This window comes from Nelumbo nucifera, chromosome 1 (assembly GCF_055504915.1).
Source record: "Nelumbo nucifera cultivar China Antique chromosome 1, China Antique-T2T, whole genome shotgun sequence".
Classification (NCBI taxonomy): domain Eukaryota; kingdom Viridiplantae; phylum Streptophyta; class Magnoliopsida; order Proteales; family Nelumbonaceae; genus Nelumbo; species Nelumbo nucifera.
The window spans coordinates 58,451,095-58,523,183 of NC_142649.1; the positions used below are offsets into that span (position 1 = coordinate 58,451,095).

Below are 72,089 nucleotides of genomic sequence, written 5' to 3' on the forward strand. Positions count from 1 at the left end.
GTGCCCTTGGCTTTGGAGAAAATGCTCCCTACAGAGTACATAAAAAGAAGGCAATATAGAAGGGGCAACTGATTTAGTCCTGACAAAATCTAAGGAATAATTTCTTCCACCAGCTGATTCACAAGAATATCTTAATGTAGTCTCCACAGTTGTTGGATCAAAAAGCATGAAGCATGAAGAAAATGGCTTGATAGCAGCAACTAAGAAGTTACAGGGAAGAAGTTTCATCTTGCATGTATCTGATGAATTTAAAGAGGTTCAAGTACAAGAAGCTTCAACAAAAACCTTTATCACTTCTACTAATATCTGCATTCACAACAAACTAAAAAACATCAAAATCTCTTGTAGTACAAATAATGGACATCAATAAAAAATTTTGTTCCTTAGCACTTGAGAAATCCTTTACAACCCTTTGAAGTTGGTTGAACAGTCTTGATGTACTGAAAATGAAAGAGTAGTTTTTCTTTCAACAAGCAGTCTTCTCACATCAATGCTCAAACAATTATTGACGATTAGCCTTGTATGGTGGTGGAGCCCATTTCTTCCTTCTCTCAGCCAATTCTTCATTTGTTAGTTGGACATCCATTCTTCTCTTCATAACATCTATGGTGATGATACCACCATTTTCAATCAAACCAATTGGACCACCTTCCTTAAAAAGTATTATAACCTATTATGTTAGCCAAAGAATGGTATAAGATCCATCTTTTACTTCATTTATTTATTAGTATGTTTGCAATTTTTGGTGGGTGTGGCATGCGAGAGAAACCACTTCAAAAATTAATAAAGTGATTTCTAACTTATCAAAATAGCTGTTTAGTCCCTTTGCTGTGATTTAAAATACTTGGAATATATGAAAATCTTAGCAGCAAAATATCATAATGGATGATTCCTCCAAAATTAGCTTATGAGTTTAAGGAAGAAAGAAAGAAGTTTTGTAGATCACCTCTTCTTTTGATACCTAAATGCATGAGGACTGGCTAAGGTCTTCCATAGCATGGAGTGGGGGCCTTAACCCAAAGGAAACTAGGTCTTGTTCTACAAATTAGAATGTTGATCCTTCGATAGGAAATGGAGTAACAGATACAAATGGGCCAAAATAGAAGGAAGAGGTTGAATGCCACATAGGCATCATGATGCCAGTTGGGATGAGCATAGCATGGTCCCATATCAACAATTCAATGTTTCAAACTTTAGTAAGATACAAACAAAAGGCATCTTTTGACTCCTTTCAAATTAACTTCATCAAGTACTTTGTGAAAATGTAAGTCACTTGATGAAAACTTGCTAGCAACTAGAGGTGTAAAGTGGGTCGTGCCGTGTTGCCCCTAGGCCATGCTGCCCTCTCCAGTGAATAGTTTGGAGGTAGGCTTGGCATGATCCATGGCCCAAGCCCATGTGGGCCCATGTCGTGCTGCATGCCGGGCTGGTCCATGGGACAAGCTTTGGCCCAAGCCGGGTCATGGACCGGGCCAAAGTTATTTTTGCCTATTTATTTAAAAAAAATTGAAAAAAACTTAAAATTTTATTTTATATGAATTTTGATGTATATAATTTCTTATATATACAATAATTAAATAAATTAGTATAATAAAATTGAAAACAATTGTTAATTTTTTTAATATATTATATACTATATATTATTATATAATTATAATTTATATAATATATTATATATAAATATATGGGCCGTGCTGGCACATGGGCCGCGAGTGACACAACCCACTTGGTCGTGTCGTGTCGGCCCGGCCCATGGACCTAAAACCATAGGCCCAACACGGCACGGACCATCATGCCGAACCTAGCACAACCCGCGTGCCAATGTGCCGGGCCGCGGGTGGCATGACCCGATTTACACCTCTACTAGCAACAAGACAACCATGGACAATAGGAAGTAAACATTGAGAAACTGAAACCCATATTGTTGATGCATAACATCAGAGAACAGGGAATCTTACCTGTAGACAGATTACTTGTATATATGGAATATCAACTCTCATTCTTGTGAGCATATATATATATGTATAGTATATAATATATTAAAAAAAGTACTCTCCTTTTAATATATCCTTAGGTTGGCATTTAATATCACTCTCCTTTTAGTAATGCTGATTTTGGTGCTAATCCCTTGGTTGTTTCCTCTCAATTGTGGCCTACCTTCTTTCATGTAAATTATGTCCATGGCATATTATTATTTCATGCTTTAGGTTGAAATAGGGGCTACTTGCTATTATTTATTATTATTATACATATACAGAATTAAAAATATTATATATAAGCTTGATTAGACTCATAATCCTCACGAGATGAGCTTCATAAATCATACTATTTGAGCTTAGTTGGATTAACGATTGGGCTCAAGTTTGCCTCGAGGCTCAATTTGGATTGAGACAAAATGAACTTTTTGCAAGCTGAGCTCGAATGGCTCGTAGTAGCTTCATTTGTATGCACCCTTTGTTGAGACAGTCACTTCGCATTAACTCTAGAAAAAGAGGCACAAGCAAGATCAAGTCCATATAACTGTAGGCTCTCTATGGTATGGCTAGGGGCCTTCATGTGCTGACATTGCACCTTGCAAAGAAGTTGCTGTATGAAAGTCGTTTCAGACAATCACTTAGAGCTCATTTGACAAGGAGCTTTGATTAAGCTGCTTTCAGTAAGCCATTTTGAAGGAAGCTACTAAAGGGCTTGTTTATGAGGACTGAATTGAAGATTCACTAAGCTGATTAACAGCTGATACAGACTCTCTGGATTTTTCACCAAACATGGCTTATAGGCTGTCATTATTGGGATCCTCAGAAAGCTAGAAGCTGCTGCACTTCAGCCTTCCAAAATGGCACCTAGTAGCTTCTTTACACTTCAAATTGGCTCAAATCAGCTCAATCAAAGCTTCAGCCATCCCAAATAGGTCATTGGAGAGCATCATGTAGCAAAAGGAATACAAAAGCTGTAGCTTCCCCTCTTTGACCAGTTGTCGCCTTTCCTAGGTAGTGGGTATTAAACCTGTTCATGGGCCAGACTTGCTTTTGCCAAAATTTGAATGGGCTCGGCCTGAAGCCCTAGCTTAATACAGTGTAAAGTCAGGGCCCCTGAACAGGTCTAGTGGATGCTGACTGCTAAGCTTTTAACTCTTTTTCTCCTTCTCTCTCCCCTGCAAGCACATAACATAATCTCCAAAAGTTGACAAATTAGGAATAGGAACAAATCTTCACTCTTTCCCTTAGGCTCAGTTTGGAAGGAATACAAATGCAAATATGTACAGTACAAATACATACAAAATACATAATTTTGCACTCTATATATTCGTATTTATACTCCTTCTAAACTGAGCCTTCCCTAAGGTTATGTTTGGTTTGAAAGAAAAGGTAAGAAAACCTTTACAAATCTTGTATACATTTTCTTATCTTTTCCTTCCTTTTCTTATTTTCTCCTTTAAACCAAACACAGCCTTAGGGAATTCAAACGGAGACAGAGAATTAGGGTTGATGTAGACTGTAGAATCAATGGTTGGTCTATATATATTCTACGCCTTTGCAATCTCCATTCCTTTCATGTGGTTGGAAATCGCCGGATCACTGAAGAGACTCCACGTTCAAATGTTTCCCTTATTTTCTTTTTCTCGACGGTCGTCCAGGAACATTACATACTACCACCTTCATCATTTTGACACGTATGTTATAGATCCCAATCTAACGTCTGCTGTTTTTCATCACAAATAACCAATTTTGTTTAAATAATTAAATGGAGTTTAGCTTTTACAGCACCATATCGCGCCACGTGCAGGTCCACCGTCCAAACCTTTTCAACGAAAACTCTTCACAGGGCGACTGAAAGCCTCTCAGATTCTGATTCTGACCAACTGACCTTCACCATACTCTCTCTTTCTCTTTCTCTCTCTCTCTCTCTCTCTCTCTCTCTCTCCTGCAATTGTACTCTAGCTTAGTCCTCAACAGATAGAAAGGGAGAGGGCGTTTTGATTGTTGGATTTTCGGTTTTGCTATGGACGCAGCAGCTCAGCTCGTCTACTGTGGAATCGAGCCGCTCCGGCGCACACTAACGTCTCGCACTGGCCCTTCCCATTCAAAGAAGAGAACCAGTAATAACCGATGCTTGTTTCCCGCCAAAACTGCGTCTCGGAGACGGAGCTTCGTTGTTGCTGTCGCCACTGAGCCCAAGCCGGTCGACACCAGACCTTCCAGTTCCAGAACTCCACCGCCGAAGCCGGTTAATGGAGTTTCTACGGTAAATTGAATTGAAAAGTGAATTTTATGTCGGAGTATAGTTCTGAGATTAAACGATTCTGGGATTAATGTTTATTGCTTTGTTACTGATTTTACTGTTGTTTTGATTCTGGGAATCGGCAGAAAATGGGGAATGTTTCACAGGAGATTAAGAGAGTAAGAGCACAAATGGAAGAGAATGAACAGTTGGCGATACTTATGAGAGGTCTCAGGGGTCAGAATTTGACAGACTCGCAATTTGCGGATGACAATATTAAGCTTCGGCTAGTCGAGGTTTGTGTTGTGTCGTCTGTGTTTTGGATATATGATTTTTTTTTATTTTTTTATTTTATTTTCCCGTTTAGATCTCATTTTATTTCTTCAGTGGGAATTGGTATATGCATTTATTTCTGAATTTCTAGGTTTGGTTGAAACTTTGAAGAAAGAATTTGAGAAAAAGTTCTGGGGTCTTGTTCTTTTATGTGTTTTGGGTACTACTGATATTGGAAAGGAGATGTGATTTCTTTACCTAGATCTTCACCTTCTTACTTAAGGAAATTGCTGTGAAACTAAATTAGCTTAAAGGATGATTGTGGAGAAGCAACATGTACTCCTTGTTGTTAGGGAGGTAGAACCATGGCACCGACCGTGAACACCTGTACATATGGATTTCAAGGTCAACCATTAGCATGCCTAGACTATGGGTTGGGAGGAATGAGTTGTTCTGAATTCATTCTTACTGAAGTAATATTGTTATGAAGACAGGTTTTCTTTGTTTTGGGCTTAGCCTCCTTGAGGTCTTTGCTCAGTGTCGTCTCACCTTGAGGCTGTAAAGCTTTGTACTCTCTTCTTTGATCCAAAGGGCAAGTTGATTTCCTATGACATCCTGTAGGTTGCTCTCTTTGCGAGATTTTCTTGCACATCATTTTAATGCTTTCCTGTGAGAACAGGGAATCTTAAAGATTTTTTCTGATCACCAGGTTGTTTTTCTTTTAGACAAGGAGTCAATTTTCTGGTAAAGCTAAGGGAGTTTTGCTTTTCAGGTTGACGAAAGCTGTGATTCTTTGCCTTTGGTTTATGATCCTGTTAGCATTTCTTCATACTGGGGAAAGCGGCCTCGTGCTGTTGCAACACGCATTGTCCAGCTACTCTCTGTTGCTGGTGGTTTTCTTTCCCGTCTTCTCTTGGATGTGATAAACAACAAGGTCAAAGAGGTGAGTGTTTGATGCCATGCTTGCATGCTTTCATCTATTGATGCTTCCATTGGAACGGTTGACATGTTCTAGGCTTCTAGCAAATTGTGGTTTCTCAGCTTACATTTAATATATCATATCAAATTTTTAATCTGGTGCTGTGTTGTATTATAAGTTACTACTGATTACGACTTTAAATACTCTAGTAAAAAAATTATTTTTTACCCTCCCCTGTAACCAAGGTTCAAAGTATTGATACAATACACGTGTATCGTTGGGTATCTGATACACCTGTTTATAAGTGTTCAGGAACCCAACTTTTTATTGATTAAATAATATAAAAACATGTATAAAAATGAAATTTGGAAAAAAAACTAAAAAAATGCGTGGCTGAAAAAGTATTGATACACCCCTGCTGATACATTTGGGTGTATCAATACTTTAAAGTTTAAACCATGCCTGTAACCAATTTTCATGAATCTTCTAGTCATCTGTAAGCTTCTTCAGTGATGCTAGCTGTGTTGCATGGACTTGTTTAACTGGATAAAGACCTTTTTGCATTGCAACATGTTTCCGATTATGGTGTGACACTAATGAACACATAGAGACACTGTGTAATAGTCCATTACCTGTATCAATGCAACATAAGTTGGAAGAAACTGATATGGTAGTAGCTCAAATATATGGTGCTGTCAATATATTCTTTAATCAATAAAATCTGTATTCAATGAAAAAATCATACAAACATAAGATGATTGAACATCCTTACAAAAACAGAATGTGATTTATCCCTTTCACAATAAAGGGAACCAACCCCTTCCAAAAATTCTATTTCAACACACTTAAATTCTTTCTGCATGAAGGCATCAAGCACCATTTCCTTAGGATAGAGAGATAAGAAACTCCTAACTTGAAGGACTTCCTATTATCCCCAAGCCTTCTTTTGTTTCTCACTCTTGATACTTTCAAAAAAAAAAAAAAAGAAAGAAAAAAGAAAAAAAAGAAAAAAGAAAAAAAAAAGAGAAGGTTCCACCATAAAATTCAGTAAACCAAATAGCAAAATTTAGTTGGCCATGAAAATCCAACTGTATAATCACAAAGTAGATCGGAGAACCAGAGTAGGTTGACAAGAAGTCCAATGAATTATCATACAGGGAACCAATCATGCCAGAAGGCCAGGGCAGAGCAGAACTGAGTCACCCAGTTGGAGCTACCCACCCAAGAGCCAACTGTGAACTTTAAATCCATTTATGCATGGGGAATTGGGGATTCTTCTTCAGCACATACCATCAAACTTCCTCTGTAAAGCTGGGTTCCAATCAGAAGGGATATTAGGCATTTTGTTGAACACATTACAGCCAATTGAGGACTCATATCCTGGGTTGATAGCTTGATTAAGATATTCCTGTACACATAAGAAGTTTTTCAAAAGTACTTTCAAGGAAAACACCAAAAAATATACCTGTTCATTAGCAGCTGACTTTCTAGGCATTTTGCTGAACGAGTAACTCATAAACTAACCTATCAACAATGAAAATAAAAACTGACCATCAGATTAGTGCCCACTGTCCATTTCAGTCATTTTCTTGTCTTTTGATTCCATATAGCCCAAGCAGAACTTTAGATTAATACCTTGTCTTCTTCTGCAGTCAAATAAGAACTCTGGAGAAAAATAGAGGATCCAAATGGTGTCCCTAAACAACACCCAGAAAACACTTTACTGTCGTGATTTAAGATGCATCCGAGGTAAAAAATTCCCTGGTATTTAGTGCTTTTGAGGTGGCACAAAATCTACAGACCCTTCTGTTGAAACTGGAGCACCAAATGATCAATTTTTTACATTAAAGTCGGTCGGATTTTCTGAAGCTCCTGAACATTAAAAATGACCGAACCATCTCTTGGCTCACTTCAGAAAATTACAATAAACATGTTTTTTTAATACTTAGAATAATGTTCCTGACCAAACAATAATAGCAAAGTTGGATTATTTCTACTCAATCTAGCTGCACCTTTAGTCTTTAACAATGTCAACTTTAGGCCCAGAAAGATCCTGTAAGCATCAGAATACTACATCAAACCAACTGAGCTTCACTATAATAGCAACCAAAGTATTTGACACATTGGAATCCGAATCCCCAACTTAAAACCATCTTAACCTGGAATGAATGAGTCATCTAGGTAACACAGAGTTAACAAGCAGAAGCTAGAGACCAACTAACTGGTACAAAAAAGCATAACTGGAACTATGGCTATGGAAGAACAAACCAGAGAAGAACAAAAACACAAATTTTATGGTTTAGCTTGGTAGCCTACATCTACAGTAGAAGGTGCTTGACTTCACAGCATCAGAAAAATAGAAAGATATCTGTCCTTAAAGGTCAGTCTACTCTCTCTCTCCCCCTCTCCCCTCTTTCTTTCTCTACTTAACAATAGCCAAAAACATATGATGGCTTAAATAAATCTCAACAAATAAAAATTTTGAAATTATATAATAGCTCTCATTTAAACCTATATATCCTAAGGGGCAAATTGCATAATACCCTTGCACAGAAACATGAACCCATTATGAAAGGAAAGCATGGAATAGATCTGGATTGGAATCTATAACCCCTGTAGTTTCCAGTAACCCCGTGCTCTACATTTCTCCCCTCTTTTTTTTGAAGATAAATAAAGAAGAAAGTTTTATTGCTAAAAAGGAAAATGCATCTAAAATAGGTGACACGTGGTCACCCCATCCCTCAAATACAAAAGGAGAGGAAACATAAGATATCAAACTCCAAAGTACAAAAAGCATAAACAAAAAACTTCTATTAATCATTCAGAGTACACCAAAAGTTGGCACCGAAGTTTTCCTTCTTTAGTCCTTGAAAATCTGGAAGAAGCAGCACCCAGCCAATAACTGGAGAACTGATTGCCGCCCCAACTTCTCCCTTCTCACCATAACCTGAGACGAATGGTGGATAAATCCATGCCATCTGGCTTGCTAGACAAGCCACATATAAACAATTGCAATTATAGATAACCTCCCAATATAAGATTCTGGATATAAACCCAGAAATTACAAATATATCAAAACTTCCTCTAATATCCTTTCTGAAAGAAAACCCAGATGCAACCATATCTCAACATGCATATATACAAGATGACACTAACTTTGTACCTCACAGTTTCTGCTACTTAAAAAACAAAAAGAAAACAATGGTAGAAAGGTTTTACTTATTTTTGTGTGTTTGTTTGTGTGTGTGAGGGGGGGGGGGGTGGAATATGAGCATTTCACCTCCTTCAAGATTTCCTTCCTATTTCAATTTGTGCTTTTTAATCCATGCACCCAACTAATTAGGCCATTAACTATTTCAACTGCATTCCTGTTTGTGCCCATTCAATTTGTATTTTTTTTTCATATATTCTCTGCTTCTTTTGTGCTAGAATGAAGTTGCACGAGCCATTGAATTACGGGAGATTGTAACTTCTTTGGGTCCAGCATATATAAAACTTGGACAAGCATTGAGCATTCGACCAGATATACTATCACCTGTAGCAATGACTGAGTTGCAAAAACTGTGTGATAAGGTAAATGTATTACATTGTCTTGACTATATGCATGAAACTTGAATCAATTTTGTTAGTAAAGTTATTATGTTAAATAGGGTTTAGTTTACTTATACCATAAAACACTGTTTTAAAACCGGATCGGATGGTTGGACCGTTCGACCTAGGAACCAGTCATAGTTCCGGGTCCGATTTTGGGTTGGACCGCTTTTTATAAAAAAACGTTGACTCTGTCAAAATACCGCTGACCCGGGCAGTTGAACCGCTAAACCGTTCGACTCGGGCAGTGGTTTGTGGGTTTTTGGTTGATATGAATTATTTGTAAAATTGACAATTTGAAAATTTTCCTTTCACATATAAAAGCTGGGCATTATCAATCAATGTCACACTCTCTCTCTTTCTCCCTCCCTTGTTCCCTCCCTACCCCCTATTGTATCAAATATTAATGTCTCTTCTCTCTCTCTCTCTCTCTCTCTCTCTTCCTCCCTACCCCCCTATATTATTCTGACACTTTGATGCTATTTCTCTGTCACCTGACTCACCTCTCACATCTCACCTCTGACCTCTCCCCCCTAGTTCCCTATCTCCTAATACAATTAACACATAGGCTTTTAAGGCTTTTTTAAGCATCAATTTAATGGAACCCACTTTTAAGCATCAATTTTAATCAAATCCGCTGGAACAAAAGTTATAAATTAAAATGTGAATATAATATGGGGTTTGTTTCTCAAAAATTTAATGTTACGGGTCAAACCATTCGACCTGGACGGTTGAACCGCTAACCTTGGCATAAAGTTCGATGTGATTCAGACCAATAAAATTAGCAGAAATATTTAGATTAGAGCAGAAATAAGGAAGGAAGAAGAGGAAGACAGCAAGAAGAAGAAGGAAAAATGGAGAAGAAAGGAGAAAGAAAAGAGGAGTTTGATAATCTCCTCTTTCCCCTACTCTAATCTTTTTATTAAACTTACTCAAGTTACATAATTTACAAGGAGGCCCTTAAGTAGGCGTCCACACCAGCAATACACTTAAAAAACAAAAACAGAAGCTAAAGGCCCATAAAGAAAGAAGCTCCAATAAGAAAATATAACAAGAAGGAACTAATAAGAATGACACTAAAGGACTAGGGCCCATTTGGCCCAGTCTCTCTACAGTTCCGTTTCGGGGTTGGTTTTTAAAACTTTGGCATAAAGTTCTAAGCAGAGAAGTGAAGAAGATTTCAATTTCTATTATGATATTTTTCTGACATAAAAATAGAAAAATTTTCTATTTCTATTTTCATCATGATGTGAAATATTGAAGCAATCCTGACCTAGAGCTTCTTTCATAGGAATAGTAGTTTCATGTGATGATATTTTTGATCAGATCAAGACATCCACTTCTGGAAGAGTTTTTATGAAGATATTAGAAGAATAGAGAGAAGGGGTCAAAACCAAAAGAAAATGAAGGAGCTAAACCCTCAGAGTGTTTTACTTTCATACTCTGCTTGTTCTGCTTCCATGCATGTTGCTTTTGCTTGTCATTAGGCATTTGTTATCATGTGCTAATTATGAATTTAATCACCACCATTCCCACTGTTAGCTAGTAAATTAACATGCTTTCAAATTCTTATTTCAATGCCTCAATCCATATCCTTTTTGACTACCTCCTAGAGAAAAAGGAAAAACAAAAAGAGTTCCTTGTCCTGTATGGATGCATTCCTTGTTATAGGGTTCCAGCAATGACATTTCTCTTTAGACAGATTATCTTAAAGTACTCTGCCTCTTCCTTCTTTTCCTGATCCTATTAAAGCCATTCATTGGTTACTGTCAATGCTCAAATGACATTTCTCTTTAGACAGATTATCTTAAAGTACTCTGCCTCTTCCTTCTTTTCCTGATCCTATTAAAGCCATTCATTGGTTACTGTCAATGCTCACCTGATTCTTCCTTCTCTAATATTGCCACTTCTGAATATCTAGCATATTAGCTACTTTCATCAATGAACATGCTTTTTTTGGTTGAACAAAAAATCATAAGTAGAATTAATGCTTTATTGACAAAATTTTTTGAAAGATAACTACATTATGAATAATAGATCATGCCATGATTATTTTGAAAGTACAATGGGTTTAAATTTATAGTAATCCCTTGACCTTTCATGGTACTATTGTTGAAAGGTCTTCCTTTGAAGTGGTTGGGTGAACTTATGGGGCATAGCCCTATTAGAGGTGTCCATGTAAAGATTCTGCATGTAAATAAATCTCTTATAAAGGATAATGTACTCATTATGGTACAGTGCATCTATTTCCGACCTATCATTAGTTTGTTAGGAATGTATACCACCAGAATCGTTTACCCAAAATCTGCAATAATCATCATATTGGTTATATTATAGCTTACTTGTGGACAACTGGACATACTGCTTTCTTTACCTTTTTTTCCTTTTTTTGTTGATTAAACACTGCTTGGTGATATTTGAAGGTCCCGTCATTTCCAGATGATGTAGCTATGTCCCTTATCAAAGAGGAGCTTGGTCAGCCATGGCATGAAATCTATTCTGAACTTTCTTCCTCCCCTATCGCTGCTGGTAGCTTCATTTCTAAGAAATTTTTATTTGTTTTTTCCCTTTTTTGTTTGTGTTTGGTCAACTTGATTTTAGCAATTATTTGATTTGTTGCAAAAATGGGTAATTGTTGATATTTTTTTCCTATTGTTGTGGGGTGTCTTTATACAGCATCTCTGGGTCAGGTATACAAGGGCCGCCTAAAAGAGAATGGTGATTTAGTGGCCGTTAAGGTACAACGGCCTTTTGTTCTTGAGACTGTGACAGTTGATCTATTCGTCATCCGGAACTTGGGTTTGTTTCTTCGAAGGTTTCCTCAGGTAACTTGTGTTCAGATTTTTTTTAGATTCAACAATTTTCACTAGTTGTTTTTGTTTTTCTTTAAATAAAATAAATAGTTAAAAGGCCTATGAAACAAAGAATGTAGTGCCAATTACGTCTTCTTATCTTAGGTAGGAAGATGGCAAATAAGCAGATGCTTTAGCTAAACAGGGGGCAAATAGGCAGCAATTATTTTGCGCTAAATTGTAAGGCTGGGTTTGGGGATTGCAGTGTAGTTGTAGCTGGATAATCCTATGACGTGGGTAACTTACCCACAGAATTGTAACCTCAAGTTTAACAAAATGTTCTAATAAAGTTTACCTTTACTGATCAAAAAACAAAAAAAAAAAAAGTCTTCCTACTTTTGTCCTTTTTTCTTATTTTTCTTAGTCTTCTCCTCTTTGTTTCTCAACCTTTTCAGATCTCTGTTGATGTTGTTGGGCTAGTAGATGAATGGGCTGCTCGTTTTTTTGAGGAACTTGATTATGTTAATGAGGGTGAAAATGGATCACGTTTTGCTGAAATGATGAGAAAGGACCTTCCACAGGTGAATTCCTATCCTACTAATTGTCTTACATTATTCTGCCATGAATAGATTGAGATGCATTTGATCCGTGTCAATTTGTCACATATATTTGGAGCTAACTACTGTTTCTGAATAATTCAATAATCTTCTGCAATTTCCTTTTTAAAAAGAACCATTAAAAATTTATAATATCTCCTTGTATCTTGCGCTCCTTATTTCTTTCTTCTTCTCCTTTCTCTTTTTTTTTTTTCCAGATTACTGACCAAGTTCTCTTCCTAGCAGAAAAGGGGGAAAAAAAGAAAAAAGATATAATCTGTTAAAGGACATTGCCAGGAATAAATAATTTGTAAATTTGTTTCTGATCTTCTATGGCACACAATTTATAGATATTTAATTCTCTTGAAATATGTAATACAGGTAGTCGTACCTAAAACGTACCAAAAATATACTTCAAGAAGGGTTCTGACAACAGAATGGGTAGAAGGAGAAAAGCTATCACAGAGTACTGAAAGTGATGTTGGAGAACTGGTCAATGTTGGTGTAATATGCTATCTTAAGCAGGTAAACTACAATATTCATTCACTCATGCAAGAATTTGCATAAAGATACTCACCTAAAAAAGCCTTATCCCAAATTGTTGGGCTAGGCTGCTGTTCTACCTTATTGAGTCATATTCTTCCATCAAGTTCATTCTGAAGCAAGGTAAGGTAATTGAGCTCGAAGAACTACCAAGGAGTATGCAAAAAAATTTCACTGATCCATATTCTGGAACGAAATCATGAGTCTTCCAAGTGTTTTTCCCACTACTTCAACCATTTACTCTTAAACCTTCAGTATTTTTCAGAACCCTCAGGCCTCAACTGCTATCAAATCAGTCTTTGCTGGTATTAAATGATCATTTTTTTATTGGTAATGTTGAGAACCTCCTTGCCTTGATTATCATCTTACACCTCATTCTCACTGGATACTTATTCCTCCCAATTTCAACTTTCCATCTTTGGGATACTTTTCAGTGAAAATAATGTCATTTAATTTTGATTGCTCAGAAGTTCCTTAATATGTTGCTTATTTTATTGAGGTGCTGCTATTTGGATTTGCAGTTACTTGATACTGGCTTTTTCCATGCTGATCCACATCCTGGGAATTTAATCCGTACTCCAGAGGGGAAGCTGGCTATACTTGACTTTGGTAACAATCTAATCTATATGATTATACGGTGAAAGTTCATATTTTCACATGGCTATCAGCAAAATTGGTGTAAACGTGTTTGAGTTGATCTCTTTTCCCCTAAGGCTCTGTTTGGGAAGAGTGCAAATACAAATGCTTTCATTTTCATGACCTGTGCATTATTTGTATTTGCACTCTTCCCAAATGGAGCCTAAGGCTCTTTTTGTTTGCAGTGCAAATTTTGTTTCTATTGGTGTGCATGGGAATGCAAATGGATAGTATAGATTTTGGTTTACTTTTAATTTAGGTTTGACTTTGTTTTGTTTGTTTCTTAACAGTAAAATGGAAAGTAAAATGATGTGCTCCCCACTTTATATGAAAGAGAAAGAAGGTAGGAGGAAGATTGTATTTTTGGGGGGAGTTAAGTAGGAAATAAAATTTTGTGGTTCCCACTTTACATGAGAGAGAAGGAAAGTGGCTCAAATTTTGCATCAGTTTTTTGGATGCAAAATTTGCATTGCCAATGAATGCAAATGAGACAAAAAGTTTAAATTTTGCATAAGGTAGGAGTAGCAAATATTAGTTACAAAAAAAAATATATATGCAAAGCTGAACTGAGTGCAGAATTTGCATCCAGTTCAGATTTGTGCTGCAAATAGAGCCTAAAAGTTTTTCTCCTCGTCTTCTAATTCTATTTTGTTAAGTAACATATTTATCGTTTCTGTCATGGTACTGTTAAAGGTGTTTAATCAGGGGTATGATTGTAATTTTCTTTAATTTAAGAGTGGTCCAGCATGTAATATAATTACCACTATCGATACAAAGGAGTCTAGGTTGACAGGACTGTTAGATTTGAAGTCCCACAATTTCTAGATCTCTCCATTCTTCTTCCTCTTCTCCTAACTTCTTTCTTTTGTCTTATTTTTTCTTCTTTCTACTTTCTCCACTGTTTAGTGGTTTATTCAAGATTAGCTGAAGAGTTAATACGATAATATCTTTTTGTTTAGATGGATCACAAACTCTATTTAGGAATGCAGTGGAGGTATGACAACTTTTAAGAAGCCCCCACAACCAGTCATTCCCCTCAAGAGTGATTTGGAGCGCTCTCTGGTTCCATCTAACGTGGGCTTCCTCTGTGGTCAGCTGCTGCTGCTGCTGCCTTGGAGAAGTGTCTTACCAAGGCTTCTTTGCAGAACAGAGGTTTGGAGATTTCATATCAGTCTTGTGAGTTATGCAACCTGGACAAGGAGAGTTTTAATCGTCTTTTCTTTCACTACCAGTCAGCTTGTAGGATTTGGTGGAGTTACAAGGTACTATGTGAAAGAGATGAGAACAAAAAGAAAAGAAAAAGAAGAGAAGTGTTTTGTTGAGAGAATGAGGTGTGCTACTGTTCACACCTAGAAATTTGATATTTAAACATAATAAGTAAATTACAAAAAAAAATCCATGACTAGGTGCCCAAATACAAAGACATATAAAAGGACAAAAATGCCCTTACACTCTCAACACTCCCTCTCAAGCTGAGCATAGATATTTATCATGCCTAGCTTGTCCAAATTGTTGTCAAGTTTTTGCTTGGGAACACCGTTAGTGAGACAATTGGCAAACTGATCTATAGACCTCACAAAAGGTAAACAAATTTCTCCACTGACAACTCTTTCTCTGATGAAGTGCCAATCAACCTCTACATGCTTTGTACGACCTTGTTGGATAGGACTGCGGGCTATGTTTATGGCAGCTTGGTTATCACAATATAACATCATTGGAGTATCAATTTGTACTCCCATTTCTATCAACAAGTTCTTCAACCATAACAATTCAAAAACCCTATGAACCATAGCTCTACATTCTGTCTCTACACTAGATCAGGCCACAATAGATTGCTTCTTCTCCAATATACAACATTACCACCCATCAAGGTACAATAAGTAGAAGTAGAGCACCTATCATCAATAAAATCTGCCTAGTCAGCATTAGAATAGGCCTTAACGTTGAGATGCCCATGATCAGAATACGACATTCCTTTTGTTGGACACTTCTTCAAATAGGCAAGTATGATGCTATGCACTACTTACATATGAGAAGATCTGGGCTTATGCATATATTAACTAACCACACTCACAACAAATCTTTGATACACACCTTTGTTGGGAAGAACATCTCCATCATTAGCTTCCAACTTATGATTGGGATCAATTGGAGTTTCAACTGGTTTATAATCCAATCTTCCTACTTTCTGAAGAAAATCAAGAATATATTTCCTTTTAGAAATATAAATTCCCCTTTTTGGCCTTGCGACCTCAATCCCTAGGAACTATCGGAGATTTCCAAGATCCTTAATTTCAAACTTAGTAGCCACATTGCCATTGACTCTCCTAATAAACAAGGTATGGTCAGCTTGAGATTGCGTGAAGCCAATTTTCAAGATTGCATTTCTAAATCTGTCAAACCAAGCTTTAGGTGATTATTTAAGGCCATAAAGGGATTTTTGCAAGTGGCAAACCATGTTCACTCTTGGAAGAAGATCCATGTAAACCTTTTCCTAAAGGTGGCCATTAAGGAAGGCGTTCTTAACATCCATTTGATACAAGGGCCAAGAATAGTGGGCAGCAAGAGACATAATAACTCGAATCGAGTTTATCTTGGCTACAGAAGCAAATGTATCCTAGTAATTAATACCATAAGACTAAGTGTACCCTTTCTCCAGAAGGCGAGCTTTATACCTTTCAATTGAGCCATCAACTTTATGCCTCGCAGTGTAAACCTACTTACATCTAATAGGAACTTTATCTTTTGAGAGAGAAACAATTTCTCATGTTTGTTTTTTCTCAAGGGCCTCCATTTCCTAATTCATGGTATCTTTCCAATGAGGAAACTACATCGCCTCGATAACATTGTGAGGGATAAAAACAGAAGAAATGGAAGATATATAGGCACAATAGGAGGGTGATAAGGTATCATAAGAGTAATTTGATAGGATATTTAGCACATGTCCCTTTTGCTTTACAAACTGCAATAGGGAGATCAAGGTCAGAACTCACATTAGGAAGCTCAGTAACAGATTCAACACAAGCATCAGAAATAAGAAGAGATTCAAGTTCTAAATTACCCAAGTCTAGGAAGCTAGATTGTAATGGACATTCAAACTCTGAAGTCATCATCTTTTTCTGTTTGACAAACCATTGGTGTCAAGACCAAGGAATATGAGGAAACAAAGGAGGATGCACAGGAGGAGCACTACCACTACCACAAGCAAGAGGAGAGGAAGAGGGGGACCAACAATATCAGGAATAAGTAGGCATACAGAAAGGAGTTCGCTCTTCACTGGAGATGAAGGGTCTACTCATTCATTGCAATTTTTCTCGAAAGATTTGGTGGCATTTCTTAAGCCTGACTGGATATAGTTGGATCTCTCCAAAGCATATTCAAGAGTTCCTCAATCAGTGGCATGGGTCAGGCTTGAGCAGAAGATGTAAAGTGTATTGGCAAACTGTGGTACATGCAGTATTGTGGGGAATTTGGGAGGAAAGAAACAGGCACATATTTGAAAACAAAATCAGATCTCTAGAAGAATTAATTTTAGATATATTTTTTTTGTTTTAATTTTTGGGCTGTTAATTCTGAGATGTTTCAGGGCCTCTCTCTCAATGATCTTAACAGATTAATTTTTGCTGTTTAAGTTCTCTTTCCTTTGTTCAGTACATCTGCTCATGTACTCCTTGTTCTATTTAATGAAATCTGGTTAACTTTTTCTCAAAAAAAAAAAAATGAAGGGTCTACGAGGGAAGTCTATTAATAAGATCTATGGATGTTTAAGCAGCGTCTCCCCAAAATCGAGTTGGAATATGCATATGGAATAACAATCCTATTGCCACTTCAACAATATGTCTGTTTTTTCTTTCCTGTTGAAGATTAATTAGTTTTATGATGTTTTTCTGAGTAGATGTTTTATGTTAGTTGTTAGATAGGAGGTGGGGACCACAATAGTTATGTGAGTCCAAATTTTGTTATGTTTTTTGAGTGTTATATATGCTGTTTTATGTTTTGCCACCCTATAAGGGCATAGTTGTCTTTGTACTGTTCTATTATTTTAGTATAAATAATAATGAAGGGGGCGGCCAGATCATAGCTCTTTTTTCTTTCAACTTCTCTTCTCTTCTTCAACTTCTCTCTTCCTTCTCTCTTCAAGAAACTACTTTCTTTCATTTTTTTAATTCAGCATATTTCTACTTGGTATCAGAGCATCGGCTAGGGTTTCTTGAAGCATTCTCATGCAGCTCTAGATCAGACGACTGCATGAAGTAGAAAAGGGCTGATCGATTGCCCAGTTCTTGGAGTTTTTGGTGGGATCTAGACATCAGGAAGGTGATCTACTGTTCGACACCAAAATCAGGAAGAACTGGAGTACGAGGAAGAGTCCCAGAAAAGTTGGACTCTTTGTTTTAGATTTGATCTTGGGCGCCCAGTTATTGTTAGTTTTCTTTTGATTTTCTGAAGAGGGCAGTTTGGTTTTTGAAATTTTCTAGGCCTCCCAGAGTGATCGATTCACTTTTCTCTCTGTTGGGAGGCGTGGGGAGGAGAGAGATTTCCCTCCATCTAGGGTTTTCTTCTTTCGGAAGGGTTGGTTTCTGTGTGTGTGGTATTAAATTATTTTTTGAAGGTCTCCAATCTATTTTTTCTTACTATTGAACTGTTTGAAGTAAAATGGAGAGTTGGAATACCGAGATGAAATCTACCGGTACTATGGGACTGGGTGTTGGAGGTAGTAGTGATATTTTTGGGTCTGGGATCATTACTACAGTAAAACTTGATGGCACAAATTATTTGGAGTGGGCACAATCAGCTAAGATGGCTATTGGTGCTTGTGGAAAATTAGGGTATCTCACTGGGGAGGAGAAGAAACCTGATACAGACTCTTCCCGATGGGCGCAAGAGAATTACATGGTAATGTCCTGGTTGTGTAATTCTATGTTACCTCATATTGCAAAAAATTTCCTATGGGCTAATACTGCTAAGGAGATTTGGGATGGAGTGACTGAAACCTACTCTCAGAAGCAAAATGAAGCCAGAGCCTATCAGTTAAGAAATCAAGTGATAAGTATGAAACATGGAGAAAAACCTCCTGCTGTGTATTTCTCCATGCTGAAAACCCTATGGCAGGAAATGGATCACTTAAAAACTGTGGTATGGGAAAGTGTAAATGATGCAACAACTTATCACAAACTTGTAGAGAGGAATAGGGATCTTGAGTTCTTGGCAGGGCTGAACCCTGAATTTGACATTGCTAGGCAACATATTCTTTCTAGGGAGGGTGTGACACTCTCTCAGGCCTATGCTTTTGTCTTTGGAGAGGAGAGTGGGAGGAATGTAATGTTGAGACAGCCTGGGATTGACCAGTCGGCTATGGTTGGTACAACAAAACCTAAGCCGAATGGAGACAGGGGGAGTAGTGAAACTAGAAGGGAAGATAAGAAGGACTTGGTGTGTGATTATTGCAAGAAGCGTAAGCATACCAGGGACACTTGTTGGAAGCTTCATCCAAATCTTATGCCTGCTCGGATAAGAAACAAGAAGGGAAATGCAAATGTAGCCACTACATGAGACTCTTCAGCCTCTCTCTCCCAAATTGATTGGGAATCCATTGTAGTAGCAGCAGTGAGAACAGAATTGGAGAGGTTTGGATAACTTATGAGTAAGAAAGATCCACCCAGCTCTAGCCTTCCAAATGGGCAGCAGAATGCAGGAGCCAACTACACCACTTTCTTTGCACATACAGGTAGTTCATATGCAACTGCGAATCTTGCATCCACTTCAAGTAAGGAGGGACCTCCCTGGATTATAGACTCAGGAGCATCTGAGCATATGACTAATGCCCCTACCATTTTCAGTTCCTATCAGTTATGCTCTGGTAGAGACAGAGTCTCTATAGCAGATGGTTCACATATGCCCATTGTTGGGAAGGGGACAGTTAGAGTGACCAATGATATAACTCTGTCCTCTGTTTTACATGTCCCTAGACTTCATATCAACCTACTGTCTATTAGTTCTTTGACAAAAAATTTGAATTGTTCTATGACCTTTCTTCCTGGTAATTGTGTTTTGTAGGATCTGGAGTGAAAGAAGATGATTGGGAGTGGTCGTGAGGTGAATGGAGTCTACCTTCTGGATGAGATTCTGAAACATCAGGGCCATCATGTTAGTAGTAGCAGTAGTAGTGGGTCAGAGTCAGTAAACTAGATTATGCTTTGGCATAATCGCTTGGGACATCTTTCTTTTAGTTCTTTGAAATGTTTTTTCCTAAAGTTGTTTGAGTCTGTTCAATTATCTACTTTGGAGTGAGAGTTGTCAGTTAGGAAAGCATTGTAGATAGTCTTTTAAACCAAGTAATAAAAGTACTTCTGCTTTTAATATTGTTCACACTGATGTATGGGGGCCATATCAAATCCCTTTCATGGGAGGATTCCGTTACTTTCTCTTGTTTGTGGATGATTATATACGATATTCTTGGATATATTTGATGAGATCACGTGATGAGGTTCCTAACTTAGTACGACAATTCCACCAGATGGTTCTCACACAATTTGGAGTGAGAACTAAGGCTTTTAGATCAGATAATGCCAGAGAGTACTTTGAGAAGGACCTAACAACGTATCTCTTAGAACATGGTGTAGTTCATCAGAGCAGTTGTGCAAATACACCGCAACATAATGGAGTTGCTGAGAGGAAAAGCAAACACATTGTGGAGGTGGCAAGGAGTCTTACGGTGTGTGCTTCAGTTCTTGTGCAGTTCTGGGGAGATGCAATTCTTACAGCCGTACATGTGATTAACCATGTTCCTTCACGGACTTTGGGGTTTAAGGTGCCATTTAGCCTTCTTTTTCCAGATGGAGAGATATTTTATATACCTCTAAGGGGTTTTGGCTGTGTTTCTTTTGTTCACATTCTTGGCCCTCATCGCAAGAAATTGGATCCTAAGGCCAAGAAATGTGTGTTTTCTTGGGTATGCTCAGAACCAAAAGGGGTATTGCTGTTATGACCCAGTGTCGAGGAGCAGATTTATCACTATGGATGTTACCTTTTTTGAATCCACATTCTTCTTCTCGAGTGGTTCTCCTCAGGGGGAGAGTTTTGGGGAGGAGAACTCACAATCTGTTCTTCTTTTTGTTTCTGTGGTGCCTCCATATCAGTTCAGCCACCACCTGCACCATCAGTTCAGCCAGCACCTGCACCTTCAGTTTCATTACCTGAGCCACTACGGGCAGCCTCACAGCAATATCAGCGCCGACAGATGATGGTTGATTCCACACATCCTCGACCCACACCACTCTTTGTCAGTCCTTTTGAAACTCCAGATTTGGCAGATACAGTTCCAGGTATTCCTCTTGAGCCTGAGCCTGTTATGTTTTCTGATGATAATGTTTCTGTCCCTAACACTATTGTTGCAGCTGATCCCACTGACATTGATCTTCCCATTGCACTTCGTAAGGGGAAGAGAAAGTGTACAACCCACTGCATTTCCCACCATCTTTCCTACAGTGCCTTATCACCCTCTTACCATGCTTTTCTTTCTTCCCTGGATTCTGTGTCTATACCTAGGAATGTTACTGAGGATCTCTCCAAACCTGAGTGGAAAACAGCCATGCAAGATGAGATGGATGCTTTGGTCAAAAACCAAACTTGGGAAATAGTTTATTTCTCCCCAGACAAGGAGACAGTCGGATGTCGATGGGTATTCACAGTGAAGTATAAGGCCGATGGCAAGATAGAGAGGTACAAGGCAAGGTTGGTAGCAAAAGGGTATACTCAGACCTATGGTGTTGATTATCTGGAAACCTTTGCACCACTAGCTAAGATGAGTTCAATTCATATCCTTTTATCTCTAGCAACCACCTATTCATGGCCCTTGTTCCAGCTTGATGTCAAAAATGCTTTCCTCAATGGTGACTTACAAGAGGAGGTATATATGGACATTCCAGCAGGCTTTTATGAAAATGTTAGTAAAGGAAAGGTGTGAAGACTCAGAAAATCTCTGTATGGGCTGAAACAATCACCTAGGGCTTGGTTTGACAGGTTCAGAGGGGCATTCATCCGTTTTGGATACACATAGAAACAGTCTGATCACACCCTCTTTGTGAAGAGGAGAGATGCTTTGGTGTCAATTCTGATTGTGTATGTGGATGATATAGTGGTGACAGGAAATGATCTGGAGGAGATTGATGATCTCAAAAAATCATTGCAGCAAGAATTTGAGATCAAAGATCTTGGTGAGCTCAAATACTTCTTAGGGATTGAAGTTGCAAGTTCCAAGCATAGGATCTTCATTTCACAGAGAAAGTATGTACTTGACTTACTGCGAGAGACTGGGAAGTTGGGGACCAAACCAACAGACACTCTTATTGATCCAAATCATAGAATTAATGGTGTGGATGGTGAATTGGTAAAGGATGTGGGGAGATATCAAAGAATGGTGTGCCGACTGCTGTATTTGTGTATGACACGACCAGGTATTTCTTATGCTGTTAGTGTTGTGAGTCATTTCATTCATGCACCTTGGGGTTTAGCACTAGGAAGCTATTGAGAGAATACTTGCATATCTGAAAAAGCACCCTGACAGAGGCATTCTTTTCTCAAATCATGAGAATCTGAAGCTAGAATCCTATACAGATGCAGACTGGGCAGGATGCTTAGATGACAGGAGGTCTACATCAGGAGTGTGTACCTTTGTAGGTGGAAACTTGATCTCCTGGAAGAGTAAGAAGCAATCGGTTGTGGCAAGGTCAAGTGCAGAGGCTGAGTATAGATCTATGGTTCATGGTGTCTTAGAACTTCTTTGGGTTAGATCTCTTTTGAGTGAGATTGGGGTGAAAGCAGAGGAACCTATGATGTTATACTGTGACAATCAGGCTGCAATCAATATTGCCCATAATCCAATTCAGCATGATAGGACAAAATACATTGAATTTGATAGACACTTTATAAGAGAAAGGGTAGCAACCGGAGAAGTTTGTTTGCCTTATGTCTCTTTAGAGTTGCAGCTGGCTGATGTTCTCACTAAAGGGGTGGCAAGGAACATGCTTGAACATGATCTACGCAAGTTGGGAATGTGTGACATTTACTCCCAACTTGAGGGGGAGTGTTGAAGATTAGTTAGTTTTATGATGTTTTTCTGAGTAGATGTTTTATATTAGTTGTTAGATAGGAGGTGGGGACCACAGTAGTTCTGTGAGTCCAAATTTTATTATGTTTTTGAGTGTTATATATGCTGTTTTATGTTTTGCCACCCTATAAGGGCATAATTGTCTTTGTACTGTTCTTTTATTTTAGTATAAATAATAAGTGAAGGGGGCGGCCAGATCATAGCTCTCTTTTCTTTCAACTTCTCTTCTTCTCTTCTTCTCTTCTTCTCCTTCTCTCTTCCTTCTCTCTTCAAGAAACTACTTTCTTTCATATTTTTTAATTCAGCAGGTTTCTACTTTTCCGATACTCCATTTTGTTGGGGAGTATAAGGACAAAAACTTTGGTGAATTATTCCTTGCTCTTCAAGGAAAGCTTGCAAGTGCTTATTGAAATATTCCTTGGCATTGTCAGATCTGATAATCTTAATCTTTTTCTCAAATTGGGTCTCCACCACACTGAAGAAGTTTTTTTACAATTGAGGGTATTTCATTCCGACTTTTCATCAAATACAGTCAAGCATACTGCGAGTAGTCATCAATAAAAAGAATAAAGTATTTGTAGCCACCCATACAAGCAATAGAATAAGGTCCCTAAACATCGGTATGTATTAAATGAAAAGTGTTAGAACTAGCTGAATAAGGGTAGATTAATCATTTTATTTCTGTTAAGTTATGTGCTTATGTGGCAGTTTTAATAGAGACTTCCTGTCCCATACTTAAGTGGGGGGGGGGCAGTTTAGTCTTTGTACAACTAATTAGAGGCTAATTCATATTAGGGTCGACTGATAGGGTTTAAGCTATTAGATTCGACTGTTCTTCTTCTTCTTCTTCTTCTTCTTCTTCTTCTTCTTCCTTCTTCTTCTTCTTCTTCCTCCCTTACTCTCTACTGGTTCGAACTACTTAAACACAACTGTCAAAACAAAAAGCAATAATACTTCTTTTGTTATTTGCAAAATATGTGGTTCTACATTGCTTTGATAGTTGACAAGCTTCACATTGTAGACCAGAACTAGACAAAGACTCAAACTGACTAGGAAACAAAAACTTTAGGGAACCAAAAAACACATGCCCAAGATGGTGATGCCATAAGTTGTCTTAGTTTCTCATTAGGATAGGACTCAGATTAACACATAAACCCTAATTTTGGAGACTAATCAAGAAGATAAACTCCATTGGCTTCATGTTCATTGCCAATCGTCTTTCTTGTACTCAGATCCTAAAAGACACAATGAGATGGAAAGTAGGTAACAAAACAAGTATGAGATTGGTAAGGGAACTAACAGATAGAAGATTTCACCCAAAACTGAGATTGGAGTTGAGATCCATTAGCAATGGTAATCTTACCTTCCCTTGAAAATAATCTATAAGTGGTAAAGTAGGAAGACATACTAGTTATATGATCATTGGCTCCTGTCAATTATCCCAGAGTTAGGGAATGAGGCATGGCACGCAAAGGCATTGGAAGGTGTATGTGAACTAGTAGATGTAGGCAACTTGCTTTTTTCAAGTTGAAGTAAGATTCCTCTCAGTTTGTCCATCACATTAGAAGTGTCATGAATAGGTGTCAGGATTCAGTCCAGCAAGGAAATCAAAAACTTGGTTTTTCTCAATGTACTTCTTGTACTGTTCAGCATCAACAGGATCCTTCCACACCAAAGCCTCCAAGTGATCAATTTCTTCACAAATTGATTGCAGGGAAGAGAAATACATAGCCACCGTCCTCTGCCCCTAACACATTACATGCTTCTCTCCACAACTAATAGATTCTAGTAGTCTTTTTAGCTTGAGAATAGGTGGTAGTTAACCTGTCCCAAATATCCTTGGCTGTTGAAAGAAACATATAGTTGTGGACGATGTGTAGCTGCATAGAGCATACAAACCATGACATGACCCACAGATTGTCTTGCTCCCATTTGGAATGATTTGGATCTTCAGGCTTTGGTTTAGCTTCCTTGCCGACAATAAACCCAAGCTTACCTCTCCCACCAATTGTAAGTTTAGCTGATTGGGACCATTCAAGGAAATTTGGTCCATCAAGTTTTACAGTAGTAATCTGCCCAGCTTATCATTACCTTCTGGAAAGACATAGGTAGGCACATGAGCATCCTTGTCTGAGTCCATCGATCACAATACTTCTATAATATGTTTCTCAAATGCTACAGTATTCCAACACCAGCTGGATACCCAAAACCCTTTCCTACAGGGTTGAACAAGGGTTGCGGTGGAAGAAAAAACAAAGGAAAAATAGGTGTTGGCGGCAAAATAGAGAAGGAAAAAAATTTCTCAAAAATATTTTAGGCCTCCAAAAAATCAGGGATCACTTCCTGTAGACTCAGAAATTTTGCACGATTCAAACACAAGAGGTTTTAAAGGCAATCAACTCACCTTACAAGCATACAAGCCCTAAACTCCAGATCTGGATTTTTCACCAATTTTCTTCCGGAAAATCCAAAAAAGTTCTCAAACATCTTCAACCTACCATGAAACATATACCAAAATTCCTCTAAAATTGAGGCGCATCAATGTGCATCAACACACATAGGGCTGCCGCTGACTGTACAGACTACTGACATCAACTGGCAGTGTGCTGACATCAGCAGGTCTGTCTGTGAGTTACGACTAGAAGCAGGTGATTCCCTTGATCTCACGGTGCTCTGATACCAAGTGACAAGGTACTGTGTGATAGAGAAATGAGAAGAACAGGTGGCACTTTAATGGTGCTGCCAAACTGATTTTGGGTAATGCTTGGATTTATTCTGGATCTTCTAAAGGCCTGGTATAATCCTGACTTGAGTGCCAAAAAGGAAAGCTAATCTGGAATTAGTTCCTGCAGTCATCATCTGGACCATTTGGATAGAAAGAAATATAAGAATGTTTACCAGCAGATCTAGGTCTGTGGAGGAGATGATTTACTCAGTGATTGGTAGAATTGGCTCTTGGTGTTTTGTGTCTAAGGAGTTTTCTGAGCAGTCTCCAGTCCAGCTCTGTAATAAATTGTGGATGAATGATGTATTCACTGTTGGGATTGCTTTATTGGCAACCCTGTCTAATTGTTGTATCATTTAATCTCAATTAATAAAATTTTACTTTATGTTTTTCTAAAAAAATATCACAATAAATCTCCATTTAATCGTGGTAGGTGAATCCAAATTACTAGTAGGATAGATGCAATTGAGCAACTTGGGAATTTGGAGCCATAGACAAGCTATGAGGGAGGTGAAAATTTTAGCAAGGGGCTTAGAAGTAAGGTTCAGATGGGTTAGAAGATCAGCAAATGGATTGGCAGATTCTTTGGCCGAACAAGGGGTAAACAGGGAGCATCTGTTTTGTGAAACTTTGTAAAATTTTGTTTTTTGTTCTCTGGGCATTACCCCTAGCTCTAGGATGCTTGCCATATTATATTTTCCATATATTTCCTTAATACAAGTTGCTGTTTCCGAAAATAAAAATCTGCATGGAATTATAGCCAGCTCTATAAATACATTAAATTACAGAAAATTTCTCCCTCAGACAAAAGTTGTAGTGAATAAGAAAATCATCTTATGATTGTTGGGTCAGAGAGCCTAATACTGTGGATACATAGATGAGTTAAGCTAGAGGGGAACTTGACAAATTGGGGTGGTCACTTGGATGATCTTATTCATCTCTCTCCCAGAATAGTCTCAATATAGAGGGTCATGTCGTATTCACTTCACTGGATACTTCTCTTCTATTCATTAGCATTGTTTGGCATTTATGGCTTCATAGCAGGATTTTATGAGTGATATAAATAAGAAAGTTAGGGTGACTTGCTATACTTGGTGAACAAGTCCGAATTCTGTATGCACAAATAAATGCTATATTTTCTGATTTTTCATGATATGGTTTCAATGTCTAGTTATGCACATTATTTCTCCACTAGGCCAGCTGATTTCCCATCTAACATTATTGACAGCACTGACATACACTTATTGATTGTCAGTTTCTTTATTTAGGTCAAGCAATGGGTTCTCAATCACTATGAGCTTTTAAGGATGTTAGTTGTTTCTGGGTTGTTCAGTGGGGTTCTCCAAAGAGGTCTTTGAACTAGGATAAGTGGAAGATAGAAAAGACAAAGATGGGCCACTCCAAAGTACTCTATTTTTGTTAATGGGGATCCTATGAATTTTCTCAAAAGCTCTAGCAGTTTGAAGGCAGGGTGACCCCCTGTCACCTCTTTTCATATTTGTCATGGAAATTAGTTGCAATGACAACAGATGGCAGATACTGGGAAGGCTTTGAAATTGAATTCGGATCAGATCCCAACAGCCGATCAGAACAGCTTTTGTAGCCGTGCATTGGGAACACCTCCCTTGTCCTCCATGGTGAGGTGTTCCAATTGTACAGCTGCAATGGCTGTTGGGACCCTTGTTAGGACTATATCCGGTCTCTTCGAAATCGAACCTGGATCTCCAATAATCAATTTCTGCAGTTTTCTGATGATACCCACTTCTCTTGTGAGGTCACTCGTGAATGCATGGTGCATGTACTGGGGATACTTAGATGGTTTCTAGTTATGTCAGGTCTGAAGGTTAATCTAAAGTAGAGATTGATTGTTCCAGTTGGGGTGGTAGACAATATAAAGGTCTTGGCTGAAATGCAAGGATGTGGTATGTCTTCCCTCCCAACCAATATTAAGGGCTTCCTCTTGGAGCACACTACTTGTCAGAAACAGTTTGGGAACCTGTCATTAACATATGGAGAGGAATCTTGCATTGTGAAAAGCTAAGTATCTTTCATAAGGGAGTAAGGTTACTTTAATTCAGAGTGCTTTGTCCAATCTCTCCTCTTGCTATCTCTCCCAATTCCCAATTCTGGCAAAGGTGGCAAACAGACTTGAGAAAATTCAGAGAGATTTTCTGTGGGAGGGCTGGAAAGGGGAGGATAAGATCCAATTGGTAAATCCGGACCAGGTCTGTGAGTCTGTCTACCCAAGACTAATGGTGGACTGGGTATCAAAAAGATGATTAGCCTCAACAAGGCCCTTCTATGTAAGCGGGTGTGGCATTTTGATGCTCAAAGATTTATCTGGAGAGTTTTAATTGAAACTAAGTTTGGGATAGGTGAGAATGGTTAGGATTCGAACACGTTCACACAGCCCTATGGTTGGTTGGTTGGTCGGGTGGGATATTAGCAAAAGGGATCTGTTTATTTCAAGCATTGTCTACAAGCTAGGAGGTGGCTCCAGGATCAGATTTTGGCTTGATTCATGGTGTAATGACAGGCCTTTAAAGGACAATATTTCCATTCTGTTTGTGATTGCAAACTCCAAGTAGTGTAGGGATAATCAATGCTTTGAGTTGGCTAATGATAAGGTAGTCCTGGGCCCTCAGGCATTGGGGGAGTTTTTATGGTTCTGAAAGCAATATTTTGGCTGTATATTTGGGCCCATTAAGCATTGGAGACTCAACCACAGCAAAAGTGAATGTCATTTTTCAGGGACTGAAAATGCCTAGAGCATCCAATCTGGGGAACATATTGGTATAGGGTGATTCAAAGGTGGTCATAGGTTGGCTGAAGAATGATGAAAAGGTGGTCATAGGGTGATTCAAGCTACCGAAATAAATGTTAGGTTCGTTTGGACTCCAAGGACTGCAAATTCTATGGCTGATGGGCTAGCTAGGTTAGGGGCAGAAAAATCTGAAATGTCTTGGGGATTGGCTAATGTAATTTTGTTGGCTATCTGAGGCTAGCTACCTCCTTGCTTATTGTATTTTTGTTTCAATATTATGTTTTGATGAAGTTATCTGTTATTGATTCAGAGTACCATTTTATCATTTGTTCATGGTAATCATCAGTTTCTATAATCTATTAAATGCAATATAACCCAGATAGAAAATACATTATTATTAGCCTTAGGTTTATTTGTTGATCTTTATACTTCATCTCCTTCATGTCATATACGTGCATTACATTGCTACTTTATTTGTATATAGATGTCATCTATGATGCCCAGATATGGATATTGACACGGACATGGATATGGGAAATAGGAGCATTACATACCATTTCCTAAAATCCTGGACATGGATATGGGTACACGTATGTGATATGCTTATACTAAATGTCATTTCTCGTGACCATTTTTTGATAAGTCATTTCTCATGACTATTTTTTGATAAGTCATTTCTCAAGATATGTATAGTTTTTTAATAGCACAATTTGAAATGGGGCTATACAACAACAATAAAAAATCATTCTACATATTTTATAAGTGTTAATGCAGTAAAGTACGTCAGGAAGTGTCCATGTAGTATCCAGTAAGCTGTAAGCATCATGTTTGACACTGGTATGCTAGGAATGCACAGGTATCCAGGTATCATAGGTTGTTATTGCTTTGTATTCACATTCACTGCAAGGGAGCTCTCTTCTACTTAGTTTATGTTGTATTTCATGCATCTTTAAATGGCACTTTTTGGACTGATATATATATATATTCTAGTGTTTAAGGTTAACATTTTCTAATGCTTACTACCACTACTGCAGGCCTTGTGACAAAATTAACTGATGATCAAAAGTATGGAATGATTGAAGCAATTGCACACCTTATACATCGTGACTATGAAGCTATAGTCAAAGATTTTGTTAAGCTTGATTTCATTCCAGAAGGTGTTAATTTAGAACCCATCTTGCCAGTTCTGGCCAAAGTTTTTGATCAAGCACTTGAAGGTGGTGGGGCAAAAAATATAAACTTTCAGGAATTGGCATCAGATTTAGCTCAAATAACATTTGATTATCCATTCCGAATACCACCATATTTTGCACTAATAATCAGAGCCATTGGGGTGCTAGAAGGCATCGCATTAGTGGGAAACCCTGATTTTGCTATTGTAGATGAAGCCTATCCATATATTGCGCAGGTATTTTTTTCTCTAGAATGTATGATACTTTTAAGGGTTTCTAGTGTTTTTTCGTGCAGAATATATATATATATATATATATATATATATATATATATATATTGTTAGAGCTCATTATTTAGTTGTGTGGGTATTTGAACAGAAAGTTGCTACATTACATGTCATGCAATAGCTTTAAGCCGATTGGCCCACTGTCACTGAAATAGTTGTTATTTGTAAGGAGTGCTGCTATGGTATAAAAAAGGTATGGCACTTCACAAATTCAGAACCAATCCAAGGGTATCTCCATTTAAATTAACATGAGTAGGGCTGTAATTGGGCCAGATTCAGATCAGATACAGCTATATCTGAATATGATCCATTTACCAAAAGTTAGATCCAAAACCCGATCTGAAATCCGATATGTAGGACTTGGATCGGATTCAGATTAAATCCAAGTCTGACTTATTGTGCTTAAAATGAGAAAAAAGTCTTAAAAATTATTTACTTTTTAACTTATATAAAAAATTATGTAAATATAAAATATTAAATGTATTAGTTATGAGATTTATGTAATTGTATATAATCTCTCTCTCTCTCTCTCTTATAATTAGACTTGGATTGGATGGGTTCAAATCCTCCTCGGCTCTGATTATTATTTGGATGCAAATTCTAACATCCAAATCTGGGATAATAGGATTGGATGTCGAATTGGGTTTTGGACTTTTGGAGTCTATTGATAGCCCTACACATGAGGTTTTGATTGGTTAAAGTGTTTTAGGTATGGTACCTTTTCAGTACCATAGAAATGGTCTTTCGAAAGATAAAAAAGTTTTTATGATGCTTTTCATTCCCTCTTCTTTGTTAATAAAATTCAACATTTATTAAAAAAGGGGTTCAAATAGTGCTTATTTTGGTTCATATGCTTAATAAATCTTTTTTGTTATCTAGATGACGGTTTTAAGAGGCTAAACACGTAGTTGAGGCGTAATGACCCAAAAAGGTGAGGTGTAAGCCTCAAGGTGTTGCAAGGTTAAGTCTCAAAGCTTAAGAATAAATTAATTAAAGTTTATAAATTGATAAAAATAATATAAAATATAACAGGTTAGAATGATAAAAGGTATAAATATCCATAAAATAAAAGTTTATAAGTAATAAGTTTCAGCAGCTAAGCATAAAATAAAATAATAACAAATCGACTAACAATGTTTCAAAATGCAAAGTTCTCAAATAATTCAAATGACCAATTTAGAAGAGGAAACATATGAAGAATCAATCATCCATATAACTAGATGTTAGATTTATGGTCATTCAATAGTATAGAAGAAAGAAAATAACTTAGTTAATTTGATCTATGCGAAAAAACAACTCATTAAAAAGAAAATAAATCCATTAGGAAAAGAAATGAGAAATAAAACAAACTTGGGATGTTAAATTTAGAATAATAAGAAAGATCACTTGGTATATCAAGAGAAACTAAGAACTTGATTGGTCCTTTTTGCATTGAACTCTCCTAAAACACTAAGAGAAACTAATAGAACTTGATTTCCCCTATTGGTTTTTCTTTTCTACTCTTTTTATTTATTTGTCTTGTTATTTCTGTAGCTACAGTAGTCCGAACAAGAAGAAGATGAAGAGAACAGTCGAACTTAATAGGTTAAACCCTATCAATCGACCCTTAATATGGATTAGTCTCTAATTAGTGGTACAAAGACTAAACTGCCCCCACTTAAGTATGGGACAGGAAGTCTCTATTAAGACTGCCACATAAGCACATAACTTAACAGAAACAAGTTGACTAGTCTACTCTTATTCGGCCAGCTCTAACACTCCCCCTCAAGTTGGAGAATATATGTCATATAATCCCAGCTTGTTACATATATAGTTCACTCTCCCTAAGCTTAAGCCTTTTGTAAACAAATCTGCCCACTGATCACCTGAGCCCACATGTTCTGTGCTTATCTCTCCAGTAAGGACCTTCTCCCTCACAAAGTGGCAATCAATCTCTATGTGCTTTGCTCTCTCATGAAAGACAGGGTTGGATGAGATGTGGAGTGCAACTTGATTGTCACAGTACAATTTCATAGGTCTATCCATGGAGAACCCGATTTCTTGTAGGAGATTCCTCAGCCATACTAATTTACATGTAGTGTGTGCCATGGCCCTATATTCGGCTTCAACACTACTCCTTGCCACAACCGTCTACTTCTTACTCCATGTCACAAGATTTCCTCCAAGAAATGTGCATTAACCTGTAGTAGATCTTCTATTAGACACAGAACCTGCCCAATCTGCATCTGTATACCCAATTACTTCAAGTTTTCCTCCTAGTTTGTACAATATCCCACGGCCTGGAGCTCCCTTCAGGTACCTTACAATTCTAAGAACTACATTCCAGTGAGGTATCCGAGGGTTCTGCATAAATTGGCTCACCACACTGACTGCAAAGGAGATGTCTGGTCTCGTGATAGTTAAATAGTTCAGCTTCCCCACTAGCCGTCTATACCTTCTAGGATCAAATATTTCCCCTGTATCACTGCTCAACTTAGCATTTGGTTCCATTGGAGTTTCAGCCGGTTTTGCACCTAACAGTCCTGTTTCATTCAACAGATCAAGAACATATTTTCTTTGGCACAGGTTTACACCTTGTCTTGATCTAGCAACTTCTATACCCAAGAAATACTTCAATGTTCCAAGGTCTTTTGTTTGAAAGTGGTTTTGCAAAAAGACCTTTAGTTTATTGATCCCCAATTTGTCACTACCAGTTATGACAATATCATCCACATAGACCACTAATAAAATCTTTTCGGCTTCTGAATCATAGCTGAACACTGAGTGGTCAACTTGGCATTGTTTCATTCCAATTCTTCACCACTTCACTAAACTTCCCAAACCAAGCACGAGGCGATTGTTTCAACCCATAAATTGCCTTTTTCAGTTTGCACACCTTACCATCCTCCCCCTGAGCAACAAACCCAGGTGGTTGTTCCATATATACCTCCTCCATAAGGCCACCATGAAGGAAGGCATTTTTAATGTCAAGTTGAAACAAGGGCCAGTCATACATAACTGCTAGGGAAATTAAGACACGGACAGAGCCAATCTTAGCCACTAGAGAGAAGGTCTCCATATAGTCCACCCCATACAACTATGAATAACCTTTAGCAACAAGTCTGGCCTTTAGACGCTCCACACTGCCATCTGGCAAGTATTTAACAGTATACACCCATTTACAACCCACAACATGCTTACTAGGTGGAAGAGTAGTAAGCTCCCACGTGTGAGTATGCTGAAGGGCAGAGAGTTCCTCCTCCATTGCCTTCCGCCACCCAGGTGAGCTAAGAGCCTCTCGGACATTCTTAGGTATCGAAATAGATGACAATAGTGAAACAAACTGGCGATGTGAAGCGGAAAGGCAAGATACTGAAACAAAATTGGAAATGGGATGGAGGGTACAACTACGTTTACCTTTTCGTAAAGCAATGGGAAGATCAAGTCTTGAAGGCTCAGGGACAACAGGATCCGCAGACAAGGTAGAAGCTGGAGGAGGAGCCGGTGTCTTTCGATGAGTATACACGTGCCGGATCGGTGGTCGTTCAGTAGGGATCTGCACTAGAGGAGGTGAAGGGTCAACCCCAACTAGAGCACCCGAAACAGGATCACTGACTGGAAGAGGAAGAGGAAGCAAAGGTGATGATACGAATACTTCAGGTCCCGAGAAGAAGGGGACAAACTCAAAAAAGGTGACATCAGGACAGACATAGCACTTCTGAGTAATGGGATTGTAACACTTGTACCCTTTTTGAGTTCGAGAGTAGCCAAGAAAGACACACTTAATAGAGCGTGCATCCAGCTTGTCTATTCCAGGACTCGGATTGTGAACAAAACACACACAGCCAAAGATATGGGGTGTTAATGGAAAGGGAGACAAGGTGGGGAACAAGATAGAGAAGGGAGACCGACCATGAAGAATGAAGGAGCACATCCAATTAATAAGGAAATACGCAGTAAGTACAACATCACTCCAAAAACGTTTAGGAACATTCATATGATGAAGAATAGACCGAGCAGTTTCAAGGAGATGACGGTTCTTTCGTTCAGCCATCCCATTTTGTTGAGGAGTGGATGCACATGAAGTTTGATGAATGATGCCATGCTGTTCTAAATACTGTTGAAAGGAAGTAAGAAAGTATTCACGACCATTATCTGAACGAAGAACTTTGATTGGAACACCAAATTGTATACGTATTTCAACATGAATTTTTTGAAAAATGGAAAATAATTCACTCATTTCTTTCACTAAATAAATCCATGTCATCCTTGAACAATCATCAATAAAAGTGACAAAATACTTGTAACCATTATAAGACTCTATTTTAATCGGGCCCCAAACATCTGAATGAACCAAAGCAAAAGGACTCAACATGCGACTTTCAACTCTAGGACTGAAGGGAACACGACGATGTTTTCCATACTGACACGACTCACACTGTAAAGACAACAAATGACTCAAAGACGGAACCAGTATCTTGAGTGCCTTGAGAGATGAATGTCCTAGTCGACAATGCCACTGTAGTGGAGTGAGTGAAGTCTGAAGTGCAACTGACGATCCACCACCGTCAAGGTAATACAATCCACCAGCCTCATGCCCCCCACCAATCTTCTTCCCCGTCTTGAGATCTTGAAAAACACAAAAGGAAGGGAAAAATGTAATAGAGCAATTAAGAGTCTTGGTTAATTTACTAACAGACATAAGATTGAATGAAAACTTGGGGACATATAGAACAAATGATAAAGAAAGAGAAGCCGTGTCAACATTACCAACACCACAGATGGGAGAAGAGGAACCGTTGGCAAGGGTAACAATTTGAGATGTGGAAGTTTCAGAGAGGGAAGAGAACACACCTGGAGTCCTGGTCATGTGATCAGAGGCTCCAGAGTCAATAATCCAGGGAGAGGGTTTGGATGACAGACAAGCTATACCTGAGTGGGCAAGGGTGGCAGTAGTATGCTGTGAAGTAGTCTGGAGGAACCGTTCATACTCATCATGCGGTACATTCACCATCTCCTTCCTGGAAACAGATGTAGATGTGGAAGGAGTTAGACCTGCCTGTTGGTTATCATTGACATCAACCCCACCAGCTACTGCATGATTGGCCCATGTAGAAGGAGGGCAATGAAGACCATAACAGAAATTCACCGAATGTCCGTCCCTGCCACAATGGGTACACTTCCTTGTAGAGTTACTTTTTCCTTTACCACGGCCTCCCCCTGAGTCACGACCACCACCACGGCCAAATACGGAACCACCACGACCTCCTCGGGAGGCATGTCCTCCCCCTTTAGTACCACGTCCACCTCCTCTGGCTATCACAAATGCTGATCTGTCAGACTGTGTGGGATTCTCTGTAGGCCCCAAAGAAATCCTACGAAGTCGTGCAAACACTTCCTCAAGTGTAGGAAGACTAGAGCCCCCTAATATTTTGGCCCTAACTGGTTCATATTCTGATTTCAACCCCACTAAGAACCTCGTGACATCTAGTTGTTCCCTCTGTTGTTGCTGAACCTTAACATCTGGAGCGAGGGGATGATAGACATTGAGTTCATTTCTGAGGTTCTTCATACTGGCATAGTACTCTTCTAGGGTTTTATTCCCTTACTGCAGACGAAATACTCCTGATAGAGCTGATATACCCTTGTGGTATTATCCTGCCCAGAATAAAGCTTCTTGGCATGTTCCCATATGTCATTAGCTGTATCTAAGAACATAAAGTTGGCACTTATTTTGGGTTTCATACAATTCCATAACCATGTCATGATTTGGGCATCTTCCTGTTCCCAGTCATCAAACCTTGAAGAGTCAGCAGGCGGTTTATCTTCCTTCACATGCTTCACTTTCCTCTTTGCCTTGAGAAAAACTTCCACTGACTTGGCCCATGGTACATAGTTCTCACCATTAAGTTTAATTGGAGTCATCTGCACACCCAGATAGTCAGAGGGAATAGCCACACTAGGTTTCTGATCACTACAACCATCTCCAGTTGCTGCCCTGATGCTCTTCCAATGCTACTTCTAATCTGAATTCTTGGTAGCCAACTAAGTACTGCTGTCAGGAGTTTGATGTTCTAGACACTATAGTCCCCAAACACGGTAGATAGGTACACAAACTTTTGTTCTTGTTCACACCACTACTGATTTCACAAAATCATGGATCACACTGACATTAATTCAGCAACTCACTGACTGTATACAAGCCCTCTTAAAGCTTCTCAATAGAGATTGAGCATCACAAGCACCACTACACAACCATAGCTGTCACACATGGTACAGGTCTGTCTGACCTTTTCAGAGGGCACTACAAGTCCAAAGAAAACAGCAACCACTGCCACTGCAGTAACCCTTATACCATTCGGCCACTGTAAACACAGCTTGTTCTTGGACCTTTTTCCAAGAACCAAGACAACAAACAACCTAGTTCTCTAGGTTCTGATCAGTCCCCGCAGATTTTGAAGGCTTTCAACCCAGAAATACCAACAACACAAAAAAAAAGGTGGTAACCAACCTTCGATGGAGAGCATCAGTCGACCATCCACTTCTGAAGTTGTTCTCTTGAAAAAAAAAGTCAGGTTCTGCACAGAGAAAGAAGTACTGAGGTGTTCTCAGACCTAGGTTGAATCTGGGTTCTCCATTCTTCAGCCCAAAAAGAAGAAAGAAAAAAAAAATGAGGTCACGAACAGAAAAGGAGCAGGTCACGAATCTGTGAGGAGATTTAGAGAGCAACGCCCTGCTTTGATACCATGTTATTTTTGTAGCTACAGTAGTCCGAACCAGGAGAAGAGAAGAAGAAGAAGAAGAAGATGATGATGAAGAGAACAGTCAAACTTAATAGGTTAAACCCTATCAATCGACCCTTAATATGGATTAGTCTCTAATTAGTGGTACAAAGACTAAACTGCCCCCACTTAAGTATGGGACAGGAAGTCTCTATTAAGACTGCCACATAAGCACATAACTTAACAGAAACAAATTGACTAATCTACCCTTATTCGGCCAGCTCTAACATGTCTCATCATTGTTGAAATGCTTCTTTCATATATTTTGAACTATAAAAATGCATACAATATATATTTTTGTACTAAATCGCTAAATAATCATTGATACTTGAGACTTATGCCTTTTTACGCGTCAAGCACTGCCTCACGCCTTGAGGCTTGAGGCTTATGCCCTCATTTTGACAAAGGCTTAAGCCTTGAGGCAAAATCTGTGCACCTTGCCTCAAGGCTTAAGCCTTTTAAAACAATGATCTGGATGAGTGTTTTTTATGGTTTAAGTTCAAATGTACTATGCTTTGTTAATTTAAGATTGTACTCGGTAATGTCTAGTTGGTTTTATATGGCTTTCTAACATCTTAGCTGTAGGCTTGTAAGGTTCTATATCAATCATCAAATTAAAAAGAAAAGGTGGGTTTTTGAGTTTTGACCAAAAAATTCGTTACCAAGTATTGACTACATTTTGTAAAATAGATACTCCGTTTACCAAAGTCTTCTACTTGAGTCTCTTGATTTTCAAATCTGAATAGCCCTTAGTGCAAATATTAACTGACCATGTAAAAGTTTTCAATTGGGATAGATCTTCAGGATAAGGAGGTTAGACCTCCAGGAGCTAGAGTGGGATAGTCTCAGAGGCCCAATTAGTATTCTAAAGCCATTGGCCTTGATGGTTTCTCTATGGCTTTTTTTTTTCAGGATTGTTGAGAAATAATAAAAGGGGATTTGATGGATGTCTTTATTGAATTTCACCAAAAAGGGGAGATTTCTCCAGGAGCAAATGCAACCTTCTTAGCCCTGGTGCCAAAAACGTAATAGGCCAAAACCCCTAAGGATTTTAGACCCACAAGTCTTCTAGGTAGCCTTTACAAAATTATTGCAAAGTCTTGGATAGAAGGATGAAGACTTTTCTGCTTTCAGTGATTTTACAATTTAAAGTTACTTTTGTGGAAGGGAGGTAGATTTTGGATCAAATCCTAGTTGCAAATGAATGTGTGGTTGAAAAGAAGAAGAAAGGATGGAAGGGTCTGATCTGTAAGTTGGACCTAGAAAAGGCATAATATATGGTGGACTGGTCTTTCCTTCTTGGCACTTTGGAGGAAATGGATTAAGGGATGTATTAGCTCAATACATTATTCAATCTTGATAAATGGGAGCTGCTAGACTTTTTTTCCCAACAAAAGAGGTTTGACACAGGGAGACCCTATTTCTCCTTTCCTTTTCACATTGATTGCTGAGGTTCTAAGTAGATTAACCATTAGGACTGACTTGGACAATCTGATTAGGGGTTGAAGGGTAGGTAGAAATAAGATTGTTGATAATCCATTTACAAGCTGCAAATGATATAATTATTTTCTATGGTGGGAGTGATGAAAGAGATTTGAGGAGCAAAGGATCTACTCAATACCTTTTAGAGGATTTCTAAGTTAATAGTGAATTGGGGGAAAAGTTGTATTGTGGGAATTAACTTGGGAGAGTAAGAAGTTCAATTATTAGCAAGAATCCTAGGTTGTAATGTTAAAGAGTGGCCACTAGAGTACTTAGGACCATTGGGGGGGGGGGCAATTTGAGAATAGAAGGCTTTTGGAACTTATTTTGGAGATATTTGCTAAAAAGTTGGCTCTTTGGAAAAGGAATTACCCAATGGGAGGGTGAATTACTCTTAGGTCCCTAATTAAATCTACACTTGCCAATTTGCCCATTTACTACTTTGTCCACATTTTCCATTCTGGTTAAAGAGGTTAGGCAGTTAAAAAAGGTAGATGAGGGACTTCTTATGAGAATCGGGTGATGAAAGGAAGGACCATTTGGTGAAGTGGAAACAGGTGTGCAAGTCCAAGGAACAAGGTAGGCTAGGTATTGGGAACCTGATCCTAAGAAATATGGTTTTTTTTTTTTTTGATAAGTAAGAAATATGGCTTTGTTAGCTAAGTGGTTGTGGAAATTTCCCTTATAAATAAGGTGATCGGTTATGGCACATGGTCATTGGAAGCATTCATGGTTTCTCAGAACATGGTTGGGATGCAAAGGTGACTCCTCTTTCTTCCTCAAACTCTCCTTGGAATAAAAGAGGTAGTACCCCCAACTTTTCTTAACTTTACTCTCTTTGATGTGGGGTGTGGGAACAAAGCTTTGTTTTGGGAGGATATATGGAGTGGTGATATGCTCCTCAGGTTGAACTCAGTCCAACTACAAATTTGAACCCATTTCAGAATTTGGTGCAACATCCCCTTCTAGGATAAACTAGGATTTTGGTTTTAGGAGGGGCTTGGGGTATAATGAGTGTGATTCCCCTGTTATCTTACTAGCCAAGCTGGAAATAATCTTCTTGGATCAAAGTCTGAATGATAGTAGAAGTTGGCACCCCTCCCCCGATGGTTTCTTTTTTGTGCTTCTTTTTTAACCTACTTGTCCATTCTGACTCCTTGGGGGTGAACTTTCTGGTTAAAGAGATTTGATGCAAGCCTGTCTCTCCCAAAATTGAAGCTTTATGTTAGGAAGTGTTTCTTGGAAAGATTAATACCTATGACATGCTGCATAAGAGGAGGCCTAATTTGTGCCTCTCTCCTCATGTGTGTATATTGTGCAAAGCTCGTGGTGAGACCATTTCTCATTTACTAATCTCCTGTCTTATCGTGTCTTGTATTTGGGATTATTTCTATTCTCTCTTTGGTTGCAAATGGGTTCTCCCCTAAAGATGTGGTAAGCCTTTTCAACCCCAACTTTCTGAAGCAGCCAAAAAGGAGAGGGAGAATTATATGGAGGGCAGTAAGGGCAATGCCGCAATGGTGGTGTAGTTAATTTGGAAAGAAAGAAACCAAAGAATCTTTAATGATAGTAGCAGGTCTAAGGGGTAGGGGTGTTCATGGTTTGGTTAACTGAACCATGAGCCTATTTTCCAAACCAAACCGGTATCACAAGTTGTTGGAAAGTTGTGAACCAAAACCGAACTGAAGCCAATTGGTTAACTGGTTGATCGGTTCAATTTTCGACTAGTTTGGTTCATCGATTTTTCAGTTTTTTATATTTATAATATATATTGTAAATAAATATGTAAATAGATAATAAAAATACTAGAAATACATATAATATTATATTAAAATAATAAATAATATATTATATTATATATTTATAATATGATGCAAATATATTCATCTATAGTATATAGGTAATATAAAGTATATGAAAAACCGAACCGATACCTTCAGTTTTTCAAAAATGCCAAACTGAAACTAAACCGACCGGTTTGGCTAACCAGAATTATCAGTTCAGTTTTTTTGATTTGGTTCTGTTTTTGGTTTTTTGGTTTTCGATGATCACCCCTACTAAGGGGGAGCTGATTGAAGCTGTTAGAATGCTCGAGTCAGGGGTATTTTGGTCATTCTGGTTTATCTTCTTAAGAGTGAAAGGTCTATTGTATCTGAGTTTAAGTTATGTGTCCCATCTCTTATGAGGGACAAAATGGTCTTTCTTGTAACTCTATGATTTTGAATAATGATGTGGGCGCCGGCAGCAGCAGCAGTAATTTAGTGTTCTCAGCAGCAGCAATTTAGTGTTCTCATCCTATTTTATCTATTCAGTATTCTTACCTTATTTGCTTTCAGTAGCAGGGATTAGTAGGAGTCTTATCTATTCAGTGTTCTTATCTTATCAGTTCAGTAGTATGGATTAGTAGGGAGTCTTATCTTATCTTATCAGTTCAGTAGGATAGATTAAGGGAGTCTTATCTTATCTTATCTTATCAGTTCAGTAGGATAGATTAGTAGGGAGTCTTCCTAATTAGCAAGGAATCTTCCTAAAAGTAGGATTCTACCTCTTGTAATCTCCTATTTAAGGAGTTGATATTATTCAATAAAGGTATCAAAATTTTCAGTCAAGAAAAGAGTGAGGAGAGTTGGTGATCTCTTGAACAAATCACCATTAAGGCGCCAAAATAGGTTCCTCAAGAAAGGGGAGGAACAAGGGAAAATAGGAGGTTTTCCCCGTGGACCGGCCCGTGACGAGATCCTATTCGTGGGCCCATAACAACTTGGTATCAGAGCAAGGCGTCATGGGTGACCTTGAGCAGTTGAAGACTAGGGTTCAGGATTTGGAGCTCAAGATCGTGGAAAACAGCATGGAGGTGCGCGAGATCAAGGACGACGTCCGAGAATTAAGGCGCTTGATGGAATTGTACTTTTCCAGCAAGGAAAGGAACCCGGAAGGGGCTGCAACCACAACCGGCTGCCGACCAGACGTGGCAGAATCGTCGGGCGAGCAGCAGGTCGTTGCCCTAGTGCAGGTTAGCAACACCCAGAATTTCTCGATTAAGCAGGAATCCGGTGTCATCGAGGTGTTGCAGAATCTTGGGATTGCATATCTTCAAGTTGTTGTAGGTGTTGGGGCAAGTGCTGGTGAAGGAGCTTGTATGCCTCATGTTGCGGCTGCAAATGTTGCAAAAGAGTGTTTGTTAGTTGCAGTCAGATCAGATCCTAGGGCTGCACATATCGGGGTGAATCTTGCTAATGCATACTATTTGGCTGGTGATCATAGAAGTGCTGGAAGGTGCCTGGAGAAGACAACAAAACTGGAGCCTAATTGCATGTCAACTCGATATGCTGTTGTGCTTCATCGTATCAAGGATGCAGAAAGGTCTCAAGATCCCACTGAACAACTTTCATGGGCTGCGAATGGAATGGCTTCAATACTCAGAGAAGGGGACTCTACAACAATTGAGCTTTGGATAGCATGGGCAGGACTTGCCATGGTTCACAAGGCTCAGCATGAAATTGCAACAACGTTTGGAACTGGACATAATGATTTGACGGAAGTGGAAGAGCGAGCTCTGTACACACTAAAGCAGGCAATAGAAGAGGATCTAGATGATGCGGTTCAGTGGCACCAGCTTGGCCTTCACAATCTTTGTACTCTACAGTTCAAGACATCTCAAAAGTACCTTAAGGCTGCAGTTGGCCACGACAAAGAATGCAGCTACGCATGGTCAAATCTTGGTATCTCACTATAGCTGTCTGAGGATGAACCCTCTTCATTGGAACCCAATCCAGGAGGGAAAAATCATTCCACCTATCCGGGATTCCTTTGACTGTGTTTCAAGACACCCATCCTGAATTCGAGCTTGAGGACAAGCTCGTAGTCCAGGGGCGCCGGCAGCAACAACAGTAATTTAGTGCAGCAGCAGCAGTAATTTAGTGTTCTCAGCAGCAGCAATTTAGTGTTCTCATCCTATCTTATCTATTCAGTATTCTTACCTTATTTGCTTTCAGTAGCAGGGATTAGTAGGAGTCTTATCTATTCAGTGTTCTTATCTTATCAGTTCAGTAGTATGGATTAGTAGGGAGTCTTATCTTATCTTATCTTATCAGTTTAGTAGGATAGATTAAGGGAGTCTTATCTTATCTTGTCTTATTAGTAGGATAGATTAAGGAAGTCTTATCTTGTCTTATCAGTTAATAGGATAGAGTAGTAGATTAGCAAGGAGTCCTCCTAAAAGTAGGATTCTACCTCTTGTAATCTCCTATTTAAGGAGCTGATATTATTCAATAAAGGTATCGAAAATTTCAGTCAAGAAGGAGAGCAAGGAGAGTTAGGTGATCTCTTGGACAAATCACCATTAAGGCACCAAGATAGGTTGATCAAGAGCAGGGAGGAACAAGGGAAAACAGGAGGTTTTCCCCGTGGACCGACCCGTAACGAGATCCTATTCCCGGGCCCATAACAAATAAATACAAGTGGGTCGGCTAGGAGAGAGGTGATTTAGACTCTCTTCTAGTCTGGCCGAACTCTCTTTCTCTTCTTCTTCTTTCTCTTTTCTTTCTTCTTCTCTGCTTCGACCTAGAATCTACTAGGGTTTACTTACATGGTATCAGAGCTGTAAGGTCGTATCCTCCTTTCTTTCTTGCCGCTGTTCTCTTTCTGGGTTCGCCGCCAACTTTCACAGTCATCTTCATTTTTCAACTGACTTGAGTGGAGGTTCGATAAGGGGCTGAAAAGGAGCTGTCGTTTCGTGGGCCTGGAGGTGAGAATGCCTCCGGTCGTTGTTGTGGTGGTCGTTGAAGTGGTATACTAAACCCTCTATTCAGTGTACGAAGAGGGCTGAAGGTGGACAGGTATGAACACTGCTGTTGTTTGTCCAAGTAAGGGACTGTGAATGTTTTTTTTTTTTTTTGCTTCAAAAGTTGGTTGTTGTGGAGCTCGGTGTGACTGATATACATATCAGTAGTGTTCCTCTGCATTTTTCCTCATATGTGTGCCGAAAGAAGAGTTGTCGACTGCTGAAGTTCACGACAGCAGTGGTGTGGTGGTGGTTGTGTTGTGGTAATTGGTATCTATGATTCTAAATATTTAAAAGTGAACTCCTAGACCTTGTGTGTAATCAGTTATGTAGTATGAAGAACAAGTGTCCAATGTAATTATTGAGTGATTTCAGCCTTAGTGTGTTGATGGTGAATGGTTCTGCAGTGTGCAGCCCAGGTGTTTGATGTGATGACTGAGTGATTCCAGCCTTGGTGTGTAGTGTGTAATGTGCATTTGAAGAAGTTGGAGTTGGTGGTGTTATAAGTGAGATAAGTCTTGTGAAAGAGTGTGAGGTTGTGTTGTATATTTGAAGGTGAAATAATTAAGATGGCTTCATTTGAAAATGGGAATGACAACAAAACAGGTGTCATGCTTTCTCCAGACTATCTAAGTGTTCAAATGACATCTATCAAGTTGAATGGTGAGAATTATGTACCATGGGAAAAATCTGTGGATGTGTTCTTGAAGGCCAAAAGGAAGGTAAAACATGTGAGAGAGGAGAAACCTCCCTCTGATTCCCCTGGGTTCAGTGACTGAGAACAAGAAAATGCACAGATAATGACATGGCTCTGGAACAGCATGGAACCAAAGATTAGTTGAACTTCATGTTCCTAGATACAACTAAGGAAATCTGGGATCATGCTAAGAAACTGTACTTTGGACAAGACAATACAACTAGGGTGTATCAGTTGTACCAAGAGTACTTCAATTTGAAGCAAGAGAGTCAAAGCTTAGAAGAGTACTATGCAAGTTTGAGGAACATCCGTAATGAGATCAATGTGTATCACCCTCTAACATCAGATGTTCAAATCCAACAACAACAACATGAGCAGCTTAATGTGACAAGGTTTCTTGTGGGTTTGAAGGCTGAGTATGAGCCTGTCAAGCACAAATATTGGGGGGGGGGGGGGTCTGCTCTCCCCTCACTTGAAGAAGTTTTTGCCCGTCTTAAGAGGACTCAGAAAGGGTATAAGTGTTATAATCCTAAATCCCATAAATCGTTTGTGTGCTCTGATGTCACCTTCTTTGAATCAGTTCCGTTTTTCTCAGATGCTGGGGTCTCTTCCTCTCCCTCAGTGGTTCCTCTTCCTGTACCTGTTGTGGACACCCTTCCCGTAGCTCTTATTTCTACTGCAGATGCACATCCTATGCTTGTTATTACTGAGAGGCCACCAATCACTCAAGTGTATACCCGCAGAAGTGCATCGGACCCTCCTCCACTTCAGCCCCTATTGACAGATCCTGCTACTGCTCCTTCTCCCTCAGATCTTGATCTTCCTATTGCTCTGCGGAAAGGTAAACGTACTTGTACTTCTCACCCCATTTCACACTATGTTTCTATTGCTCACCTTTCTGCTGCTCATTGCAATTTTATATCATTACTCTCATCTGTTCCCATCCCCAAGACTGTCCAGGAAGCTCTTACCTCCCTAGGGTGGCGGCAAGCCATGGAAGAACTCTTTGCTCTACAACATAATCACACGTGGGAACTCACCGCTCTTCCTCCCGGTAAGCACACTGTTGGGTGTAAATGGGTCTACACAGTGAAGTATCTTCCTGATGGCAGTGTGGAGCGATTGAAGGCGAGGTTAGTGGCCAAGGGTTATTCTCAGTTGTATGGTGTTAACTATATGGACACATTTTCTCCTGTGGCTAAGATTGGTTCAGTTTGGGTGTTGATTTCATTAGCTGCTATGTATGATTGGCCTCTTGTACAACTTGACATAAAAAATGCCTTCCTACATGGTGATCTCGTTGAGGAAGTGTATATGGAGCAACTACTAGGGTTTGTTGCTCAGGGGGAGGCTGGTAAGGTGTGTAGGCTCAAAAAGGCAATTTATGGATTGAAACAATCTCCACGTGCTTGGTTTGGCAGGTTCAGTGAAGTGGTGAAAGCCTTTGGGATGAAACAGTGTTAGGTTGATCATTTTGTGTTCAGCTATAACTCAAAGGATGAGAAAATCTTGCTAGTCGTGTATGTGGATGATATTGTCATAACTGGGAGTGACAACAATGGAATCAACAGGTTGAAGAAATTCTTACAGGACCACTTCAATACGAAAGATCTGGGGAAGCTGAAGTATTTCCTGGGAATAGAGGTTGCGAGGTCAAAACATGGGATCAACCTATGTCAGAGAAAATATGTTCTTGATCTACTTGAAGAAACAGGGTTGTTAGGTGCTAAACCAGCAAAGACTCCTATGGATCTCAATGCCAAGTTGAGTGTTGATGCAGGTGAAGAGTTTGATGATCCTGGAAGATACAGAAGGTTGGTGGGAAAGTTGAACTACCTGACCATTACCCGACCAGATATATCATTTGTTGTGAGTGTGGTGAGTCAGTTTATGCAACATCCTCGGGTCCCTCACTGGGAAGCTGTTCTGAGAATTGTTAGGTACCTAAAGGGTGCTCCAGGTCGTGGTTTGTTATACCAAAATGGAGGAACTCTTGAGATAATAGGGTACACAGATGCTGATTGGGCTGGTTCTATATCAGACAGGAGATCAACTACAGGGTATTGTACCTTCCTTGGTGGCAATCTTGTAACTTGGAAGAGCAAGAAACAAACAGTGGTGGCAAGTAGTGCAGAAGCAGAGTACAGGGCTATGGCCCATATCACATGTGAACTAGTATGGCTGAAGAACTTGCTACAAGAGATGGGATTCTCAGTTGACAAACCCATGAAACTATATTGTGATAACCAAGCTGCTGTTCACATCTCTTCCAATCCTGTCTTTCATGAGAGAACTAAGCATATTGAGGTTGATTGTCACTTTGTAAGAGAGAAAGTAATAAGTGGGGTGATAACCACATCTCATGTGAGCTCAGGAAATCAGTGGGCAGATCTCTTCACAAAGGGATTGTCTCGGGGAAGAATAGATTACATTTGTAACAAGCTGAGACTATATGATATATACTCTCCAGCTTGAGGGGGAGTGTTAGAATGCTCAAGTCAGGGGTATTTTGGTCATTCTGGTTTATCTGCTTAAGAGTGAAAGGTCTATTGTATCTGAGTTTAAGTTATGTGTCTCATCTCTTATGAGGGACGAAATGGTCTTTCTTGTAACTCTATGATTTTGAATAAATACAAGTGGGTCGGCTAGGGGAGAGGTGATTTAGACTCTCTTCTAGTCTGGCCGAACTCTCTTTCTCTTTCTCTTCTTCTTCTTTCTCTTTTTTTCCTTCTCTACTTCGACCTAGAATCTACTAGGGTTTACTTATAGAAGCCACAAAATGTCAGAGTTGTGCATTGGGTAAAGACATTGGAACTCTTTCAAGCATTCTTAGTTAGGGGTACAACTTGGGCAGGCCCAACCCGAGCCCGAACTGACCCAACCCAAAATTTTACATGGGATGGGATTGGACTTTTGGTCCTTGGGTTGGGCTTAGTCCCAAGAATTCAGGCATTTTTATTTTTTGGGTTGGGCCCGGGCTTAGACCTTAGGTAGCCCGAACCTGACCCGAGCCTGGCCCAACTATACACATTCCTACATATATATGTAAATTTTTGCATATGGGCATGAGATATGTAGGATCTGTCAATCTATTTCTACTTTCTAAGACTTGGTGTGATAAGGTGGGTACATATCCACTCAATTGGATATGCACTAGTGGTAAATTAATGTTGGTAAAATGAAGATTCCACTTACAGGCCAGAACTTGAATTTATGCAGTCTCTAGAAGAGATCTTTAAACCTCATAAAATTTGGAGTTTCAATATATTATTTCAATTTGGGTATTCAAATATAATGTTTCAAGTTTATTTGTTGCATCATTTATTTCCAACATTTTCTTTTTAGGAATTAATAATGAAATACATCTAAATAATAAGCATAACCTAAATGATTGGAATTAATATTTATTATCCAATACACCATATGTCAATTGGTGGATCATTCATAGCTGAGTTTGGTATATCCCAAAATTTTGGGGTTACATGGGTTCAACTCTTAGATGCATACCTGCACCTCAGAGTCACACCCAAACTGTTGTGTTATGGGAGTAGAGACTTCATTCACACATGTATTCTAATTGAATATTTGCTATTTTCTCGAAATTCAAAGTCTATAATTTTAAATTATATCTAGCCCATATACTTCCAAGTTAAGATTTATTCTATTCTCATTTTTCCTTTCTTTCTTTTCATTTCAGAGACTCCTAACAGATGAATCCCCGCGTCTTAGGAATGCATTGCGCTACACAATATATGGAAAATCTGGAGTTTTTGATGCTGAAAGGTTCATTGATGTCATGCAAGCTTTTGAGAACTTCATAACTGCAGCTAAAAGTGGAGGTGGAGAGAACCTTAATGGCAATATGGCTGAGCTTGGCCTTTTACAAAGCCAGACAGGTGCTATCATCCCAACTTCTCTATCTGGAACATCTCAGCCAGTCCAGCCAGTTCAAACAAGAGCAGCTCTGGCTTTTTTGTTGTCTGACAAAGGGAACTTTTTCCGAGAATTCCTTCTAGATGAGGTATTATGTCTACCTTGTTGATCATCAACCAGCATCAAAGAGAATTTATTTTAATAAAGTAAAGACTAAAGAGAAAGAGGAATCCTCCACTCATAAAGTGAAGGGGACCCAAAGTATATAAAACTGACATACACTAGTTGCAAAAGCATAAATCAACCTTGCTGCTCAGACTGAGGTTTGGAGCCTTGCAAACCAAGGTATAAAATACCAGTTTTGGTTGAAATGTTGACCACTTCAAAATAAAAATAAGAAATATTCTAGAAATATTGTAAGTTTCATGTTGATTTAATGTAAAATATTTATGAAAATATCTGTTAATATTTTTTGAAATTATAAAAGGTCATACTTTTTTTAAAATTATATCAGTATAAAGTGATAAAAGTTATGCTTTTAAAGCGATTATACCATTTTAAGATGATTATTTCATTTTGTTCAGAGGTATTTTTGTCTATTCATTGTTCATTATATAAATATTGCATGTGTGAATGCACAAACACTTGTTTCGTCTCTCACCATTCTGGTACTCTTGTATGGAACTTAACTAATATTCTTGTAATGGAGTGAAGATGTTGCTGCTTGTAGATATGTATACTGGATGTTTGAGACACAATTCTTGTCAAAATGTTCTGAAAATCGTAATTGTATTGTAAACCATGGAGAAAGTTGAATTGAAACGGATCTTAAATCATAAGATAAGTTATTTTTTTTTTACAAACTTGTGAAATAATCCACACAGTGGCTATTTAATCTACATCTGATTGAAATCTGGTCTTAAATAACCTAAATAGATCAATTTCTAACAAGGGCTTTAAAACAAGTCTCCCTTGAACAAACTAAATAGAAAAAAGAAATGACAAAATAGAGAAATAATTCTTAATTGAATTGATTTGAATCTCACGAATCATATAAATGTAAGATTTATGAATCAAATTGTGAGATTCAAACAAAAATTGTAAGATTTTTTTTGCAAAAGAAGGATTCAGACATAAGGTTCAAATTTAAACCCTTAGGGTATTCAAATCTTTAATTTGTATTGTGACTTGTAAGATTTGACAAGATTGCTTGTCATGATTCAAATCTTTAACTGTTGGTTTCGGCATATGAGGCAGATTGTGAAAGGGATTGATGCAATTTCAAGAGATCAGTTGGTTCAAATAATGGCAACTGTAGGATTGCAAAATTCAGCCCCAGTATTTAGTGTGATGCCTGCTCTAGGTCCTCTTAAGCCTTCAACCCTTGTACCAACTATCACAGAAGAGGACAAAGTTATATTGAACAATGTTCAGAAAGTTGTTGAATTCTTAACTGCTGGAGCTTCAGAATCAACATCAAATCAGGTATGCTTAAATTTAGATGTTATCAATAAAGCTTGCTTTTTCTGTGTCTAGAAGTAGATCAAAGTTTGCACATTCGATTTGTTTCAGAGTTGACTTATTTATGCCAATGGTACTGGCTATTGTATTAGAAAGTTTAATTTCTCTCTGTTTGACTAAGGGAAGCTTGTCTGAATATATTCTTGTCTTTGTCTTGGGCGAACTTTGTTTTGCTTAGATAGCTTCTGGAAAGGGATTTATAGTAGGGTCTTGGTGCATGTTAATCTAGTTAGTGTCATATATTAGAACCGTGATTTGGTGATGCATGACCCAAGAATCAAAATTGGAAATTTCTAGATTCTATAGGTATTGCCTTGCATCCATTACCACCCTTCTTCCTTTGTCAGTATCATTCAGGAAACAAAGGAATTTTGATCTGATATAAACTTGTATATTCTTCGCTGCTTAGCTGTGAAGTACTGAATACACCATCTTCAATGAAACCTTTATGAATATATTATTTTCAGTTGTTGCTAATGCTATGTCATAGTGGTCAAACCCACAGACCAAAATTTCTTTGGATTCTTGAAGGGAATTTGATGAATGTTCTAGCTCATACTTTTGTGGGGAAGAACCAACAGAACTTCTGCACATTGTTTATCTTTTACTTGATATAAAAGATGTCCCATTCATGTGCCTATGTTTTGGGTGTTGGCAGAATGTAAACGTTGTTAAGGTTGTCCAAGAACTTCTTCCGGTGTTGCCAGGCATCACAGCACGAGTTCTCCCTGAGGTGCTCAGTCGGTTATCTTCACGGGTGTTTGCACGCTTAATTCGGGAAACCTTCCTGTGAGGAACCCAATGTGACGACAACTGAAGTTTGACCTCTTGTACAAAATTCCTTATCCATGAATGCCTTATTTTTGTTTCTTCAATTTTCTATTGAAAGAAAGAAAGATATGTTTACAGAATGATATATGGTGTAACGAAGGTAAATGATTAAGCCAAGGGGGTGCCTGATCAACAGGCCAATTGGTATATGCCACAAAACAAGAGAGGTGACTACTTGATTCGTCATTTTTTCTTTATATTATGTATATAAACAAATTATAGCTTTTGAAATATAACGTCCATTATCCAATTTTAGATGGGTAAGGTCTTTAGGACCCTCTTATAAGTGTTTTAAGGTTCCCCCAATATGACTGAAAGTCTCTAACTGCATTTCATAATGCAACGTGAAAGTTGAAACCAGGTCCTGAAGCTTATTTTTTCAAATTTTGATCAATATGGACTACAACACGGAGCACTGTGTTAACGATACTTCCAGTGAAGAGGATGAAATCAAGGTTCAAAGTATCAGAAATGCAAGGTGAATCTGAAAAACAATTTTAAGAGATGTATTGGGATATGCTTTGGATACACATGGATATAAACGAAAACTCAAAATATACATAAAGATGTTAGGAAATTAAAAGAAATCTTAAAAAATATATTATTAACAATAATTACTAGTTTTATATGATTCTAAATAAGTCATTTAAATGTAAAAAATCATAATTTAATAATTTATATAAAGTGTGAGATATTGGGACATAATTAGTAACAAAATGTGAAAAAAACAAACAAATTAAAATGTGAAAAAAAACAAAAAAAAACAAAAATATATATGTATATACATCAATTTTCAAATAACCAATATAATTTATTTAATATCTTTTAGTATATAAAATTTAATAATTAATTCTAGCATTTATTATTTATTAATAAACACCCACTAAGAAAAGAGAATATTTATTTTAAAATAAAATGCATATACTCATAATAAACAAGTGGGGGTGACTTGGTGACGAACTTATGGTTGTTAAAGTTTAGTGATTAAGGTTCAAGTATTGCCATTGCCTAAAGTTTGTAGTTTTTACAAAAAAAAAAAAACTAAATTAATGAGAAAGAGAGAGAGATCATTAATTAACGAAATTAATGAAAGAATTTGAATTAGGTAGAGTAACTAACGAAATTAATGAGGGAGAATTCAGTATTAAATATAGATTAAGAAGGGGCTTTTATCTGTGTGATGCCTATGAAAAGAAACAACACAAGTAAATGTTACATGTTTCGTGTATTGGGTTCTTGTCATAACGATACGTATCAGCTAATATGGCCCTATGTTGCGATTTTTAAACCTTGGCTGAAATCCTTGTGCAATAGTAAGGGCCTTTTCGTTTCCTCTTAATTCTTACCTCTTAAGAGGAATCTTACAATTGTTTCCTCTTGTCTCTTATTTGTTATCTCTTAAAGGGTCTTGTGTAATAGTAAGGAGTTCAAATCAGCCCCCCACAATGTCCTACAGCACATCCCCACTGTGTATTGGGAACATCTCCCGATGATAATATCCCCAATGATGATGTCATCATTGGGAGATGTTCCCAATACATGGCGGGAATGTGCTGTGGGACATTATGGGGGGCTGATTCGGTCTCAATAGTAAGGGCCTTTTCCAATGACACCTCTAAAACACAAAACACTTCTCATTCCTTTTAATTCAAGGTCCTCATATGCAATAATAATAGTTATTATTATTATAATTAAAAGTTAGTTAATAACTAATTAATAATTAATTAATACTTATTATTATAATAATTAATGATTATTACTTATTAAATAATAATTAATAAATAGTAATTATCATTAATTAATTCATAATTAATATAATAATTATTATTAAATAATAATTAATTATTAATGATTATAAAATTTTTTAATATTATCTCTTTATTGAATTACAAAAAATAAAAATAATTAATAATTATTATTACTATTAATTATTAAATTTTCTTAATTAATTACAATTAATTATTACTAATAATTATAATTCATCTTTAATTAATAATAATTATTAACTATTATATTAATTATTATTAATTATTAATTAATAATTAATTGTTAATTAACAATAATTGTTTATTAATGATTATTAATTGTTATTAGATAATTGTTAATCTTTATAATAATTTTTAATATTATTTTTTATTGAATTACATAAACAAACAAAAATTTTCATATATGGGGTTAAAATGGATATTTGACAATTTTCAGAATTCAGAACAACATTCTCTGCATTCAGAGTTTAGAGGAGAAAAAAATTCACCAATACTAATATACCTCTTAATGTAATTATTGCACTTTCAGATGTCAGAGAAAACAAATAGATCGTAATTGTAACTGAGAATGAAAGAATGTATGAATTAAGCGAAGGGTAGCTCCATAGCTTCAGATGCCCTTATTCAGGATTTCTACCATAAAAGCAAACTAGTGGAAGAACTCATCTTCTCTTCATCCATAGATAGCAACTAAAAGATGATACAGGGAGATGAAGATGAGCATGGCAAGGGTAAAGACAATCAGGGGTGGTAATGCTGGTTCTGTTGGTGTCCTTTATGGTGGCAACTGGCAAGTAGGGTGAGCGAGCTGTGAGATGTAGTTGGTGCGAATAGATGAAGCACCTAGGCTGGTCCATTCCATGGTGGCTCCCTTGTATCATAGAAACATTTGGTGCAACTCTTGGAGCTAGGTTGGGAAGAGTGGTTAGAACTTACAAAGGCCATACCTATGGACCTATGATTAGGTAGCAGTGTTCATTAAGGCTGTGTTTGGTTTGAAAGATAAGATGATAGGGAAAGGTAAGGAAATTGAGTTTAGCATTGTTATATCAAACCCTCTCCATCCAGAAACTCAAGGATGATCTGTGCCCAAGGGCTTTAAGTCAGGATGGGTTGTTCAACCCCCAACCTTTACCCTAACCCAACCCAATGACTTCAGGTTGGGTTGGTATTGGCCAGATTGGATTGAGTTTAGATCATGGGCATTCACATCTTGGTCAAATGGAACTATGCCTGATTCTCTCATGAATCGCCTTCACCATAGGTATGGCATTCAAGGTCTGAGCCTGGGGAGAAATCTTTCTTCCTAGATGCAAGGGTTTATTTCTTTGAGTGTTATATGTTCACATTTAAATCCAAAATTGTTGATACATAAATACATGTGCATAAATATGAATGCCAACAAACCTGACCTAACTCTAGCCCATGAACAATATAATTGTTATTAGAAAATGTTAGATTTATAGATTTAGTTTTACAATGTCACCATGTGAATAGGCTGGGGCCGCTGGGCCTGGTGAAAGGTAAGCTCAATTCGAACCTCACCTGATGCCCAATTAAGATCGACCTAAACCCAACACAATAGAGTTGGATCAGGGCGGATTTCATCACTTAACCCAATTGTTTGGCATCCCTAAATATGAAGACGCATTGGATTAGGGCTGGATCGTTGTGCCCAAGGCCCACAACCTCTTTAAAACATGTAACTGATTGGCATATTTTGCCTGCTAGGGCATTGCTCTGGTTTCACATTTGGTCTAGCCTAAGGATCAAAGTATCGTATCAGACAACTTGGATACAAATACAGATATAATTGTACTTTGGAAATGTATAGACACAGACGAAAGATATGAAAACACATGGATACATTAGGAAAATATAAACAAATTCCATAAATACATCATTTAATACACTAGTTTTAAAATTAAAATAGCTATAGATAAGATATAAATGCATAAGAAATATATATTTTAATGGTATATATAAAGAAATATATTACAATTAATGTAATGGGATGCATATATATCATACAATTTTATTGATAATCCATTAATTAAGAGTCCAAGACTCATATTATATAGATATTTACAAATTAACACATGCATAAAACCATTATCATGTTATACTCTATTTAAGTTCAAGACACAAATAAATGCAATTATTATATTTTAATTACTATATCAATTATTTTTTATTTTATTATTTTTAATCTTCAACATTAACATAAAAAGTCAACTAAATATTGTTTTATAAACAATATATTTACTTTTGTAAATAATAAACATGTTATTATAAAATGTAAATCAAAATATTAACTGATAATTTATAAAATATATAATCTTAACTTAAAATATTTTTGATATCTATATATTAAAAATTTTAAAATGCATATCATATGCAAATTCATAATTTTTAATTACTAAAATAATTATTATATTATTAACATTTTTATTTTAATAATTTTTTGAAATAATAAATAATTTTTTTATATAAATTTAATATTACATGCTTGAATATTTTCCAAATAAAATTTTTTATTTTATAAACAGTAAATATGTTATTATCTAGTATAAATTAAAATATCAATTAATGATTTATAAAACTATATTAAAATTATACATACATACATACATACATACATACATACATACATACTACACATGTATACATAAATGAATTTTAAGTACTAAAATACTTATTCTATTATTAATATTTTTATTTGTGTAAATGTATTAAGAGTAAAAAATCAAATTTTGATATAAATATAAAATTGGTAAAAGTACAATTATTTCATGTGACATTTGATATGTTTCTACTAATTTAACCCTTGTATTACATTTTAGGATTATGTTTGAGACACCATATTTGAGAGAGGTACTTACTCTCTTTTCTCCAAAGCACATTATTATAGGCATGCATTTTTAAACAATAACTAATTATAACTCATGCACATAATGTCAATGTGTAATGTTGTGGCTAATTAAGTTTATAAAATTTATCTCAAAGTTATTTGATACAATGCTATGCATTTGAACAAACAGAAGAGGCTTGGTGAGATGATTATCTCATAAAATATGAACAGAGCTTCATGATTACAAAAACTTGTAGTTCTGCATCAATCACACATGCTCATCTGTCAACATCTAAATCGCTTTTTATCCTCCACCATACTTTTCGAACCATTGTTGATCTAGACAGTCAGACTGTTCAACTCGGGAACCGTTTAGGCAATCGGTTCTATTTTATCCCAAACCCGGTCCTCGGTCAAAAACTGTTTAATCGGTCAACAATTTGTTGACTCGGGCAGTTGAACCATCAACCCATCAACCCCATCCAATGGTTTTTGGCCGTTTTCTATTTTTAATTATTATTTTTTTATTTTTTTTTTATTTTTGTTGTTAGAACAGGTCGTCTGTTCAAACTGGATGGTTGAACCGTCAATCAAAAAATTGGTGGCTAGAACGGTTCCGTTTCTAGGTCATTTTTTAAAGCCATGGCCTCCATAGATTGGGTGGGTTTAAATCTGTCAATTATACCTACCTACCTCAGTTTGATCCCAAAAGTTGAGAAAGCTAAAACGAGCTAAGGGTTTCAGACCTATTGGCTTAAAAAATGTGTTCTATAAAATTGTAGCCAAGGTCATCACCAATAGATTAAAGTCCACTCTCCCAAAGATGATTTCAACATTCCAAAGTGCTTTTACCCTGGCAGAAACATAACAATAATACTGTTGCTGGTCAAAATGGGCTGAGGGCAACATTGTAAATTTGCTCCCAAGCTGAGGTTGTTGAGTGGTTCAAGGTTCGAGGTGGCCGGGGACTAGTAAGCTGGTCCTGCAAGGAATGGAGGGAGGAGGACGTCAGAGGCCCCTGGGTTGGTACCCGAGGCGGAGACTCTGACAGTACTAGGACGATGCCTGAGGTGTGAACACTTAGATGAGGCCACAAAGGAGAATAAGAGTTCTCAAGTGCTTGTTCTTGAGTTCAAGTTCCAGTCCCTTACCTTGAGGGGGTCACCTCCTATTTATACTTGAGACTGCCTGGAGGTAGGTGAGCTCGGACAGTTTGAATGCAGTCCATACACGGGGAGCGCGACCATCCGAAGCTACCAGGTGACTCCGCGCTATTGATTCCAGAAAGCCCGTTGAGCTCTGCTTCACGCGCGCCCTGATTGGGTCCACTCTGAGTGCCGTCACCTAACACATGTTGATCCTCTATTGGACCAGGCCACATGCGCCTACATCATTTCTCAAGTATAAATAGGAGGTGACCCCCTCAAGGTAAGGGATTGGAACTTGAACTCAAGAACAAGCACTTGTGAACTCTTATTCTCCTTTATGGCCATGTCTGAGTGTTCACACCTCAGGCCTCGTCCACCTCACACCCCTCCTAGTACTAACATGACCGTTGGAGTCTCCACCTCGGGTACCAACCCGGGGGCCTCTGACATCCTCCTCCCTCCATTCCTTGTAGGACTGGCTTATTAGTCCTCGGCCACCTCGGACCTCGGACTGCTCAACAACACCTCGGCTTGGGAGCAAATTTATAGTGTTGCCCTCAACCCATTTCGATCGGCAACAATTGACACCGTTTGTGGTAACACCGCTAAGACTTCCCTCAATCAAACTTCCTTAAAAATTAAAAGGATCAACTCCTCAGCCTAACCTTTAGCTGACATGGTGAGAAACATCAAGAATGCTCAGAACCTGGTCAACAACTCCAAGCGCTCCTCGACTGGCTGGACACCACCTCGCCCAGCGGATTGACGAGGCGTACCCCTAGGTAGGATTCTGCCCCCAAGGCGGCCGCCCCGCCGGAAGCTCGGGCCACTAGGGTGAGTACGCAACCGTAGACCCGTTAGCCCTTGGTTCAATCGACTCCCACTGGGCTAACTCATCAGAATCCGATAGCAGCCGACGTGCCAGCCAACCACTAAGAACCTCCAGACCTCCCAATCGAAGGGGGGAAGAATCAACACAGTCTCGGGACCATCGTCGAGACCAAGAACACCATCACCAAAGAGAAGACTCCCGGGACGAAGGCAGGTGGTCAGGCCACCACAGCCCCCCTCTGAGGGCCGAGGACCGATGCTGCACCTCTCCCTCTCGCATCTTGGATCTCCAAAACCTCCTGAATGACAGACGAGCTAGAAGGAACGGACACGGGCCCATGTTAGAGTTTTTGGGGATTCAGGCCAACCCCTGTTGGGCCCGAGAGGACCTCGGCGGGGCCTAGGCCCCCTCGAATAAAAGATTGTTGACCTACAAGCCCAGCTCAAGCCTCGACTAGTCAGAACCCTCCATCCAAGAGGATGGATGCCTTCACCCCAGACATCATCTTCGAACTTCTCCCACCGCATTTCAAAGCGCCTGTGCTCAAGATGTACGATGGGATGACCGAGACCCAGACGACCACCTTGAAACTTTCAAGGTGCTCATGCTCCTATATGGATACTCTGACGCCCTGACGTGCTAGACTTTCTAGGCGACCTTCAAGGGAGCAGCTCGTCGATGGTTCTCCAGGCTCCCTCATCGCTCCATTGGTTTGTGGGAGCAATTTGCTAGCCTCTTCCTTGTCCACTTCATCAAATGCAAACAATGCTAGAAGATCGATTGCTTGATAGTCATCAAATAGAAGTGCGACGAGAGTTTGCGGTCCTACATCAACCACTTCAAGAAAGAGGAACTCAACGTTCGAGACCTCGACCCCATGGTCTCTATGCACGCCGCCATTAACGACCTCCTACCTGGCTCGACCCTCGAGTGTTTGGTAGCCAAGACTCCGCCAAAGTCCAAGGCAGAATTTCTCAAGAAGGCTTAGAAGTACATCGCTGCCGAGGAGGCCTTGGCTGGCGATTATCAAGAAGGTGAGGCTAGCTGCCATCATGGAGGCCCAGAGAAGAAGAGAAGGAATGGAGACAACCGCAATAGCGACAATAACAACAACAAGGACAACAAGAAGCCACCGACCTCGGCCCTGGCTTACAATCAGTACATGCCACTCAACTCCACCTCGATGAAAATCTTGATGCAAGTTGGGAAGGAGGAATACATGAAGTGGCCAGAGAAGATGAAGAGGAACCCCAAGAGGGGAAACCCGAAAAAATACTGCAAGTACCACCATCGCATCGGCCATGACACCGAGGATTGCTATGAGTTGAAAAATGAAATAGAGTTCCTCATCCACTGCGACTGCCTCAAGTAATATGTTAGAGGCGAAGTTGGGGCCTTGTCCTCGTCGCAGTAGCAGCAGGAACACCAACAACTATCTGGCGTCATAGACATCGTCGCCGAGGGCACGACCTTGGGTGGAGCCTTGGCCTCGGCCCACAAGGCAACTGAACATCCAGGGACAAGCCCCCAAGAAGGCAAAATAGGAACAAACCCTCGCATTTATTGGTGAGGACTTGAAAGGTATCTCAGTCCCCTACGATGGCGCGCTTGTGATCTCGGCCATCATAGCAAATTTTATGGTGAAGAGGATTTTGGTGGACAACGGCTCCTCGACTTCCATCCTCTTCTATGGTGCATTTGAAAAGATGAAGCTGATGCCCAAGAGCCTTTAGCCCACCGAAGCACCACTCGTCAGCTTCTCCGACAATGTGGTCAGGCTGGAAGGAAGAATCACCCTACTCATTATGGTAGAGACAGAGCCCCGACAGGTGACAAGGATGAACAAGTTCCAGGTCGTGAGGATCGGCTCCCCCTACAACTCCATTATTAGAAGGCTGACCCTCCATGCAATGAAGACAACCATCTCCTCCTACCACCTTTCCCTCAAATTCCCCACCAAGCACAGTGTCAGAGTCATCCGGGGGGACCAACAAGCTGCCCGACAGTGCTATGTGGCAGCACTGAAGGGTATGAACAAGGAAGCATTGGCACTCAAGGGCCTCGACCTTAGGGAGGAACCAACGAGCCGAGGCCAACCAACTAAGGACCTCATCTCGGTTCCCCTAGATGAGGCCGAGCCCAAAAAGACAATTTGCATTGGGTCCGACCTTCCCCTAGAGAGGCTATCCGAACTGGTAAGTTTCCTCAGAACTAATGTTGATGTCTTTGCTAGGTTTGCCACTAACATGCCCGGAATTGACCCTTCGGTCATTACTCATAGGCTAAGCGTGGACCTGAGCTCTAGGCCAGTTTAGAAAAGAAAGAGGAACTTTGCACCAGAGCATTAGAAGGCTATAGGAGAGGAAGTTGTTAAGCTACTTGACGCCAACTTCATCCGAGAGATACACTACCCTAACTTGTTTTCAAATGTGGTTATGTTAAAGAAAGGTAATGGAAAATGGCGGATCTGTATTGACTTCACGGACCTCAACCAAACCTGCCCCAATGACAGTTTTCCTTTGCCGATGATAGACCACCTTGTCGACGCCACCATAGGGTAAGATCTATTGAGCTTCACGGATGCCTTCTCTGGATACAACCAGGTCAAGATGCACCCCGAAGACAAAGGGAAGACCTCATTCATCATCGAGTACAACACGTACTGTTACAAGATCATGCCCTTCGGCCTTAAGAATGCCAGGGTCACTTACCAATGGCTCGTCAACAAGGTCTTCAAGCACCAAATGGGAAGAAACGTCGAAGTCTACATGGATGATATGGTGGTGAAGAGTTTAAAAGCTGACTAGCATACCTCGGACCTGGCCGAGACCTTTGACACCTTGTGAAGATTTAACATGAAGCTCAATCCCACCAAGTGTGCCTTCAATGTCACCTTAGGAAAGTTCTTAGGCTTCGTCGTCACGTAGCGAGGCATATAGGCCAACATAGAGAAGATCCGAGCTATCCTGGATATGGCACCACCTCGGTCAGTCAAGGAAACCCAAAGACTTACCAGCCAAGTGGCTGCCCTGAGCTACTTCATATCGAAGTTGGCTAACCAATGCCTGCCCTTCTTCCGAGCCATCAAGAAACTGAAGAACTTCCAATGGACGGAAGAGTGTTAGCACGCCTTCGAAGAGTTGATGTCCTGCCTCACCTCACCTCCCCTCCTCACTTAACCACTCCCAGAAGACATGTATTTATATCTCTCAATCAAGGATGAGGCTATCACTTCGGTACTGATCAGAGAAGATGGAGTGCAGAGAGCAATCTACTATGTCAACAAGGTCCTTTACGATGCTGAGACCCAATATCCCGAGATGGAGAAGTTGGCCTTCGCCTAAGTGGTATCAGCTAGGAAGCTCATGTCGTATTTTCAAGCCTACACTATCATGGTTTTGACCAATCAACCCCTCAAGGTCGTCCTCACCAAGCCTGAGGCCTCGAGGCGACTAATCAAGTGGGCCTTCAAATTGTTTGAGTTTGACATCCAGTACCAGTCGAGGCCTACAAACAAAGCACAAGCCTTGGCAGATTTCGTGATAGAATGCACCTTTAGTCAAACCCTCCGTCGAGCCCCTAAAGAGGAGCAGGAAGAAAGATTAAAGCTGCCCGAAGGAGTTTGGCCCACTTGGAAGTTGTTCATTGATGGATCATCCAATTCCAAGGGAAGTGGAGCCGGCATCATACTCCTCACCTCGAATAACACCGAAGTAGAATACACACTGAGGTTCGACTTCTTGACATCCAGCAACGAAGCCGAGTATGAAGCCCTCCTCGTCGGACTATAGCTCACGAAAGACCTCGACTCCCAACACATTGAGGTCTTCAGCAATTCCTAATTGGTGAACTAAGTCAACGGTGAATACGAGGCCAGGGAGAAAAGCATGACCAAGTATCTTTCCAGGGTTCAAGAACTAGCCTGCCACTTCTAGCACTTCCTGCTACAACAAGTTCTGCAGTCTGAGAACATGAGAGTTGACACCCTATCCAAGTTAGAAAGCACCTCAGGCGCAGCCCTCGACCGCACCGTTCGAGTGGAAAAGTTAGCTTAGCCCTCCATTGAAGAAGTTCAAGTCCTTTCAGTACAGGCTGAGCCATTGTGGATTCCATCATTGCCTTTCTCTTGACAGAGCAACTGCCTGGAGACAAAAACTAGGCCAGGCGAATCCGCAGGCAGGCCGCCCACTACACTTTGCTTGAGGGGAAACTATACTGAAGGTCTTTCACCTTACCCCACCTTTGATGCCTCAACCGAGAAGAGAGTGAGTACTATTGGACAGTTTTGTATGCCCTTAGCTTCAATCAGAATGATGTACTTTATGAGTTTATTGTAAATGAATAAAAGTGCATATTTGATTCATGTTCCCTTGGTATGTTTCTATGTAATACCCTTAAACTGGACACTTAATGAGACTCGTGTTAGTTTAGAATGTTCACAGCCCGTGGGCCGGTCTGGGCAGACCTATCCTGATAAGGCTGACACTGTTGTGCCACCAAGTCGGTTGGGGTGGCCTGTCTCAGCCACCGGGGTGAGACCCTAGGCACATACAATGTAGGATTAATTGAATCTTTGAACTGGACCAGATTTCTAGTATTGCCCTAGACCTTGGAGATTAATGGGCAAAACTGGAAAGTTACACCCGAGCCCTAGACTCGATTATGATACTGCACTAGGTGTCGGATTGGGTTGTCTTTGATGTACCAATCAGTGAGATCCTTAGCGGGGGTCAAAACCTGGGTATGTTGGGACAGTCTGAGAATTCATCTGAGTGGGTGATCATAGTGATAGGATCAACCCCTTTGTCGGACAAAGGTAATGATCGAGGATGCACTCTCACTGATGGAAACCAAGACTGCTGACAGCCGATTTCAATCACTGAGATTTGTTTTGCAAAGTATATTTTATATGAGATATAAAAGTATATATATATTATGGTTTCTAAAATGTTTGCAAAAGGTTTTAATTCCCGGGATCCATATAAATAGAGAGTGCAACACTGTTCCTTGCAGCCGAGGGAGAGGTCATCTTTTGTCGGGCAGTGTTTTGATCATTATGGGCTGAGAGGTTAAGTGTAAGACCATTGAGGATAATACCTAATGGGCTAATCTTGCATCTGCCCACAGTCCCTGGGTGTTACAAGGTGGCTTGGCTTAGGGACCACTTAGGGTAAGTGTTGGGCCCATAGAGCCCATTTGATGGGTTCCAGGGGGTGCACTGTCCATAACAGTGTATTCAGTCAGGCCTTGTAACAAAGGCTGGGCCGAACCCATGTGGCTGATGTGTAGATCAATGCTTGGGTCCCACGCCATACAAGGAAGCCCAACTGGGCAGCAGTTAGGAAGGTTAAGTGAGCACATAAGCTTAATGGGCCTAAAGCCCATTTCGAACTGGACTTATTTAATAAGTTAAATATGGGCGATTTCTGAGATGAATCAGTAGATAGGATAATCCTATCCACTAAGAGAGTCCAGATCTGAATATGATTTAGATCTAGAAACCTCCTAATGAGATTAGGAGAAGGCTGATCTAATTTACAGATAAGATAAGGGTTTATCCTTATCACCTAAAGAGAGGTTTGATCCAAATATGATTTGGATAAGTAGCTCCTAATTGGATTAGGAGCTGATCCTTTGGGTTTACAAAAGAAGGAGGGGGCGGCAGCCTTTAGAATCATCAGATAATCAGATCCTCTTAAGTGCTGAAATTACAGAAAAAAGATTTTTGCTATCCCTACAAAGATCTTTCTTGTCGCCTCCTTCCTGCAGCCGCCAGACATCCAGTTCGATTTCCAGTTGTGGGAGAAGTCAAGATTCGATCTTGACATCAGTTCTTTGAGAAAAAATTGATAGAAAGCTGTGCTCACGTGCCATCCTGCTGTTTCTTGCGAAGGACAAAATTCTTGGAGAAGAATACTGTTGATTCTGCTCCATCCTGCACTACGCCATTTTTAGTGGGAGCAGTCTTTGGATCCTTCATTGGGCGTGAACACCCTCGTTGGGAGATACTTTTTCTCCGTATCAGGTATAATCTTCTCCTACTCCTTTTGGTTCAGATCTGGTTCAGTTTATGGCTCAAGATTGATCCTTAAAAATATGATTTTCTAATAGGGAATGCGATTCCCAGTTGAAAGGGAAAGAAAATTTTTTGAAATTCGCCCCTTTATTCCGCAAGATTTGGGCGTCCATACGATGGATCTCTCATCCCTTCAAGTACGTCATCTAAGAGATTCATGAAAGCATTTGTGGCAACCACCTCGGAGGTAGAGCCTTGGCCCAAAAAGCACTAAGGTAAGGGTACTTCTAGCCGACAGTTAAGAAGGATGTAGCCGAGTTGGTGCAAAAGTGCAACCGGTGCCAGAGACATTCCAGCATCTCCCACCGACTAGCCACAACCTTGTCGGCCGTCATTAGCCCTTGGCCCTTCACCAAATGGGGCATGGATCTTCTAGGCCCCTTCCCTCAAGCCACCGAAACCAGAAAATACATCATCGTCGCCATCGACCACTTCACCAAGTGGGTTGAAGCCGAGTACCTAGCTACCATCACGACCAGAATGATACAAAATTTCTTCTAGAAGAACATCATCTACTGCTTCGGCCTCCTCCACATGCTAGTCACCGACAACGGGAAGCAGTTCAATGGTGCGAGGTTCCGAAAATGTTGTGCCTCCCTTGGCATCAAACAATAATACACCTCGGTGGGCTACCCTCAAATGAACGACCTAGTTGAGGTCACCAACCGAACTGTCCTAAAAGGACTGAAGACCAGACTTGACAGAGCCAAAGGCCTCTATGCCGATGAATTGAATAGCGTCCTATGGGCTTACTGAGTGACAGTTTAGACAGCCATGGGGAAACCCCATTCAACTTAACCTACGTTACCGAGACCGTCATTCCAGCAGAGATCGGCCAACCAACACTTTGCATCGAGGCATACAATGAAGTCGAGAATAGTGAAGGACTTAGAACAAATCTGGACCTGTTGGAAGAAGTTTGACAATAGGCACAAATTAGAGTAGCAGCCTATCAACAGAGAGGCTCGCTACTACAACTTAAAGGTGAAAGAAAGACACTACAGAGAAGGAGACCACGTCCTCTGGAAAGTCATGGTGCCCGAGCCCGGTGTAGGCAAGCTCGACCCCAATTGGGAAAGCCCCTACAAAGTTAAGGAAGTTGTCAGCCTCAACACATTTAGGCTCGAACACTTAAATTGAAGACCAATCCCTCAGCCTATAACGAACAAACGCACTAAAGATAGTTTGAGTACCTCGCTAAGAAGGAAAAGATAAGCCAGGTCGGCCGAGGTATTACACCCCTCGCCCCGGTCTACAGCGACAGCAGGCTACCTCGTCTTCATAATACTTAGCGCGACAAAGGTTAGGTGAGAGACAACCCCGAGAACCTCGATGATTCACCTTGACCTCGCCCAACCAATCCCTACGGGGACATAGCAGGCCAAGAATGCTGAGGCAACTCCCCTTCCCCCGCTGAGGTAAAGGGTCCTCATCACCTTGGCAACATGGCCTAGCCTCGGTAACCCCCTTTTTATTTCCTAGGCAAGCGACTAAGTGATAGGCCACCTTGAACTTTAGTTTTTTGCAACTTGTGACCTCTTAGAAGTGGACACTGACCCCCAAGACAAAAAGAGAGAAGAAAAGAATAAAGAAGAAGCAAGATCAAATAATAAAGGCACAAGATTCGCAAAAAGCAATGTTTCATTATATTCACTTTTGACCCTAAAAAAATATAAGGCCTCGGGTGGAAGGACTAGACCTTTTACAAAAAGGATGAACAAAAAAGGGAAAAGAGCAGAAGAGCGAGTCGCCTACACATTGCCCTCAACGAAAGGGGTAATTGAGTCCTCAACTGCAGCAGTGTCGATGGGAGCCTCAGGAGGGACCTCGGGGGGAAGGGTATCGACGTCTAGGAGCACCTTTAGCTCATCCATCTGGAAGCCTGGCATCAGCCTCAGCAACTCCCTTTTTGTATCTTCAATCCCTTCCAGGTAGGCTTCGGCCGCGTAGTCGGCGAGGCATTTTTTGTACTCCACCGTCGTCTTCCAAACAAGGACAGTGTCTCTAAAGTTCGCCTCGGCCTCTGCCGCCGGTGCCTAAGCCTCCACATCCCGCTTTTGGGCCTTCAATGCAACCCCATCAAGATGGGCATGCTTGAGCTCAGACTTCTTTAGTTGCTCCAGAAGACTCTGAGCCTTTTCCGCCTTCAGGTAATCCTCCAGCATCTTCCGGAGCTGCTTCTCCTTTCCTAGAGTGAGAGGGTCTCATCCCGACTACTCTCAACCGAAGCCACCTGCATAGTGAGCTGGTCATTCTTCTTTGCAACCCGATCCATGTGATCAAGAAGGAGCCCAACTCGATCACCTAGGCCAATGTAATGCCGAAAAACCTGCAACAAATGCATCTCCCTCGAACAAAGTTATCGAAAATAGCTAGAAGATAAATAGTGAAGCGAAAGTTAGCCAAAACTCACCTCAGCCAAATAGTCCAAACCCTATTCTTGGATGACGAGAGGGTCGTCGTTCATCATGGCGAGATGATCCCCTCCTTTATTAGAGCTCAGCTGACCCCTCAGCGTCGGTGGAACACTCACCTAGCGACAAGCTCCCCATCCTCCGCGGGTTCTGACGCAGGATGAGGAGCAGACGAAGGCCTGGTCGCAAGCCTCTTTATTGAAGACCGCCTTTGAGCAGCTGCAGTCTCACCTCCTCTCTCGCTGCCTTCGGTTGGGCTGTCCTTGTGCACCAATCTCTTCTCCGGAAGGGGATGAGATGCCTCAACCGGTCTTCCGTTGCCGACTCCCCTCAGCTGGTCTCTTCCCTCGGTCACCACCTCCGCCAATAGGGGCTTAAGGCCGAGACGTCCTCTCGGTAGGTGCAGGCGTCCTCTCAATGGGCCTCCTCAATGTCCGCCCCCCGATGTGCCCTTGCCTGGGGCCTTCTTGGACAGAGCACTCTCCAACATCATCATCTTCACGTCCAATGACATCTCTACAAAAAAGGCAACAAAAATTCGTACCTCCAAGTAAAGAGAAATTCTGATGTGTCAAAAGATGGCAGTAGGACTTCTCCTACTGAGAAAAGTGGGGCTGAGCTCTGTGAAGACTAAGGGAAGCTCCACCTCAACTAGGGGCTTAGCCCAGAGCATCCCCAACACAAGTAGATGAGATACTACAGTGGTTTCATCGTCCTAGAGTAAAGGCATGGACTTCTCAATGGACATGTACATCTCCCCCTAGCCCGACTTGAATGACCAACCCTCGGGACAAGAAATGAAGAACTTGCTCTTCAAATTATGCACAAATGAGGGGTTGTCAAAGGATCGGCCTCTCTGAGGCTGGAAATAGTATACACCATTCTCGGAAGGGTGTGACCTCGGTACGACCATTGGCTACACTCAGCACCTTTGGGGGCAATCCTCTCCCTTAGCACCTCGACCTCTCACCGCGGGGCTGGGATCTCGGCTATCAAAGAGCCTCGGTTGGAGCTGGCAAGTGATGAGGTCTGGTAGGAGCTCACCCCCGAGGGATCTGGGACCTCATAGCACTCTAGTTCCGAATTGAAGTTAAGACATGGTGGCGAGGTGTTTAGCTAAGACGAAGACGATGGTTGGAAAGTTCTAAGGAAGGTGATCTAGCCGAGGGCTTTGGAAGCGAAGGTCACTCGAAGACAAGAGCTCTAGGAAGCAAATAGCAGGGGAGAAACACAACTAAGGCCCCTATTTAAAGGAAAATAGATGGCCAAGATCGCCTCTGATCCAACGGTTGTGCAACAACCGCCTTTACAACCCTATCCACCGATCACCATGCATCGCTTGCCTCGGGAAGATGAAATGGTGCCAAGCAAACCGGATGGTCCTCTCGTCGTAACTCGTTGGTTCGCCCAACCATGTTGAACTTGGGAACGTGTAACCTGGCTCATCCAACTCCCGTCCCCCTACGGCCACGGCGCCGCAACCTGTGTCGCGTACGTTCCGCACCCGCCATCGGAACCCGTCTCCCTTACGGTTTGCTGACTGGCAATGGTGAGTTTCATCCTTCAAGCGTCTAAGTCCCAAGCTAAGATCTCCCAGTGTCACACCATCAGCACTCCTAGCCGAGGTCGAGGCCTCCTTGGATCCACCTATGCACCGGCAAGAAAACAAGGTAGGGGAACAAGATTTTGTCTTGTCCATCTCTAATACAGACACCGAAGTTGAGGCCAAGACCTCTTAACAGAAGGAGCCTCCATGACATCCCTCAAGGAAGGAAGCAAAGATCAAGTCGACGCCACCGCATGCCACATCATGCTTGTCCTCGACAAAGACGAGACTGAGATCCTTATCAAGAAGGTCCAATAGTGCCTCCTAGTACATCCGATGTACTCCCTTTGGCTGAAGCCGAGGTCCTCGGCTCAGACCTCCACCATGGCCTTGGGAGTGGGGGACAAATAATGTAGGCGCATGTGGCCCGGTCCAATAGAGGATCAGCATGTGTTAGGCAGCGGCACTCAGAGTGGACCCAATCAAGGTGCATGAGGAGCAGAGCTTGGCGGGCTTTTTGGAACCAATAGCGTGGAGTCACCTGGCGGCCTCGGATGGCCGCGCTCCCCACGTACGGACCGCATTCGGTCCATCCAAGCTCACCTACCTCCAGGTAGTCTCTAGTATAAATAGGTGGTGACCCTCTCAAGGTAAGGGACTGGAACTTGAACTCAAGAGCAAGCACTTGGGAACTCTTATTCTCCTTTGTGGCATCGTCTACCTCACACCCCTCCTAGCACTAACTTGACTGTCGGAATCTCTGCCTCGGGTACCAACTTGGGGGCCTCTAACATCCTCCTCCATCCATTCCATGCTAGACTGACTTACTAGTCCTCGGCCACCTTGGACCTCAGACTGTTCAGCAACACCTCGGCTTGGGTGCAAATTTACAATGTTTCCCTTAGCCCATTTTGACTGGCAACAAATATTATATTCACTCATAAGAAAAAAAAGGTAGCTTTGGAAACTTTTTACTTAAGCTTGATCTTTAGAAAGCTTATGACAAATTGGAATGGACATTTCTTAATTTTGTTCTCCATTTGAATTTTTTTGAAGTGACTTGCAACCTCATTATCAATGCATTTCCAGTACTACACATTTTGCTATTATTTAAATGGTAAACCATGCATGCAAAGCTGTATTTTTCATCCAAGCAGAGGGCTAAGACAGGATTGCCCGTTATCTCCTTATGTCTTCATCCTAATCCTATGTATGGAAATTTTATCTAGACTTTTCAATTTCAAGCTCTAAATTGTCGAGATCCATGCTTTCAATTTCTCTAAAACAGGCATTCGCATTTCTCATTGTTAGAGCTAGCCGAACAAGGGTAGATTAGTCATTTTTACTCAGTTAAGTTATGTGTTTATGTGGCAGTCTGAATATGACTTCCTGTCCCATACTTAAGTGGGGGTAGTTTAGTCATTGTACAATTAATGAGAGACTAATCTTCATTATGGATGACTGATAGGGTTTAGCTATCAGATTCGACTATTCTTCTTCTTCTTCTTCTTCTTCTTCTTCTTCTTCTTCTCCTTCTAGTTCGAGCTATTGAAGACACTGAACAAACATGGTATCAGAGCTTTAAATGGAGAACATAGACTACTACTCCTCTCTGTTCGTGACTTCCTTTTTCTTCTTTCTAGACTACAAATGGAGAACACAGACTCGACCTAGGTCTGAGAACACTTCGACTTCTCTTTCTCTACTTAGAACTTGATTGCCTTTCAAAGAGAATAACTCCAAAAATAAGTGGATGGTCGACTGAAGATCTCCATCAAGGTTGGTTATCTTTTTTTTTGTGTTGTTGGTGTTTCTGGGTTGAAAACCCTCAAAAATCTACTTGGACTGATCAAAACCTAAAGAACTAGGTTATTTGTAGCCTTGGTTCTTGGCAAAATGTCTAAGAATAGCTAGTGTTTGCAGTGATCGAATGATGTAAGGGTTATTGTAGTGGTAGTAGTTGATGCCTTTGGACTAGTAGTGACCTCTAGAAAAAAAGGTCAGATAGACTTGTACCATGTGTGATAGCTATGGTTGTGTGGTGATGCTTGTGATGCTCACCCTTTATTGAGCAGCCCCAAGAGGGCTTGTATGTGGTTAGTAAATTGCTGAATTATTGTAGTGGTGATTTATGTCTCTGTGTAATCAGTAGTGGTGTGAACAAGAACAAAAGTTGTTTTTTTTTGGGCTAGAAGGAATGGCCGAATTGCCTACATCAATTTTCTGCCTTGTTGGTGTTGTTTGAATGCTGGTCTACCTTTTGTTCTTAATCTGAATGGTAGTTTGTGCACAGTGGTGATTGATTGTGACTTGTTATGAACCTATCATCTGAGTTTAGAGACTGTTGTAGTATTGCCTTGGCTGCTGTAGTATTTGGTTGGTGATTGTGAGTTCAGCATTAGAAATAATCGTAGGGGACATAATGATACCAACGGGAGATGGTTTTTGTGATCAGAAATTGAGTGTAATGATCCCCTCTGACTTTTTGGGTGTGTAGATGACTTCAATTAAATTTAATGGTGAGAATTATGTGCCATGGGCTAAGTCGGTAGAAGTTTTTCTCAAGGCAAAGAGGAAAGTGAAATACGTGAAGGAAGATATCAGCTGACTCTCTAGGGTTTGATAACTGGGAACAAGAAGATGCTCAAATCATGACATGGTTATAGAACAGTATGGAACCCAAAATAAGTGCCAACTTCATGTTCTTAGATACATCTAAGGACATATGGGAACATGCCAAGAAGCTTTATTCTGGACAGGATAATACTACAAGGGTATATCAGCTCTATCAGGAGTATTTCGATCTATAATAAGAGAATAAAATCCTAGAAGAGTACTATGCCAGTATGAAGAACCTCAAAAATGAACTCAATGTCTATTATCCCCTCACTCCAGATGTTAAGGTTCAGCAACAATGGGGGGAACAACAATGGAGGGAGCAACTAGATGTCACAAGGTTCTTAGTGGGGCTGAAATTAGAGTATGAACTAGTTAGGGCCCAAATATTGGGTGGCTCTACTCTTCCTACACTTGAGGAAGTTTTTGCATAACTTCATAGGACTTCTTTGGGATCTACAGAGTTTCACACCGTCTAACAGAGCATTTGTGATAGCCAGAGGAGGCGGACATAGTACTAGAGGGGGAGGACATGCTTCTCGAGGAGGTCATGGTGGTTCCCATATTTGGCCGTGGTGGTGGTCGTGACTCAAGGGGAGGCCGTGGTAAAGAAAACAATAACTCTACTAGGAAGTGTACTCAATGTGGCAGGGATGGACATTCAGTGAATTTCTGTTATGATCTCCCTATCCCACCTTCTACATGGGCTAATAATGTAGTAGCTGGTGGGGTTGATGTTAGTCATAACCAATAGACAGATTTAACACCTTCTACACATACATTTGTTTCCAGGAAGGAGATGATGAGTGTACACCACGATGTGTATGAATGGTTTCTCTAGGCTACTTCACAACATACTGCAACCACCCTTGCACACTCAGGTATAGTGTGTCTGGCATCCAAACCCTCTCCTTGGATTATTAACTTTGGAGCCTCTGATCACATGACCGAGACTCCAGGTGTGTTCTCTTCCCTCTTTGAAACTTCCACATCTCAAACTGTTACCCTTGCCAACAGTTCGTCTTTTCCCATCTATGGTATTGGTAATGTTGACACAGCTTCTCTTTCTTTATCATCTATTCTATACGTACCCAAATTTCCATTCAATCTTATGTTAGTCAGTAAATTAACTAAGACCCTAAATTGCTCTATTACATTTTCCCTTCCTTTTGTGTTTATCAAGATCTCAAGACGGGGAAGAAGATTGGTGGGGGGCATGAAGCCATTGGATTGTATTACCTTGATGGTGGTGGACCGTCAATTGCACTTCAGACTTCACTCACTCCTCTACAATGGCATTATCGGATGGGACATCCATTTCTCAAGGCACTCAAGATACTAGTCCGTCTTTGAGTCATCTGTCTTCTTTATAGTGTGAGTCGTGTCAGTATGGGAAGCACCATCGGGTTTCCTTTGGTTCTAGAGTTGATAGTCATATGTTGAGTCCTTTTGCTTTAGTTCATTTAGATGTTTGGGGTCCGATTAAAATAATCTTATAATGGTTACAAGTATTTTGTCACTTTTATTGATGATTGTTCAAGGATGACATGGATTTATTTAATGGAAGAAAGGAGTGAATTATTTTTCATTTTTCAAAAATTCTATGCTGAAATACATACACAATTTGGTGTTCCAATCAAAGTTTTTCGTTCAGATAATGGTTGTGAATACTTTCATCTCCTTGAAACTACTCGGTCTATTATTCATCATATGAGTTTTCCTAAACGATTTTGGAGTGATGCTGTGCATACTACTTGTTTCCTTATTAATCGGATACCCTCTTTCATCTTTCATGGTCGGTTTCCCTTTTCTATTTTGTTCCCCACCTTGTCTCCCTTTCCATTAACACTCTGGGTTTTTGACTGTGTGTGCTCTGTTCACAATCTGAGTCGTGGGATAGACAAGCTGGATGCACGCTCTATTAAGTGCATCTTTCTTAGCTACTATAGGACCTAGAAAGGGTATAAGTATTACAACCCCATTACTCGGGAGTTCTATGTCTGTCCTGATGTCACATTTTTTGAGTCTTTCCCTTTCTTTTCAGAACCTGAAGTATCAGTATCTCCACCTTTGCCTCCTCTTCCTCTTCTAGTTTGTGATCCCGTTATAGTTGTTCCAATTGGGGATGACCCTTCACCTCCTCTAGTGCAGATTCCTTCTGAATGACCACCGATCCGGTACATGTATACTCATCAACATACACCAGCTCCTCCTCTAGCTTTTACCTTATTTGTAGATCCTATTGTTGCTCTTGTCCTAGAAACTTCAGGACTTGATCATTCCATTGCTTTACAAAAAGGTAAACGTAGTTGTACCCTCCATACTATTTCCAATTTTGTTTCAGCCTCTCACCTTTCCGCGTCACATCGCTAGTTTGTTTCACTGTTGTCATCTATTTCTATACCTAACAATGTCCAGGAGGCTCTTACCTTACCTCAGCGGCGTCAAGCAATGGAGGGAGGAACTCTCTACCCTTCAACATACTCAAACGTGGGAGCTCATTACTCTTCCTCCCGGTAAGCATGTTGTGGGTTGTAAATGGGTGTATAATATTAAATACTTGCTGGATGGTAGTGTGGAGCTTTTGAAGGCCAGACTTGTTATTAAAGGTTATTCATAGTTGTATGAGGTAGACTATATGAAGATCTTCTCTCCAGCTGATATGATTGGCTCCATTCATGTCTTAATTTCCTTGGCAGTTATGTATGATTGGCCCTTGTTTCAAGTTGACATTAAAAATGCCTTACTTCATGGTGACCTTATAGAGGAGGTATATATGGAGTAACCACTTAGGTTTATTGCTTAAGGGGAGGATGGTAAGGTGTGCAGACTGAAAAAGGCAATTTATGGGTTGAAACAATCGCCTCGTGCTTGGTTTGGGAAGTTTAGTGAAGTGGTGAAAATTTTGGAATGAAACAATGTCAGGTTGACCACTCAGTGTTCAACTATGATTTAGAAGCCGGAAAAATTTTACTAGTGGTCTATGTGGATGATATTGTCATAACTGGCAGTGACAAATTAGGGATTGATAAACTAAAGGTCTTTCTTTAAAACCATTTTCAAACAAAAGACCTTGGGAAGTTGAAGTATTTCTTGGGTATAGAAGTTGCTAGATCAAAACAAGGTGTAAACCTGTGCCAAAGAAAATATGTTCTTGATTTGTTGGATGAAACAAGACTCTTAGGTGCAAAATTAGTTGAAAATCCCATGGAACCAAATGCTAAGTTGAGTAGTGATACAGGGGAAATATTTGATGATCTTGGAAGA

General features: G+C 39.8%; 2 protein-coding genes across 2 annotated transcripts; both read left to right on the forward strand.

Moving 5' to 3' along the window:
* The first annotated feature begins 3,766 nt into the window (after positions 1-3,766).
* LOC104585840 (Protein kinase superfamily protein) lies at positions 3,767-49,823 on the forward strand. Its single transcript, XM_010242843.3, has 13 exons — positions 3,767-4,242; positions 4,365-4,514; positions 5,264-5,434; positions 8,840-8,983; positions 11,425-11,530; positions 11,678-11,826; positions 12,249-12,374; positions 12,771-12,914; positions 13,454-13,541; positions 29,201-29,574; positions 47,046-47,369; positions 48,479-48,706; positions 49,401-49,823. Exons 1-13 carry the CDS (start codon positions 4,000-4,002, stop codon positions 49,533-49,535), a joined length of 2,382 nt encoding a protein of 793 aa, XP_010241145.1. The 5' UTR covers positions 3,767-3,999; the 3' UTR covers positions 49,536-49,823.
* LOC148803316 (uncharacterized) lies at positions 13,549-29,170 on the forward strand. Its single transcript, XM_088895976.1, has 2 exons — positions 13,549-13,911; positions 14,528-29,170. The coding sequence occupies exon 2, from the start codon at positions 18,225-18,227 to the stop codon at positions 19,119-19,121; it is 897 nt and encodes a 298-aa protein (XP_088752102.1). The 5' UTR covers positions 13,549-13,911; positions 14,528-18,224; the 3' UTR covers positions 19,122-29,170.
* Positions 49,824-72,089: the final 22,266 nt, after the last annotated feature.

Excerpts from the sequence above, each read along its gene's own strand:
- LOC148803316 (XM_088895976.1), top strand. The coding sequence starts at position 18,225 with ATGGAGAGTTGGAATACCGAGATGAAATCTACCGGTACTATGGGACTG.
- LOC104585840 (XM_010242843.3), top strand. The coding sequence starts at position 4,000 with ATGGACGCAGCAGCTCAGCTCGTCTACTGTGGAATCGAGCCGCTCCGG. Across the intron at positions 13,542-29,200 it reads GCTGGCTATACTTGACTTTG|GCCTTGTGACAAAATTAACT; the intron begins GTAACAATCTAA and ends CCACTACTGCAG. Across the intron at positions 48,707-49,400 it reads CAGAATCAACATCAAATCAG|AATGTAAACGTTGTTAAGGT; the intron begins GTATGCTTAAAT and ends GGGTGTTGGCAG.